Source organism: Durio zibethinus, chromosome 15 (genome assembly GCF_047325235.1).
Source record: "Durio zibethinus cultivar Kanyao isolate XHJ-2024 chromosome 15, ASM4732523v1, whole genome shotgun sequence".
Lineage (NCBI taxonomy): Eukaryota > Viridiplantae > Streptophyta > Magnoliopsida > Malvales > Malvaceae > Durio > Durio zibethinus.
In genome coordinates this window covers 20530272-20587595 of record NC_143176.1, presented here as the reverse complement: position 1 = coordinate 20587595, position 57324 = coordinate 20530272, and the positions used below count along the sequence as shown (strand labels likewise).

General features: G+C 29.1%; 2 protein-coding genes and 1 pseudogene across 8 annotated transcripts; 1 reads left to right on the top strand and 2 right to left on the bottom strand.

The window, feature by feature from the left end:
* Positions 1 to 16997: 16997 nt before the first annotated feature.
* LOC111302089 (transcription factor TGA9-like) lies at positions 16998 to 23251 on the bottom strand. Of its 3 annotated transcripts, none has more exons than XM_089744749.1 (13): positions 22679 to 23251; positions 22202 to 22355; positions 22013 to 22104; positions 21609 to 21688; positions 21109 to 21390; positions 20125 to 20163; positions 19967 to 20026; positions 19784 to 19861; positions 19629 to 19677; positions 18872 to 19143; positions 18543 to 18764; positions 17559 to 17701; positions 16998 to 17418 (listed from the first exon to the last, which is right to left on the bottom strand). In XM_089744749.1, the coding sequence occupies exons 2-13, from the start codon at positions 22312 to 22314 to the stop codon at positions 17331 to 17333; spliced, it is 1518 nt and encodes a 505-aa protein (XP_089600875.1). In that variant the 5' UTR covers positions 22315 to 22355; positions 22679 to 23251; the 3' UTR covers positions 16998 to 17330. The 3 variants fall into 3 exon arrangements, with proteins under 3 accessions (XP_089600875.1, XP_089600876.1, XP_022753762.2); XM_089744750.1 differs by having other exon boundaries at positions 22202 to 22340; positions 22679 to 22811; XM_022898027.2 differs by lacking the exon at positions 22679 to 23251 and having other exon boundaries at positions 22202 to 22558.
* Positions 23252 to 26391: 3140 nt separating this feature from the next.
* Positions 26392 to 31441, bottom strand: LOC111301276 (F-box/LRR-repeat protein At1g67190-like). Of its 4 annotated transcripts, XR_016328290.1 has the most exons (5): positions 30933 to 31438; positions 28968 to 30456; positions 28247 to 28397; positions 26827 to 27540; positions 26392 to 26726 (listed from the first exon to the last, which is right to left on the bottom strand). XR_016328290.1 is itself a non-coding variant. In XM_022896833.2 (2 exons), exon 2 carries the CDS (start codon positions 30293 to 30295, stop codon positions 29036 to 29038), a length of 1260 nt encoding a protein of 419 aa, XP_022752568.1. In that variant the 5' UTR covers positions 30296 to 30456; positions 30933 to 31441; the 3' UTR covers positions 28780 to 29035. The 4 variants fall into 4 exon arrangements, 1 of the variants encoding a protein (XP_022752568.1); XR_002691507.2 differs by having other exon boundaries at positions 26392 to 27540; XR_002691503.2 differs by lacking the exon at positions 26827 to 27540.
* A 1148-nt stretch (positions 31442 to 32589) lies between these two features.
* On the top strand, positions 32590 to 38202 carry LOC111302088 (cell division protein FtsZ homolog 2-1, chloroplastic-like; annotated as a pseudogene). The gene is made up of 9 exons (XR_016328289.1): positions 32590 to 32971; positions 33450 to 33703; positions 33821 to 34202; positions 35078 to 35376; positions 36120 to 36210; positions 36888 to 37012; positions 37187 to 37278; positions 37588 to 37644; positions 37761 to 38202. The product of XR_016328289.1 is annotated as a cell division protein FtsZ homolog 2-1, chloroplastic-like (transcript).
* Positions 38203 to 57324: the final 19122 nt, after the last annotated feature.

Here is a 57324-nt window from a genome sequence, read left to right as displayed (position 1 = left end):
TATAAAAACATATGTTATTTGATAGGATATATATCAATTGTAACTTATTCATGCATATCAAGCCTGTCAATCAAGCATTAACATTTCGAATAATTTTAATCTCATGTATTTATATTTTGGCCCTGTAACAATACAATAGTCTTAAACATATGCAAACAATAAAAGCATTTTAGGTTTTCACACATATTGATCATAGAAACTAAATTCAATTATTTTCTCCCAGTTTAATATCAAGGATTGAAGCCATTCAATATGTTGAAAGCCATCAAAAAGTGAAAAATGTATATTTTTGCCTTTTATATGTAAAAATAGTCCCAAATAGACATAAATGATAACTTTTTCTCTCATATCAATCGTAGAAACTGAGTTTAATCAATTAGACAAGTTTAATATCAAGTATTGAAGCTATCCAAACTGTTAAAATACAACAATAACAACAAATTTGTATTTTTACCTAAATATACATAAGCAATAACTTTTTCATATATATCATCTGTGTCAACTAAGTTCAAATCTTTCGATAAGTTTAATATCATATATTGAAACTATCAAAACTATTAAAATAGAACAATAACTATTAATTTGCATATTTACCTTTTAACGACAGAACAAGTTCATTCATTGGAATAAGTTTATTATCATAAACTTATTATTTCTTTTTGCTTTCTTGTAAAACTTTTTGATCCACTTGTGTGGCTATATTTCTGTTGCTTTTTGTTACCAATCCTAATATGTTCTCTTTCTTGTCATAAAAAATAATTGCGTATATGATAGAAATACAAATATTACCAACTTAAACCATAAAACACTTTCATCATTTCATTTTACTATACAAAGCTATAAACTAGTACATTTTTTTTCTTAAGAACCAAAATCTAACTAATTGTTCATATTGCTACCTAATCACATTATGGGGTAGATTTTTCATCGTCGCCTCTGCAGTAGTATTTCGATCAAAATACTTATTCTTCAAACTATGCTTATAATCTTTCCATTTCTTTCCCAATGACTTAAACACAAATGAAGTTGGTATTTCAAGTACAAATCTTGACTGTAATAATACAATAAGAAAAGTTTGAATAAGTAAACAAAATATAAAATAAATTTTTTTTATCTAATTAATTATACTAATACCTCAATAAAGTTTAAAGTATCAGCCTTAATTTCTTCTAGAACTTTATGTCATGTTTCATAATGAATATATAATTTCATTCCATTATGGGCTAGCATGCCTAGAAATCCAGCCAATAGTTGAGCTTCTTCACCAATTGGTTGCCTATTAGAGTTTGCAAACATTACAATACGCTCGTTAGGAGGTAGTGCAAACAATTCCTTCAAAGTTATCCGACTTCTGGTCCTCTGTTGACCATTGTTATCAACTACAACAAATAAAAAATAAATTTATAAAATCGTAATACTTTTATCATTATACTCGAATTCTAAAATTGAAGTATATCACACCTGCATTCAAATTTAAAGCATAATCAATTGATGTGGTACTATCTAAACTTGGACCTCTTATATTGTCAGATCCAATATCAGTTGAAGGATTAGAAGTGATGGAGTAGATCCGATAGTACATTCATTTCCCTATAAAGGATTCAGTCTATAGCCAATATCTACAGATGTCGCAGACAGTTTTGAACTATATGTTTGATATGTTTTCCTTTCAACCTACTCTTCCGCATTGTAGCCACCCTACATCATAAAAATGAATATAGAAAAGATATTAGTTTAGAACATATATAAAGACATTGAGAAGTTAAGAAATCAAAACCTATGATATATAAAGAACATATCGATTTAATTAAATCAAAAGATAATGTATGATTTAGAATACAATAATTATACAATAGCAAATGTGACATTAATTACATACAATCATTTACTACATTATGTCTTAAACACTTGAATTACAAATTATAGATGCACCATTTCATGGTTCATAAATGTCTTTAGTAAAATCTTCATGGACCCACTGAGCATAGGTACTGAAAATATTTTTATCTAAGTTTTGTTCAACAAAAGGATAACATTCAGTTTCATGTTCAACATCATCTTTGGTATCTACCATCATTCAAATAAGTCCTAGGTGTGTTTCGAAGAACAACAAACCAACCCAATTCTTTGGGATCTTCAGAGTAAAATACTTGTTTGACTTGAGATGAAAAAACATAAAGTTCATTGATGAGTTGTTGTCCAGTGTGAATTAATCGAGAAAAATACACAAATGTAAATCCATACTGATTTTTCTTAATACCTCTCACACTATTCACTCAGCCCAATCACATCGAAATAAGATAACTTTTCACTTGCCATAATAATCCAACTCAATGATGTCATTAATCATGCCATAATAGTCAACATTTTCTTTTAAAGGTTGTGTCCTTAGCACTAACATAGCTAGTAGTTGATGAAGTCACAATAATTCCTGAATTTTATGTACTTTTAAATCTCTCACGGGATTTAGTGTGAAATCTAAATCTATTGATGATGAAACCTTTGTATTGTTTCATAATCCAGTTTGAATTGTGTGAAAGACACTTCACCTCTTCCCTAACAAGCCTTTCACTCCAAACTTATAAAAGTGGAATAAATATATATATGTTATTAATGTTATTTATACCGTAAGCATTTTATGTAGATTTTTTATAATGGAAAGTATGGCATTACTTATAGTTGCTTTTAACCATTTATGAAAGTTTTCAGCAAATAACTTATCAAGCTCTCGAGGGTTTAATCATCGACAATGTGCAGGATCTCTCAAATTATTTCTATACTCATTATAAAGCATCATGATAAAGTATTAACAAAAAAAAAAAAAGACAATAAATTATACTTAATGTAATGAATAATTTTCGTGCTAAAAAACTTACGTGCAAAACGATTCAATTGAGTCATGATGAAAAAGAACATATCGATGTGCTTGTGCTCAAGATTTATCATCTAACTCCACCAATTTAGCTTTGCCTATTGGTTGTCCAAAACTTTGAAAAAAATAATTATAGGCAGAGTCTGTATGCTGTATACCAACATTTTTCAATGGTTTATTAAATCTCATTTCAACATCTTCCAAATAATGAGAACAAAATGTTATACACTCTTCTGCTAAATATCCTTCGGTAATAGAACCTTTCGGATAGCATTTGTTGTGACATTAAGACTTTAACCTCTCCAAAAACCTATAGCATAAAACATTAGTCATATGTTATTTTAAGTAGAATGGTTTGATCATCAATAAAAATGTAATCAATCTATTAACAAATAATATCTTTCAATAAGACACATCCATCGATAATAAACCAGCCCATCAACTTTTGCTTCATATGAGAGGTGGATAACTAAATGCATTATAATAGTGAAGAAGTTTGGAAGGAAGATCTTTTCTAAATGGCATAAAGTAATCGCGGCTCGATCTTGAAGTTTGTTAAGCTCTTTCACATTCATACATTTCTGACATAGAGATTTAAATATGTTACTCAATTCAATTACCATAGAAATACTTGGTTTGACATTGATGAACGTAAAGTAATCGAAAGTAAGTCTTACATCAAAATGTGATAATCATGTGACTTCAATGAAAAAAGTTTTCGCTCCTTCAGATTCACACATATCGATATATTTGACACATAGTCATTCGAAACTTTGACATTTTTTAAAACCTTACAAAACACATTTTTTTTAGCTTTAAAAATTCCAAAACAAGTAGCAGGCAATCGATATTTGCCATTTGAAAGTAACTTTGGATGAAGGTTTAGGATATTGCCCATATCAACTAGGTCAAGCTGACCCTTTAAATCATCATTAGATCTTTTATTCACATTGAGAATTGTCTTAATAAAATTTTCACAAATATTCTTCTCTATGTGCATCAAATCAAGATTATGGCATAATAAATTATACTCCTAATAAGGTAACTAAAAAAAGATACTTATTTTTTTTTACAACTCAAACTCATTAGGGTCATTTATTTCATCACTTTGAACATTAAGATCATCAACTTGAGTATGAGTATCACCAACTTACGTAATACGAGGTCATACACCTTCAAAGATATCCCTCACTCTTTTTTTTGATGGAGTTATTTTTTCATAAATGAAATTAATATCTTTTAACTTTTACAAGATATTAGACCCACTAATGGATAAATGCGATCTCCTCAACTCTTCAGTTTCATCAAAGAGATATTTTTGAAATCTAAATCGATGATTATCATCTAACCATCGATGATGTCCCATATAACAGAACTTCCTATCATTAAGTAACCACGTCAAACATGTCTGTGTAGCATAATATGGACAAGTATAATGATCTTTTGTACTTCAACCAGATAAATTTACATAAGCAAAAAAATTATTGATAGTCCATAATAAAGCAGCACGCGTATTGAAGTTATCTTCTTTTGATGTATCATAGGTCTCAACTCCTTTCCATTATTGCTTTAACTCTTTAATGAAAGATTGTAAGTAGATGTCTATATCATTAATCAAATTTTTTTTTCGAGAATTATCATAGACAATATAAATGACTGTTGCTTCATAGCAATCCATGGTGGCAAATTGTAAGGAATTAATACAACTGGCTAAGTACTATAAGAAGTACTCATTATTTTGAACGGGTTGAATCCATCAGATGCTAGTTCAAGTATAACATTTCGAGGATCAGATACAAAGTCTAAAAACCTAGAATGAAATGATTTTCATACTAAAAAATTTATAAGATGCCTCAATGATCCATTATTCGTCTTTTTTTTATGATGCCACCTCATTGAATCTGTAATTTTAGAAGACATGAAGAGTCATTAAAGTCCTAGTATTAATGAAAAATAGCGTAAAATCTTAATAGGCTTCTTTTTTATATATACCTCATCACCATCCTTATTCAACCTTTTATCGGAGTTTTTATCCATCCAATGAAAAATACCACACAAATGACAAGATTTTTTATTTTTTTATCCCCCTAATACAACATGCAATCATTGAGACAACTATGAATTTTCTTATATCTAAGACCTAAATCCTTAATCATTTTCTTTGATTCCATACAAGATTCAAGAATTTTTGCAAAAGAAAATATTTTTTTTATAAACTCTAATAATAAAGTCAAAGAGTTTTCTGTCTATCCATATAAGCATTTCAAGTGAAAAAGACAAACAAAAAAAGATAACCTTGAATGCTTCGATCCCTTAAAAAGTTCTTCATTCATCTCCTCAAGCAACCTATAAAACTTTGATGCTTCTCATTTAGGTTGTTGGTTATCTACACCTATCCCAGGTTTACCAAATTCATGCATTTCAACATTGAACTGATTAAATCCTTCATTTTGAGGAAAAGGACTACAAAAATGTTGGGTATGAATGTTAAAAGCATCTCGCAATATGCCTATAAAAAGATCATGTTGGTATTAGAGAGCCCTTAAAGTTGAAGAAACTTTAGTGAAAGGCCTTGACGGTACAAACTCTCCATGAAAATACTAATTAACATATCCCAAAAAAAATCCTATACAAATTAAATGTTCAAAAATAACTTGATGCATTTGTCACTCGATATTAGCACACTTCATACATGGGCATAATATCATATTAGCTTCATTTGTATTCTTAAATGTAAAATTAAGAAAAATTTTCACTCTATCTTTGTACTCTTGACTAATCTTGACTTTTGCATCCAACACTTATCTATTCAGTACTTGCTATATTATCAGACCAATTGTATATAAATAATTTATGTGAAAATGAATATGTATAATACTTAAGTTTACTATGTTTTAGACAAAAGATAATAACAAGATCAGTACTTGCACAGAATGAGAACTCATTGTTGTGAAGTAAGTTATCAGCTATAAGATATTATGAATGTTAAAACTCTAGTGCTAACGTAGATAGTACCTAAGAGTATTTATAGTTGGGGTTGAAATAAGGTGAAATAAGGTGAGTTTTGAAGAAAATTGTTTACACCAAAAAGAAAATCACAAATTGCAAAAGCTGAAGGAATAGTCGAATAAAGTAAAAGATAAAGTAAATAAGTAATGAATAGTCGAAATAGGGTTCTAAAAAATAATGCTAAAATACTAAAAGCTGAAAGAAATGAAAAGTAAATTGTACTTGGTCTGGAAAGAGAAATAGTAGATAAAGCTTGAAGTTAGTGATTGGATGTGCTAAGTTTGGAAAGATTTTTATTAGATCGGATTATGAAAGGCATTTACTAAGAAAAATGCCTACAATAATTACATCCTACATATTTTTTGAATATATTATAGGCAATTTCAACAGAGTCGTAGTAGAATTATTTGGGATTATTAAAGGCGTTTACACCATAAAAAATGTCGTCACTAATTTTATCTAAATTTTTTATGTATTTATTGAAGGCGTTTTTTACATAATACGCCTTTAATAACTCTCTCATTTTTATCTTACAATATCAGTAAAGATATCAGTGAAAATATTTTTTGAATATATTATAGGTACCTTCAATAGAGTCGTAGTAGAATTATTTGAGATTATTAAAGGCATTTATGCCACAAAAAATGCCGTCACTAATTTCATCTAAATTTTTTGTGTATTTATTGAAGGCATTTTTAACATAATACGCCTTCAATAACTCTCTCATTTTTATCTTACAATATCAGTGAAGATGATTTTCTACAAAAAATACCTTTAATAATTTCTTTTAAAAATTGTTTGGGATTATTAAAGGCGTCTTCTGTTAAAAATACCTTTAATATTACACAACTTAAATTTTAAGGGGTTATTAAAGGCTTTTATTTAGGAAAAATGCCTTGACTAATTCATTTTATTTTTTGAAGCAATTTATTGAAGGTGTATTTTAGTGTAAAACGCCTTCAATATTTCATTGCTCAAAATTTAAGATGGATAGTAAAAGCATTTATTGTAAAAAAATGCCATTACTAAATGCTTTTATTTTATTTTAAGTACAAATGCATTGAATAATTTTTAATTAAAATTATTGGCATTATTAATGGCATCTTCTAGTGAAAAACACCTTTAATAATCCAAAACTTAAAATTTTTAACGATTAGTGAAAGCGCTTATTCCAAAAGATCACCTTCACTGAGTACATTTCATTATGTACATAATTATTAAAGGCGTTTTTTATAACAATCACCTTCAATAATTTTCGTTTAAAAATGTTGATATTATTAAAGGCGTCTTCTACTAAAAAATACCTTCAATATACCACTACAGTTATAAAAGGCATTTATTTCATAAAAATGCCTTCAATAATTTTCCTCTAAAATTTTTTGAGATTTTTAAAAGCATCTTCTACTAACAAAGGTCTTCAATAATTTCATTTAAATTATCTACATAAATATTGAAGGCATTTCTTGATAATAAATGTATTTTAAAATTTGTTGAGATTATTAAAGGCGTCTTCTACTGTAAAACGCCTTTAATATATAGCTATACAAATTTTAACACGGTAATTGAATGCATATATTAAAAAAAATACCTTTAATAATTCTTTTTAAATTTTATAGATAATTAGTGAAGGCATTTGCAAATAACAACCGTCATCAATAGTTTTCTCTAAAAAAATTTTAGGATTATTAAAGGTATCTTCTACTGACAAAAGCCTTCAATAATTTCATTTAAATTATCTACATAAATATTGAAGGCGTTTCTTGATAATAAACACCTTTTAAAATTTGTTGGGATTATTAAAGGTGTCTTCTATTGTAAAACACCTTTAATATACAACTATACAAATTTTAACATGGTAATTAAAGGTGTATATTCAAGAAAAATAACTTTAATAATTCTTTTTAAAATTTGTAGATAATTAGTGAAGGCGTTTGTAAATAACAACTACCATCAATAGTTTCTTTTAAAAAAATTTTGGGATTATTAAAAGCATCTTCTACTGAAAAATACTTTCAATATACCACTATAGTTATAGAAGGCATTTATTCTAAAAAAATACCTTTAATAATTTCTTTAAACTTAGTACATAATTATTGAAAGTGTTTGTTAATAATACACGCCTTCAATAATTTCTCTCTAAAAAATTTTTTGAAATTATTAAAGGCATCTTCTAATGACAAATGTCTTCAATAATTCTTTTTAAATTATCTTCATAAAAATTGAAGGCGTTTCTTGATAATGAACGCTTTCAATAATTTTCTTCTATAATTTGTTGGGATTATTAAAGACATCTTCTCCTATAAAATACCTTCAATATAACGTCACACAAATTTTAACATGGTTATTAAAGGCATATATTCAAGAAAAATACCTTTAATAATTTTTTTTAAATTTTTTAGACAATTAGTGAAGGCATTTGCTGATAACAACTACCTTCAATAATATTTTAAAATTTTTTTTTGGGGTTATTAAATACGTATCTTATTATAAAACGTCTTCAATAATTTGTTATAAACTTTTGAAGTCTATAATTATTGAAGGTATTTTCTACATAATAGGCCATCAATAATTCCCTCTATTCTTATCATAAGTATATCAGTGAAGGCGATTTTCTACTCAAAACACCTTCAATAATTTTTAAGAATTATTAAATGCATTTTTTGAGGATAAACGCGTTGAATAATTTTGTTGAAAAATTATTTTTTAGATTACTAAAGGCATTCTTTTTGTAAATAATACCTTTAATAATCTCCAATAAAAATTTAAGGGGATTATTGAAGGTGTTGTTTCTATAAAAATGCCTTTAATAATAATTTATATATTCATTTCCCTGCCTTGAACATCAGAATCACAAAGTGCTAGTACACAGAACGATTAAAACCTACGTTATTCAACCAAACCAAACCCTTAAACACATTTCTATCAAACCATTGGTTTCTTTATCCCTATCAACCGACCTTTAACAAATCAACGGTGCATACCTCTCTTTTTATCAGTAAATTTTTTTTTTAGTTTACTGTATTATTTATAATATTTGATAGAGTTTTTTTTTAGTTCTTTAATATTTACATATGCGTTTATATATTTTCATTAACTTCACTGTAAGCATAGTTATCCAAGCACCTTTCATTGCATGTATGCTATTTTTATATAGTACACCTTAAATATTATGGTTTGCTGAACTTTGTTGTCTGATATTTTTTACTGAATGGTATTGTATGATATTGGAAGGCTGAATTGTATGTTGAATGGTTTGCTAAACCTTGTTATATGATATTGTTTTGTCGAATGGCATTGTCTGATATTATAGGGCTGAATCATATGCTGAATGGTTTGCTAAACCTTATTGTCTGATACTATTTTGCTAAATGGTTTTGTATGATATTGGAGGGCTGAATCGTATGTTGAATGGTTTGCTGAAAGGTGTTTCTGAATAGTTTGCTGAATGGTGTTTCTGAATAGTTTGCTGAATGGTATGTCTGAGCACATTGCTGGTTAGTGTGCTAAATGGTGTTTCTGTATGTAGTATGGTATTGGTTGTATTTAATAACATATAGTGTTAAATTTAGACAGTCATATTGTGTAATTCATATAATTATGATCAACATTGCAGGTATCATGGACTCCGAACAACATCATTCTCCTTCTAATGAACATGCACAAGACACAACTGTAAGCCAAAAAAAAAAGGGCTCAAATAAACAAATTAAAGTGAGTGACACAAAAATTCATGTTGACTTCAATCAAAGTGGGCAGTCTATGTTTGAAAGAGCTACCTAGATGGCTACTCATATTAGAGCCATCGTCTCTCGTAGGATTTTTATTACGTACACCGATTGGCGATGAGTTTTTAATGATCTAAAGGATGATATATAGCAGTCGATTGTGGCATGTTTATTCAACTATTTTGTAAAATTTGTTAAATGATCATTTAATTGAAATTCAATGTGTTCATACTAATTATGTTAACTTATTTAGGAACAGTTCGATGTCTCAATTGACTGTAAAAATATTGTATTGCAATATGTTGGGAAAGCATTTAGAGACTTTAAAAGTAGATTAATAATCCAATATATTTTATCATTGGCTGGTGAAGGTAATGTATTGGTTGTTTTACCTGTGGCATATGCAGATATGATAAGTGTTGAATATTGGATAAATTTTATTCAATATCAGCTTCCAAAAGATTTCTCAATATGTAAACCCATTACCAAAAAAATTATTTATAAGTCTTTATGCAATATAGCCTTTGATCTTCATATATGATTGACGTAATTTTTTTATTTTGTAGAAAATCAATGAACAACAACGGGATATTCAAGCCAAACAACAATATCACCATCGAACAGTGAGAAAATGATATGCAAATGTGAAGTATGAGCTTATATTTATTCGCTCACTTGTTTTATACTCATTAATAAATATTTATGAACATTCATTTCATACATTCTGATTTTTTTATTATGGTAATTTAATAGGAATCAGCGAGCTCTGGCACAAAAATTTTCAGATGAGATGTCTGAAAACAAGAACATCTACGAAAAGATGGATCTTTTGTAAATGAAGCAATTGAGGAAATGATAAAAAAGATTGTATGTATAATTATTTTTTTAATATAATGTATGATTGGCATTATAGTTGTATGCATAAGTGTATACTAGCTTGTATAAATTTATTATTACAGCCCATCTTATTATTATCTTTCAGGATTATTATGTTACCAAAGTCCAATATGATGAACTGGTAAACCAGTATGGTAAAGATCCTTTATCTTTAGCATTAGGCACTAAAGAAAGGCCTTGTTAGGTTTATGGGGTTGGTAAATTTGTCTTGCCATCAGAGTTTTTTTGTAATCAATAAAAAATCTCGCGAATGAGAAATACACAATTTGAAACAATCATTGAGCAACAATAGCAATGAATTAATGACCAGGAGCAACGCCTCAATGAGCAATAACAAATACTCATTGCTTTGGAGTCTATGTTAGCAGCAATGCAGCATAACATGCCAGTACACTGGTTTGACAGCATCGTCCCCGTAGGAGAAGTTTTCGTTGCAAGTAATGAAGCGAACCCATCCTCTGTTATCACCCAAGAAGTATGATATTGTTTATAATTTTAATATTAATTTGTTTATTATATTGATTGATTTGGTTTTAATACTTATATCTCGTTAAATATTATAACAAGATGTTTAGACCCATAGTATGACCCTTGCTCAGACTTCCATAGATGAGTTATCCAAATATTCGTTAGAGCATTTTTTTCATAGAAAACTTCATAACCGTTGAGTCTGAGGAAGGATTATTTGATAAACCATCATTTTTTTTCATTGGTGTGGAAGAGGCTAAAGAATTTTGTGAACTGGATGAATTATCAGCTGCTAAGATTGTTGCTTGTATGAGATTAGCTTATAAATTCAAATATACACATTCAATATGTAGTAATCTATATTAGAGTGTAATACTAATAGCAGTGTTGAATGTTATCATGTAGCTTCCTATATAGAGAGCTTAAGGGGAGACAATTGACCAACAAATTTAGATTCATTGACTTCAACTTAATTAGTGAGCATAGTGGGACAGTCACTTATCATGCTAATCACGTGATCCTATGCATGAAAAGATCAACTGATTATTATTTACTCCTGTATAATACACAGTAAGCCATATTTCAACCTTAATTACTCCAACTTTACCCAAATCTGATCTGATGTGTAATCTGAGTATATCATTGTTATTATTTTACAGTCGTCATTTGGGTGTTTATTGTGATTGACACCAAATCTTTAATGTCATATTTACTTAATTCAGTTAATCCAAAGGTAATACCTAACATTGATATTAAAACTTTTATAAAAAGGTATTACACTTTATTATATTATATATCTTTTGTTTCATCATAAGTAATTTTATTTATGTATTAAGTAATTTTTTTCTTTTCAATTTAGGGTATTATCTGCATTCGATAAAAAGATAAAGAAATCAAAATAGGTGTTATTACTGATAAATGTTAAATATATTCTTTTATGCTGAGTTTGTATAGATGAATATTTTTTAAACCCACTCAATTTAATTTTTAGGTACCTCGTCAACTTGGTAATACTGAATGTGGATATTATATCTTTCGTTTTATGCAGGAGATAGTATTACATGATTTTATGACCATACCATTTAAGTTTAATATAAATTTCATAAACTCGTTAGATATTCAAAACAATAGAAAGGTACATTATGTTCTCATTTCTTAGCATTTACTTTTGATTTTTTTTTAGTGAAAGAGTAAAGAAAGCATCATGGAAGAGGAATTGGATGAAGTCCGTAAAGAATTATGTGATTATGTATTATCGTTTATCAATATTGATAAACCTTCAGGCTAAATATTGTTGGTTGAATGTAAATATATAAGGAACAAATTGTTATAATGTTTTGAACATACCATGTTGAATGAAAACTTTAAGTTTGTACATTGTGGTGTTGGCTTAATATTATTGTTATACTTAATAAATTATTGAGTATGATTGTTTCAAAAAAGTATATTAATATGGTAATGTTATTAGTTTTAATTTTGGATGTGTGGTCAATTTATTGAAATACAATAATATTTATTATGTAAATTTCAAAATGTAATTCGTAGTATCACATATAAAAACCAAATGTTTTCTGGGCATTAATATACAATTAACAGCAAACGTTTTTTGGGCATAAACCTACAACTGACTGGACATGTACAATATTAAATATATTTTTTTGATGGGATTAATGAAGGTATTTTTAGTAAAAAAACGCCTTGAATCATTTCTAACAAAAAAATTTGAAAGTGTTTTTAACCAAAACTGCCTTCAATAATCACCCAAAAATTTAATTGTGTGGAATATGAAAGGCATTTTGGGAAAAAAAATGCCTTCAAGAATCCATCGCATTTTTTTTGTATGGATTATTGAAGGCGTTTTAAAAAAACGCCTTCAATAATACCAACTAAAAATTAATCAAATGGATTATGAAAGACGTTTTCTTACGGGTAATGTCTTGAATAATCCCTAATAAAATATTATTGAAGGCGTTTATGAATATAACCGTCTTCAATAATTCGACCATTAAAATTTATCGTCTGAAATATTAATGGTAATTTTTATCAAAATCACATTCAATAATCTCTTCAAAAATTTATTATGTGGAATATTAAAGGTATTTTGGGCAAAAAATGCCATCAAGAATCTGTCTCGCCTTTTTTGTATAAATTATTGAAGGCGTTTTAAAAAAACGCCTTCAATAATACAAACTAAAAATTAATCGAATGGATTACGAAGGGCATTTTTATATGGGTAACGTCTTGAATAATCCATAACAAAATGTTATTGAAGGCGTTTTTAAATATAACTACCTTAAAAAATCTGACAATTAAAATTTATTGTCTGGAATATTAAATGTGTTTTAAGCTAAAAACGCCTTCAAGCAGCCATTCAAATTTTTGTCTACCGATTATTGATGACGTTTTGACAAAAATCGCCTTTAATAATCATAACAAAAATTTATTGATTGGAGTATAGAGGCAAGTTCAGTCAAAAATGCCTTCAAGAATCAACTCCATATTTTTTTTATGAATTTATTAAGGGCATTTTTCTACAAAAAATGCCTTCAATATTCTCTGTAAAATTTTTTAAAGCAATTGGTGAATGTGTTTTTGCCAAGAAATGCCTACAATAATCAATTACAAATAATTTTTGCAAAAATTCAAAAAAGGCTAAAGGGAGATATCGAACCTACAATCATATGTTTAACATCTGTACGATCCAAACATTTTGATATGATATTTATTGAAGGCATTTTTGAACAAAAACGACTTCAATAAGCCTGTGAAATTTTTTGACCCAATTATTAAAGGCATTTCTTATAGAAAACGTCTTCAATAATTTCATATAATTTTTTATTAGGTGATTATTAAAGACGTTGTCTGTCAAAAATACGCTTTTAGTATTCATTAAAATTTTTAAGACAGGATTATTTAAGGCCTTTTAGTCGAAAAACGCCGCTGATATCAAGTTTTGGGTGACGTTTATAAGTAATAACATCGTTATTTGAATATTTAGTGACGTTTTGATAATAAATGCCTTAAATTTTATAAAAACATGAAAGCTATCGACATTTATAAGTGAAAGGCTGCTACAAAATTGTCACTAATATGCCATTTTCTTGTAGTGGTGGTCACCTTTTTTTAAGTAGTAAGAGATTCTTAAATTTTGTCAAAGTACATGTTTTTGATCAATTTGAACATGTTTGTTTACGTTAAATCTAATGAATTCAAAAATAATTATTTTTGTACAATCACTCAACATATTCAAACTCAAAACAGACAAGGAAAAGTAAATTTTTCTAATCACTTGAGCTAACATTTGCTTGATGGTGTTGTTAATTACTTAGCCAGTTATTCTTACTTATATATATATATAATTAGAAAAATTAATATCTAAAACCTACTTAGAAAAATTTAAAATGAAATTCAACAAATTCAATATAATATTGTTAATTAATAAGCACTGTGAGCATGGATTAATTTTATCCTCCATTTTTATGAGAAATGATAAACTTAACACCAACATAAAATTTTTAACTTTGTATTTTTTTTTAATAATTGATTTCAGTAACTGAACTGAGATTAAATTATTTTTTTAATTTGTCTCACTTTTTGAATTTATTAAAATTAATTATTAAAAAATTTTAAGACTAAAAAAATTTAAAACTAGGATAAATTGATCTTGCCCAAATTTTATTATCTAATTGTATTCGAATAAATATTATTTCAATATAATGAGATGTAAATAAATCAAATATATATCAAAGATAAGAAATTTTTTTTTTCTCAAACACATAATCAGATAATAGCATAACTTACATTATCATTTTCCTTAGCCATGATTCCTTTCTTGAAGATCATAGAGCCATTGCCTAAAAGTAGGCGACATGCAAAAGAATATAAAAAAAGTTAAGAAAACTTTGTATAATTTAATTCATTTCGCCAATAACACTTTGATTGGTGTCAAAATAATAAAAACTCTCAAACATTCAATCGAACACGTGTGATAAGAATGGCAAGCATTCAGACACATGCATGCACGATGCATGTTGTTTTTCTTTATCCATTTTTAAAGCATAAAACGAAAAAAAAAAAAAAAAACTTTGTTTTGTTCTAATGAATTTGATCCTTTTGCATTGATTTTTAAATAGGGTTCCTTTTTTCTAACTTTTTTTTTCTTTTTCTTCATTTAGAAAAAAAAAAAGGAGGTTACTTTCTTATCCTAGTGCACTGCTTCACAACATGATAAAGCAAGAGTTGTTTTGCAGCTTTTGTATTCTTTATAATTAATTAGCTTATATCTTTTTATACTAGTCCATCCTAGAAAATAAATATGGATTTATGTTTTCCTTTTTCTTTTAACCTTCATTTTGGACATAACAAATTACTATATTTGAATTCAAGAACAAAAAGCTCATTAATTTAAGTTGCATGATAAAAGATAATTCCTTTTTATTTCTTATTAGTTCGTTTAGCTATTTTTAAAAATAGTAAAACATCATTTAAGAATTCAAATTTTAATTTAATTAATTTATATAAACATTCTAAAAAAAATAATATTTAACAAATTTAAAATTCAAATATTAAAACTTAATTTTTTTAGACTACGATTTTTTTTATACACAAAAAAAAAAAAATTCATTACTTGAATGAAGAGACAAAAATGCATGCACGTATCAAAATATGAACATGTCAATCCATGTTTATACCAAACCAAATCTTTTATCATTTGATTAATACTTACATATAAAAAAATTACTGACTTTTGAATTAAATAACATTTTTAAAAAATTACAAATCTCACTCATTTTTTTTATTAGGTTAATGATGTAAGAATAATTCCAAGATTTATATGTAAATATTAAAATATTATAATCAAATAAATTAATTAACATATCTGTTCGAGCAGCCACAGTTGATAAACAGAAGCAACTACCATCCTTAAATTGTATGTCCATTATATTTGTAATTATTTATAACTGCAAATTGGCATTAGTTCTTTCCTTTTTATTCCTTATGGCTAATTAAGAAACTTACAGCTTCAGGTATTTTATCAATGCCATGAAAATCATGCATAATTTTATCCTAAAGATATAAACGGACAGACCTCAACAAATTCAGTTATAAACTCTAATTTATATTTCTTGTCTTAAATTATTATAAAAATTCATATTTTATTCACTGTCATTACATAAATATTATACATTGTAGTGACAATTCATAAAATATTAATTTTAAAATTTTAAAATTCTAAAAAATACTTTTAATTTCAAAAATATATTTAATTTTTTTTTATAAAATGTTATTATGGGATTCAATAATAACAATGTATAAATAATATACACAAATAATATATAAAATATAAATATTTATATTATAATTATCATTAATAATTACCACCAACCTTTTTTTGTCCAGCACTCTTCATTCAAGTGGCTACATTTTTTACGCTGAAGGAAACAAATCTCTCCTCTCTGTCTCTCTATTTTTTTTTTCTATCTGTTTCTCCGTTAGAAAAACCTCTCTCAACCACTTGAAATAAATGTACATATGTTTATTATATATTAGAGGTTTGCAAAACCAGCTTCTCTCTCTCTTTTCCCACAGAAAAATTTATAGAAGAAAACGACAATGTCTTCTATCTGCCTCGCTGTCGTTTCTACCATATAGAAAATTCTTCACAACTACTATCTTTAAATGAAGAGAAACAGACCACGCACACTCACTCTCTTTTTCCCATCATTTCTATTTTATAAAATTATTAAAAGAAGCCAATGTTTTCAGTCTATATCTCTCTTTTTCTTTCAACAATATTTTTAGCCTTCTACATCATTCAAGAGCCACCAGAGTCAAGGGGAAACCTGACCTAATACATACATATATATATTTAAATTCTCAAAAATATATTGACTTATATACCATCTAATGTTAGTAGAATTTTTAAATTTTACGTACAGATTAATAGGATAATATATATTTTAAAAATATATTAAAAATAAAAAATCAATTTAAAAAATAAAACGTGTCAATCTTTTAACCTCGTGTAAAATTAAAAAATTAGTGATATTGTATAAAAAAAACTCATTGATTTATATACCTCACAGCTTCAACGTTTATTTTTCCTGATGATAATCTCTTAATTTCTTTCTAGAAAAGATAGAAGCTCCGTTATGCATACTAAATTGACTTTTTTTTTCATTTACAAGGGATAACTTACTGATAGAAAAGATTAATAAAAGAAAAGAAAAGAAAGTCCTATTTCCTCTAATTTTAAGTAGCTTGATGAAATATTCCAATATTTCGCATGGCTGCAGCTTTGTGAAAATAAATACAGGATTTTGATTGCTGATGATGGCTGACTCATCGGAATTTTTTTATCAAAAGTTTGAGAAATGATTCTTTGATGGTTGCACCATTTGCAATTCCGTCGTTGTTTGACATGAATGATCATCACCGATCAAGGTCCTATATCAGAGAAAATTTTTGGTAATATTAGGCTTAATTAGAGACGTAAATTAGAAAAATCTGGTTAACAGACTTTTTTTTCATTAGGGCTTTTACTATAGTAACGTTCATAGATTTGGTAATAAAATAAGAGATCTTACTCTTGGGGTCGGGACAGCCAAAGAGAACTAAGTGCTCGTAACCGCGCATGGTACTCGCCGATCATCAGAAAACACCGTGCTGCCTGTCTAACCGTCAATATACAAGGCAATTGGTGAAGGGTTTGCTGTCTTAAATTGTCAGCCTACATTACAAATACTAGTTATTTTAATTCATCAAATCAAATAAATCAAAAAAGGGTCACAAACAAGGTTAATTTCAATGATTAGAAATCAAATCGTGATAGTTTCAAATAAAAAAAAAATTAAGTACTCAAGACAAACATAATGACCCTATGGAAATTGAAATGATTTCCAAATGCAATGGCACATGGATATTCATGGCTTGAAACATTTCAAAAGGTTTGAAAGTTTAAAATAATGTAAGTTGTCTTGTTTTAGGATTGGGTCCATTTCAAAGTTTCAATCGTTCATCAAAAAAATAAGAATCTTTCAATCAAATGGTCAATCAGAATTGTCCATTGATTGTTGAAGCTAGGGTTTTTTTTTTATTTTTTTTATTTCAACATATATCACTATCAAACAACATTTTGATAGAAACCTTAGAGATAAAAATACCCCATCAAAGCCATAGCGTTCAACATTTGCAATGGATTTCTTACATATTAAGGAATATAAATTCTCCCCATAAAATGATTGTTGACAAACAAAACAGAAAGAAGGCATCGCCGTAGACATGGTGGCAAGAGTGATTAGACAGTATTAAATTACATAAAATCATATTTCTAAGTTGACTAAGATGCGATAATGATGTCTTCAAATTCTTTATTTTCACCTTCTTGTTGCATGAAATATATGTATCTAACTAAAAATGGTATCAGCAAATTCTATTTTTTCAGTTGATTGGACTCAGTTTTCTTGATAAAAATTTAAGAAACCCTTGTTGTCAACTTAATGGCTGTTTCGATATGCTAGTATTAGTAATCAAAGAGATTTTTTAATTCTGATAATAATAAGTTTAATTACCTGGCGAATGAAGCCTTCTAGATTGGCAAGCTTGCCTAAGGCAACAGCCATTTGTTGCATTCCACCAATGACTGGAACGCCAGCGACAGTGTCAATTAGAGACTGCTGGAGCTGTTCGAGGCCTTGGGAGAGTGCCTCTTCTGCCTGTTGTGAAGAATGCTGGAGGCTGTAAATCCCCATCACTTGCTGCTCTGTTAACGGGTCTAATTGTGATATTAACAGCTGATCACCAATGATTAAATAAAAACAAGGAAAAAGAAAAATCAGAACTAGTTTAAAGATCAAACTGCCACTACTAAAAATAGTTCATTTTTAAAACTGCCTAAAACCTTGATGAGCTCAGAGGGCCTAAAACCTCCAATCCAAAGGAAGCAACGCTCAGTCGGAGTTGTCCACATCCCAGTTATAAGGTGGAAAACATCAGATTTTGCAGCCGCTACCTTCAACCGGAAAATTTCATCATAATGTGAAATGTAACTGTCTACAATTATTCGAAGGTCGCTGTCCGAAAGGTGTGCATGTAATTCAGTTCTAAGCTCAGATATGTGCCTCTGATCATCTTCTAACCATCTTGAATATTCCATGTCAAATATTGCAGCCCCTAAATGAAGACAACAATAATAATCATGATAATAATAACAATGGTGATGAACTAACACAAATGATTCCAATTACTATGTACTATTACATATATATATTTTAATTTATTAAACCAATTGATACACCAATGATTTAAAAAAAAAAAAAACTCATCCAAAATTGACTAAAAGTTTATGGGAAAAAACTGTGGTTCAATGTTCAACTAGCAATCATAAAATTGAACAACCTTGCAGGATAGAATCAGGAATTGTAAAAATTTAAAGTTTATATCTATTAAATATCGTCTCTTAAAAATAATTATGGATTCAACGTTCTATTTTATTTTAAACTACAAAAATGTGCTACACATTTCTGTCACTGTTCTTCCATAATTACCCATCATAGAAAACACATTCCCATTTTAAAGTCTCTGAATTGTTGGTAAATAAGAGTCGTTTTAGTAAATATACACTAGTGCAACATTAATTCTTTTTCTTAGAAACTTACCAGAGCTGATATTTCCAACAGCACCAGCACAACCTCCCAAGAAAATTCCCTATCAGTATTACACAAAACCCAGAAGTCTAAGCACATAAGAAATTTTTTAAAAAAAAGCCCCCACCCCCAACCAAAGGCAAAGAATTGGAAGAAATAAAAGAAACCTCAGATCGAGCTCTCTGAAGATCTTGCTCAAGTTGAGTTAGCTTTATTCTGCTTGTTTCTAGTTGCTGAACATAAGCCTGTTTAGACATTAAAAAAAAAAAGAAAAAACAGTTTATTTTATACAGACATGTAAGCGAGAAACTACATGCAAATGGTTTTTGCATGTAATGCTTTTATGTTACCTTTTTTCTAAGACGGCTTTTCCTTGCAGCTTCTCTGTTTTGAGCTAAACGTCTCAGTGTCTGAAAAACAATTTTAAACAGTTTTAACTTTTTCTTTTTGGATTTAGAAAGAACACAAGAAACGAAGAGTTGGGTTTTCTTTTTTTTTTTTTTGTTACCTTAGCATCAAGCTGTTTCTCAGAAACTGAACCCCTTCTCTGCAACATTATTAAAAGTGCATGAATTAACAGATGTATAATGCGTGTGAAATAATAAAGAAGAAAGGGATACAAGAGAAGACAAAGAGCGATGGTTGGTGATTTAAAATATTCTTATCAAGCACAGACAAGAAGTTGGTCAGGAAAATGAGAGCATTTGGCAGTTTGGTGGGCTGGGAAACTACTAAAAAAAAAGTGTTGTTGCAGTTATTTTACTAGTCACATTAAACTGTCTAGCTTAGGTAGCTAAACCGGAAAGTTAATTTAAAACAGTACAAATATAATTAATGAAGATCTAATAAGTACTCTTGAATTTTGAAAGATCGGAATATAATGATTAGAGAGATCTCACAAAGTTTCTGGTATGAGTTGCTGATTGCTGATGATGATGTGACTCTTGTTCTTGTAACAGGTAATCATGCACATGATGAGGGTAGAAAGAGTCATCAAAATCTGCCATTGTTTAGGTTGGTCTCGAGGTTGTGGGTGTAGAATTTGGGGTGTTTTTTTTTCTCATTCCAAGACCGATTTTCAGAAGATAAAAACAAGAAGTTTATCTGTAAGTTATAGGGATTGAGTGAACTGGGCTTACAGTTTACAGTGAAAAAGAGTGGAAGCAGATTCTCTCTTTGCTTCCGAATATGTACATCTCTTTCTCTCTCTTTTCATGTCAGACATTTAGCAGAAAATCGTTCAGGAATCAGAAAAACACTGTATCCTTTGATTCTCTGTGGGTTGTTGGGATCTGTTCCTTTGTGTATAAAGATATGCACAGAGAGAGAAAGAGAAAAAGAAAAAAAAAAAGAAGAGAGAACGAAAACAGTAATAATAGCAAAAAATGATACCATCTTAACTTTTTCCTGAGTCGTTGGGATATGAAGGAACAAGAGTAAGAGAGAAAACTGTGGAGATCAATTATTAGGCATGTAACTGTAGTTTAAGGACCTTTTCTTGGGGTTGTTTGGCAGCTGATTGATTCTGTGATGTTCCTGTTCTTGAGGTATCGCTTGCCATCTCTAGTTTTTGTTGTTGTTGTTGTTCCTGCTGCCGTTGTTGCTGCTGATGCTGTTGGTGCAGCAGTGACTTCTGGTCAAAAGCCTGATGATCTGAAGAAGTTGCCTTTTTACTGATAGGAGACTCTGGTTCTTGCTGGTTCTCAGTTTTGCTTGAGAGAGTATTCACTGCTGATCCTGAGTCTGTGCTTTCCACTCCTGACTTTGAACTTCCCTAGATTAAGCAAAAGTTCCAAGATGGGAATTAAGAGAAAAATCCCAAAAACGTTCATCACTTCAAGGGAAGGAACTCATCTAATAGCATTAAAGAGGTACTCTAAAACCATAACTTTGTCAACTCTTTGAGTATAGGAAACCTCTTCTCTTATAAAATTGGTCCACTGTCAAACACGTTTTTATCTAAAACTCTAGATATATAGGGTAAAAAACTACTCTTGGGGTTTGCTGAAATCTCATTGGCCAAGAAGGGAACATCTCTAGAGTAGCTGCTGGTCTGCCTGTTGTGAATAAAGCTGCAGAAAATCACAAAAGCAAACTATCAGAGAATCACCCAAAATTAGGACTACCAAGATCTGCCCACTCCTTTCTCTTTTGTACAGTTATGGAGTCAGTAAAATCATGGTAAGCAGGACAGATTTCTATGTTTGTAGCCTCACGCCATTCAAGCTTCTCGCCTCAGTATCATTATTGTATTGGAAATGCTAACCCACCACCCCTCCCTCCCACTTTTCCCCTCTAGACGTATTCAAACCTCTCTCTTTGAGCTGTAGGAAAGTTGGTTAAGCTCAGCAAACGTCAGGAAAATAAGTGAATGATAGGAAAGGAAAGGAACATACGTGCTTTAGCTTCATCATTTCTAATTTTCACTCCTTGCAGCACAATCGCTTCTTCTAGCTCTCCAAAATCAAGGACAGATCGTTGTTGATGGCTGACACAGGAATTGACAACCCATCAATGAGCAGAACAATGAAAACAAATTAAAATGATCAATTTTGAAAGAAAGAGGAATTCGTCAGAAGAGATACATGAAACTTGTAGGAATATTCATTCCATGAAGAACTGCATAAGTAATTTGATGAAGGTGATTTGAAGGTCCTGAGTCTGTTAAACCTGTCTTTCCAACTCTATGGTTCGCCATGCAAGACTTGTTCGTTCGACCATTCTCTAAACCAGAAACAACTGAAAATAAAAAAGTGAAAAACCTTGGCTTGAAAAGAAAGAAAACTATATTAGTTCCAGGAAAATAAACAGAGGAAATGGAAAAACCATTCCCTAGAGTTTCTATTCTTTTGTTTAACTCAGCTGAGAGGAGAGACACAGGGAAAGAAAGAGAACGCAGAGAGACAAAAGACCAAAGCTTTCTTGTCAAAGTGAATCTAAATAGAAACAAAGAGGTCCAGTCTTTTTCTTAGATATATCTCTTCTCTAATTGTAACTTTTAATCCTTCGTGGGAATCTCTTTCTTCTGATTTCTATCTCCACTTCTATGTGAAGAAACCAACCTGATTGATTAGTCTGCTTTTCTTTTCTTTTCTTTTTGGGAGCTTTTTGCTTTATTACAACACAACACCTTCTGTTCTTATGGTACACAAAATCTTGTCCTTGCAGACCTGCCCCTCAGGGCCAGACCCTCTCTTTGAGTTATGTCTTTTTGTGTGGAGCTTTGAGTCAAAAAAAAAAAAAAAAGTGTGTACAAAAAAGAGGATGGGTCCTTCAGCAAGAACCCACTAGAATCACTGACTCCTACTCCACTCTCTCTTTTGTAGCCGCCTGTGTTTTCTCATTGCTCCTTGTTATGGACCACTTTAGGACTGCAAACTGCAAAGTACTCATCAAAGTAGAAAGACAAATAAAATAAATAGATAATGAATTCAACATTGAATATTCAAATGACACAAGGTTTTCTTTCATATTGAAAAGAAAATTAAAATGAGCAATGGTAAAAAGAAAATAGTATCAAAAAGGAGAAAGTTTATAGAAAAGAGGGTGGTTTTCTTGATCTTTATAGCATATATACATGTCAAGGGGGATATGAGTTACGTTTGACAAATATTGATTTCTTTAATGTTCTGCTCACACCATTTCAACCAGAAAATCAGAATACTCATCAACAAGCAAAAGCCACTTGCACATATATTTAATACTTGACCTTCAGATGGATTTGTTTGGTATTATTCCATTTGTTGGTGGGTCAACATCCATTCCCTGTCATCACCTAAACCCAAGCCACATTCAGATTCCTTTCCCTTACTAGAATTTTGTTTCTTTAGGAGGGCCTCAGGCTACAGGGTCATTTAGCAGACTAGATGTCACATAAGTTCCAGATTAAGAGCTTAATTCCCATATTCGGTGAGGTCTCCTTGTTGCCAATGTCCCAAAACTGTCTCTAGACATACAAATCAAAGCTTGTGCCAATCCTAAAAGCTACCCTCAAATTGCAGACTGTCTAACCCAAAAAGAAAAACAATTGAAAAAAATGGTTAAAGAAAGCTATATATTTAAATTTTTTTGTTTAAAAAATTTGTTATAAATAGATTCTGTAATTTTTAACGGACATAATATAAAAATATTACAAAAGTAATATAATTTAAAATTATAAAAAATATATATTTTTATATAATAATATAAATTATAACATAATAATTTTTATATTTTACACGTATTAAATAAAAAATAATCAAATGCTAATATATGAATTACTTTATCCGATTATAATGGGTTTTAGAGATCCAAAACCAGCATTATTGAGTACATATTATTATATTATATATAAAGGGTAAGAGAGAGAGAGAGAGCTTTTTTGGTGATGGGCCATGATTCTTTCATGAAAGAGGTGGAAAGACAACTATTTTATGTTGCGCTCATCTGCTACTCTTATAGGTAAATATGCCCTCTACCAATTTTTCCTTCATGATGCCAATGATTGGTCTAAAAAAGAGGAGGGTTTGAATCAAATAGAGAAATAAACAGATCATGGATTAGGTGATTATGTGTTTTAAGTCCATACTTTTGTTCCTAATAAACTGTACAACATGTTTTCATAAGGAAGATTTTGATAAGCCTTTCAGATTCATAGATTCCCATGGATATAGCAATTCTTTCCAAACAAAACTGTGGTTTCTTTATACTTGCATGTCTGCAGAAAAGGTGATTGGTCCAGATCAAATCCTAGTTTAATTATACCTTTAGAAGAATTTGTTTAGCTATATTTATAGATTGAGTCATTGCTTGTCATTTAAGCATGGAACTTAATTATATTTGTATTGCTTAATTAATAGGATAAAATACATTATTTGTTTATTTAATTATGTGCATATATTTTTAAATAATCATTTAATTATTAATACATTATTGATATTATCATGCTAATATGTCGTAAAAAATTTAATAATTAAATAATAAAAATTTTAATAATTAAGTGATATTTTAATAATGCCACTATAATTAACGGTATCCAATTAATTTGCATAAGATAATGGCCGAAACTAAATCCCACTTTGCATCATATCATTATTATAGTTGCTTGATATTAGATTTGATAATTTAAAATACAATACGATAATACAATATGAATATGATGAATAAAGAATATGAAAGTGACAGTTTAAAATTTTAATAATTATTATATATGAGTTTAATAAAATAAAAAAAAATTATGTTTTTGTATTTAATAATTTAAAATATAATATGATAATACGATATGAATATGATGAATAGAAAATATGAAAGTGACATATTTTAAAATTTTAATAATAATTATATGAGTTTAATAAAATAAAAAAAAATTATGTTTTTGTATTTAATAATTTAAAATATAATATATGAATATGATGAATAAAGAATATGAGTGACATAGTTTAAAATTTTAATAATAATTATATAAGAATTTAATAAAATAAAAAAAATATGTTTTTGTATTATCTTAAATGATAATACGTAATTTTCGTATAAAATATAATATAAATATATATATTTTAATATTTTATATGATAAGAACATATAAATAATTAGATTTAAAATTACTCCGACCTGTCCCAATTGATAAAATTTCAATTTTAAATGGGATGGGGAGAAGCCGTCAATCAGATGGATCATGATCTTTCATCACAGGGGATCAATACCATGTTAACCAATGATTAGCATTGAACCCCCAACCTCAAAAAAAACCATCAAAAAATATTTTATTTAACCCCATTTTGGGTACTATTGCTTTATGGTGAAAAAAAAAATGATTTGTAAATTACTGAGGTTAGATCATTGGTGTGGGGGTAAAGATACGATGAGCAACTTCATTATCTTGAATAACTAACGAATCATAACAAGCAGCACACCTAACATAGAGGTCACTTGTTATTACTTCAAATTTTTTGGGGGTTTAAAACATTAATAATGGAAGAAGGTGGGAAGTTTTGGATTAAGTGCATTATTATATCCAAAGAAAATTAATGTAACTAATTAAAGTATCCAAATTGAATATTTTTCCCTTGTATCTAGCTTGACAATTAAAAAAAAAAAATTGTAAGTGTTAAAATTTTATTTTTCAAAAATTGAATTAAATCACATATAATTATATCGGTGCTTTGAATTCTCAAATTATTTTGAATATAACTTTACAAAAAGAAATTTTTTGCCTTGCTTCTAAGTTCAAATCCATTCTTAATTTTTGTTTTTTTTTTTTCATATTCATAGCTCCATTTAATAGCCGAAAATTGAAAATTATTACTATTATATGGTGACCTGTAGCTTTGGCTATCCTACCCCAGAATTGGTAGATGAGAGTTGGTTGAACAATTTTCCTTAGCCAGCTATACAAGCAAGCAAGCTCTTTTCCTCCACTTGGTCGGGTATATACACTAAGAATTTGAAGAATTTCTTCCCAATGGCCCAATTGGGAGCATAATTTTGACCATCTGCTGACAAGTTTATTTCTAATACTCTGACTAATATATGGAGCCTAAAAGGCAGAACACTTTGTTTTTGTCAATGTTCTTCCCCAACCACAAATTCTTTCACATGGCCTTAAAAGAACACGTGCAATGCAATAGTGAGCCACTGTTGGAACACCAAGGATTTCCCTTTCAGCCTTTCAGCCATTCAGCAAGGTAGCCATGAAGAAAGAAGAAACAAGAACCTGAATGACACAGAAAATGAAATTGCAGCATTTTCAGATCCTCGAATTCATCAGGTTGCTTCCTTGCAATGATCTCACCAAATGTAATGTACAACAGCTGAACTGTATTTCAACGTAATAATTTATGTTTGAAAGTGTTAAAAGTCACAAATGAATTGTTAAAACCACAATAGTGATACTAAATCAAACTTCAACATTCAAATTCAGTCAATCTAATACCACCCACCAGAAAAGGAGTGATATAAGAGGTAGACCGACAAATTAAATTTGCTGAGACCTGATAGCATAGTACTACTCAGAAGTCATAATACTATGTTCATAAGTCGGCCACAAAGAAAAGAAAAGAATCGAGGAACCATTGGAAGTTTCTCTCCATTCCAGTGCTGCAGTGCAGGCAGTATTCCTGAGGCAACCCAAACCTGCAGACAAGGTAAATTTTACCATCAATGCCGTCCCCCATCCCAGACCCATCACTTTCCCTGTAATACACATTCATGCATGCAGAGTGTGCACACTTACAGAGAGTTGTCAAACCGAGCAGCAACTGTGGAGCATCCTAGTCTAAAAAATTACGAACAGTAAATACATAAAGAACACAAAGTAAAGCACATATCTGTCCATTGACACAGGAAACAGAAAGTTCATGTAGATTTACAACATGTACTCATTTCTTCAGCTGAAATAAATATACCATGCAACCATTCCCTGGAAAGGTAATAATTCAGTGAATTTCCCAAACAAAACACATTAACCAAACACACATTATCGCTGCCACCACCACTTGCCTGATGCAATTAGCTCCTTGATTACAGTATATTAGAAATGGCATTACCGGTAAATATCAAATTATGTAGCAGGCTCTCAAACTGGTGTAATTACAATCAAAACTTGATGTAGAAGAACTCCAATACTAAGGCGAACAGATTAATATGCACTGCTAGATTCTGACGGGGGTAAGCATTCAGTCATTTTTCTCCAAGACACCCCCCCCCCCCCCCAAAAAAAAAAAAAAGACAAGAAAAAAGTGAAAAAAATGTAACAGTACATAACAATATCTGTATTCCATAATTACTCTCCTTCATTCTTACATTTTTTATGCCAAAAAAATACCAACCAAACTTCCTCCTTGAACTTGGTTGAGGTGGGATAAATTCCACTGAGACAGGAGGGACTTTCCCATTCCTTATTCCTTTTGATAAGGAGGGACAAGACATAATTCTGTTAGTCTTATCTCTGCAACCCATTTGCCAACTAGAGTTAATTTTCTTGCTTATCAAAAAATGACACAAGCAAAACATATAAAAACAGATGGTCATTCTATGACATCGTCATTATCAACAATACTAATGCAAAAATGCCTGCATCTCTATTTGTTCTCTCCATATAGAACTCTTTCCCATGTAAATGTCAAATGCGAAAAGTAACACTCGAATCACTCAAAACCAACTCTAATAAATAAATAAAAGAAAATGGTGCCAAAGCAATACAAAGAAGTGAGAGGCAAGCTTTGTTTACAGAATTAAATAGCCAAGGGAGCACACGGAATGACAGAAATAAACACAATAAATTTGGAGGCTAGAATGTAAGAACTCAACAGAGGCTATTTTAGTTTCTAAGTTCATGATGCTCAACAGGTATTTGAGAAGACAGTGCAGAAGGAAAAGAACAAAGGAGATACAAAAATCAAACGGCTTAGCAGTTAGTACTTTGTGATCAGTATTTGTTTCCTGTACCCTGCAGTATGCCTTCTCATTAATAGCACATAAGTAACCAATTGGAAATTTCAGAAGGAAAATCCATGCTGTTTTTGTTAAGAGAAACGGTCAAAGCTAAGGAACCAAAGATGCATGCACTGCTGGTATTTGATTTAACATGAAGCTAGGTCATGAAATGACAAGAAGAAAAACTAAATGCGTGAATGCAAGAGATAAGCACTCACCATATAGACTCAGAATCTTCTCATCGCATCCTGTTATTTTATCAATCAATGGTCCTGATCTTATTTCATTTTATAGGTCATAACATATGTCAATGTGGCCATGTATATAGCATGTGCAACATAACATTTGTTCCAGTATTCTGATACAAATCTGCAATCCAACAAAGTTTTGGAAAAAGTAAGCCACTGAGAAATCATTTCCTCTTTGCTTTTTAAATATAAATGGTAGAGGCCACTGCAACTTTGAAGCAGAAAATTTTCTAATAACAATCACATTTTTCAGAAGAAACCTAATAACCATGAGTGTCACAAAAAAGCAATTCATCACATTTATTAATCTTCCTCACACTACTGAAAATCCATGAACTCCAAATGAAGTTATACACATAGGCTAGGCTTGTTTATACACACAAAGCAGTATATTATTTATTGGATAAAGCTCTTTGAAACTTTAGCTTCATCAATATAAGCCAGCAATACAACAAGGGCTGTCCATGTTACAGCAGGTATAAATAATAACAAAGAATCTTCAATTTCGGTATAAAACAAAATGGTCAATAATAGCAAAGGCGCAAAGTGACAATTAAGTGAAAAGGACAACAGTATTCTTTTGATTGCATACATTTTTCCAATCAAACTGAAGAAATACCAGCAATCATTCATAAGATGCAAAAAAGAAAAAACAAAAGGATAAACAGGATTTACATTCTGTAATTCTTACCTTCATATCTGCTTATATGGTTCATGATTCAACCAATACTTGAATTTAACAATGCAATTGAGAGAATTTTACTCATATTCAAACTGAACCTCTACATGCATATATTTCCTCATAAGCTGAACAATTGATGAGGTGAAGTTGGCCAATATCTGGCATTCTTCATGTGACTTGGCTTCTGAAACAACCCCAAAAATAATCATTTTTTTAAGATTTGGGCATCGTTTTAACAGCTCCTCGACCCAATGTGCAAAGAGATCATTAATTACAGTCCATCCAAGCTCCAGCACCATCACATTCTCCAAATTAGAAGATCCTTGGAGACCATAATGCATGATGCCATCTCGCAATTCATAACTTAATGAAAGATGGTTCAATTGTGGAAAATAAACTGCAATTGTTTCCAAATCCACAACCTCATCTTCATCATCAAAGGCCACATCCCAAAGCCGAAGCTTCCTCAATTTTGAGGATCTTGAAATCATCTGGTAGAATTTTGGCCAGATGATTGTGAAGTTACTGACATCAACAACCTCAAGATTATCAACAGTCTCACCAATGTCAAGATGTATCACGCTAACATCATCAATCTTGAAATATTTCAGAGTACCTTTCCCAATCAGTTCAAAAAGTTCAAGGGCACAATCCCTCAAATGCAAACGCTCAATACTATCAGCCTCCAGCATAAATTTATCCAAACTAATTGCTTCAACATAAATACTCTTTAATGTTGGGCTGCTTAATTCCACTGTCACCTGTGCATCTGACATTGCTATTTCTGGATTGACAAGTTCCAAGCTCTCAAGCTTTGGACATGCAGTGAGCAAAAGGCTCAAATCCAAAGCCGAAATACTAACATGACTCAGTGAGAGGGACTTCAAACAAGGGAATCTCTGAAAATTAGGTTCAACCCCTGTTATTGAATTATGGGATAGTGCCAACTTTTCCAGCTTCTGCCTCCCACAGATTTCGAGAATGTTAACATTAGGGCTAGTCCGGACATTATAAAACAACCGGCGCAAGGTTTCCCTCGTATACATGAGCCAAGCGATAACAGTTGAAGCCGAGAACTCATCAACATCATCCATCAAAATCGATAGGCCTTCCAATCCTGTAGTTTGGAATATTGTTTGAGTAATCAAGATCTCTAATCGTCTAGGTGTAACATCATGAAAAGCAGGCCAATCATTAGAATTAAATGCTAGGGTATGAAGGTGTTTCCGACAAGCCTCTCGCCATTTTCGACATGTTGCAGATGCTATTACCACATCTCGGGCACCTCCAAGCCGAGATAAAATGTTTCCAATGACTTCAACAGGTAGGTTTTCCATTGCCAATAAAGATCAAAAGCCTCAAATCGACAAATTGGGTTTTCTGAAGATGCTCAACTAGATATAAGCAGACAACACAAATTCTTCACAACTCAACAAATAAGGTTGAAATGGGTTTAAGTCATTGCCCAAGTCTTCTTTCCAGCACTTAAAAAACAGGTCTGTCCAATAAAACAAACACAAAAGCTACTCAAAAACATGATTTTTAGTTAGATCTTCAAACAGATTCCACATCCAAATAAAGCAATCTAAAGCACAATATATATAAGCTTTGTTGGGTTTAAAAGGGAGTTTTAAGTATCATAATTTCAGCAAGATTCCAACTAAATAAAGATCCAAACAAATGAATGATCAAAGTCAAAATCAAGTACCTGGGTACTTACAAAATGTCTCATTTACAGGCTAAAATCAATTCAAAGACTCAGAAAAGAGAATAAAATATGGTTCAACACAGAATAATCCCAGAATTCAAAATACCTATAAATCCAAATAAAAAAATTATTCCAAGAAAAAACATCAAAAGTGAAATTTTAGCATCTGGGCATTTGACAAATATGTCAAAGTTTACAAAAAAAAAGGGAAAAAAAAAACCCAAAAGCGAAACAAACCAACCAATAGAAGAAAAAAAAGAGCTTACCAGAAATCAGCGAAAAAGAAGATTGGTGATTTTCCAAATGGCAGTGACTAATGATTTTAAGTGAGTGATAAAGAATAAATAAACTTCGTTGAAGAGTTGGATTCAAAGTTTTTCTTCTTTTTTCTCATTGGGTTTTTTTTTTTTTTTTTGAAATTTATATAGACAATCCAATCAGACGATAACGTCGATGAACAACGCTCCTGTCTTTCTCCTCTGTTTATGCAAACCTGGCTGCCAATGGCTGTTCACACCAATGTGGGTGGGTCCTCTCTCTCTCTCTCTCTGTCTTTTTTTCATGGAATATTTTTTATATATTTTTATGAATTAACATACTTGAAATGTTTTTTTCTTTTTGTTGTAGAATAATTTTTTATATTGTGAATATGTGATCTACAACGTAATTTTTTATAGAAGTACCAACAGGTACTCGGATCCGTAAATTTTTTTAATAAGTTGATGATTTATTTTAGTTTTGAAGATGAAATAATTTTTGCAGTTCCTAAATTGATTTACCTTTATTTTTAAGATTAAATAATTTCTATTATTTTTAATTTTTTTAACTTATAGAAGTAATAATTTCAAAAGTTTGGGTATTTCTTTGACAAAGAAACTTTTTATAAAAAATTAAGAAAAAAAATTAATTTTGACATACCTACAATTTATCAATTGATGTTTGATAATTTAAACGCTAAAATTTATAAAACATAAAGCACAAAATATTATCTATTATGTTTTAAATATATCTACAAAATCACCATTCACACGTAACGTGTAATAAAAAATGAATTAATATGTAAAGTGATTTTTATATTATACATAATTTTTATAATTTAATACTTAAAAAATAAAATTTATATTTAAAATTTAAAATTTTATTTTATCATGCCCTTAATATTTTATATTGTTATTAACATTTAAATAATTGATAATTTCGTAAATATTCGTGGTTAAACAAAATTTAAAGGTAAATAAATTATTTAATTTTTTAAATTAAGATAAAATATATCGTATTTAATAATTTAATATAAATAATTATAAATAATGTATTTTAAATTATTTTAATAAATAATTATTGATAAATTTTGAATTTAAAATTTTTTTATAAAAATAATAAATTTAATCAATGAAATTAATTATTTATTTATATTTTTATAAATATTTATGAATCTGGAGATAAAAAAATGAATAACAAAAGTAGCAGTCATAATTACATGATCAAAACTAGATTATATTAAGTTGTCTTAATTCATTTACCCGAGTTCATGATAAATTTCACATCAAAGCTTTTTGTGATAAGATAGATAAGAGGAAAAGACAAAAATAAAAGATTTATTAATCTAATACTTATAATTTATAATTTACTTTTAACTTAATTATTATAATAACAATTTTTTATTTTTTAAAAATTTGATAATTTATATATTTATATTATAAAAAAATATTAATAATTTTATTATATTTTATCTAAAAATTATATATTATAATTTATATTAATAAAAATAAAAAATATATATTTTATTTTATTAAATTTATATATAATTTTTATAAAAATTTTAAATTATATAATTTTATATTTATTTTCATATAATTTTTTATCATTTCACTATACTGTGTTTTAGATTTTCAGATGACTTGCTTCCATGCTTCTTGTCCGGCATTAGCACAAAAATGATAAGGACAGATGTTAATCCAGTTTGCAGCGCATATCACGAAATTTCAGTAAAGTTAGTTCACGAAATTTGACTTTGGTGCGGACTTCACAAAGTTGGAAACTTGAGACTTCGTTGGAGACTGACAAATCTAAACAACTAACCCAAAACACGATCTTTAATCAACTATCCAAATCGAGAACAAGTCAAGTGACCAGTGATGGTCCCGTTTCTTTAGTTTGTACTTCAGTATTGCACCCGCCATACTTTAAAATTAGAAACACCCATCTTTCACTTTTCGACCCTTATTTTTTCAGTGACCCAAGTGTTTCCAATTTCCTTGGAATTATGCTTGGCGTCCAGTTTCCTTGTATTCTTCTCTCATTGAAGGTAATTTTTCTTGATGGTTGATACCCAATTGTTATTTTCCTTGTTTTGTTCTTTTTCGATGCTTCACAATTGGTTCTTTCAAGTCTTTTTCACAGATTTTACTTTTATTCGAGTTCTGTCTACATTTGTTGGTTTAATCTGCGGTTTAAGGTCATTCTTATTCTGGGTTTTTTATCTCGTTGGTGGGTTTTTAGTTCTATGCGGTTAAACGTTGTTGTTGATTTTGCTTCCATTTGTATTTTTGATGATCTTTTACAAAGGCTTTTTTTTCTTTTAGTAAATTATCAATTTTCACTCTAACAAAAAGGTAAAACATTCCTTATTTGTGTTTAGTTGTATTTTTGGACCATCTTTGATAAAGCGTTGTGTTGAAATAGTAGAATTTATGTTTATTTTGCTTCATATTTTGTTTGTTGAACAATGCAGAACTATTTTTAAAATAAAACTGTATTTTGATCATTTGGGTTTTAATAACCAGGTTTGGAACAATGATTGGTAGCATAATGTTTGGTGTTTGAGCATATTGGTGTAAGAAAGTGTAAGTTTCAGGAATTGGTTTTGTGCTGCTAATATGGCAGCTTGTTCATCTCCTTGTTTTGCACCATTCGACTGTCAAACATCTGTTGCAGTGCTAGCCTTTTCGAGAGAATATAGTTTGAAGGAGAGGTGGACTGGCAAAGCTAGTTTCTTGAAAGGTTTTAACAAGAGTGGTTTATTGGGTGCTTGCCAAAGGTGAGGAGATTTACCAAGTTTCTCAAAGTTTAAATGCTCTGTTAATTCCAATAATGTTAGCCTAAATCGTAGTAATGATTCTTTTCTGGATTTACATCCTGAAATTTTGAAGCTCAGTGGTGAAGAAGATGATATATTTTCTTGTTTGGGAAAGGAAAGTTATTCTAGAAACATCGCTGAGAGCTTGAGTGAATCCTGCAGTCGTAGCAACGATAGTGAAGCTAAGATCAAAGTTGTTGGTGTCGGGGGTGGTGGGTCTAATGCCATTAACAGGATGATTAAGAATTCAATGAAAGGTGTGGAGTTTTTTATAGTTAACACAGATGCTCAAGCCTTGAAGATGTCTCTTGTGTTGCCAAAGAACTGTTTGCAAATTGGCGAGGAGCTGACTAGCGGTCTTGGTGCTGGTGGGAAACCAGAAACCAGCATGAATGCTGCCAATGAAAGCAGAGCGGCGATCGAGGAGGCAGTTCATGGTGCAGACATGGTATTTGTGACGGTAAGTTCTATCGCATATGCTTAATTGCTAGAAGCTGTAAGTTACTCCAGTAGTAGATTCATAGTTGGAATTTAGAACTCTCTTGCAAAGAAAGTAGTGAACCCCAAGCTTACCTCAGCTGATTCATGTAGCCACTCTTAAGAAGGGGCATCGAGCAGGCGTGGGGTTCAAATCCCAGCACCTGCAATCCCTTCCCCTATCTCCAGACTGCAGCTTCCTTTGTATAAAAAAGGAAAAGTAATGATAACTTTGGTCTCAGTTCTTCAAGGGAGCATAAAATCTATGAGATTGAGTTTTATCCCCCCCCCCCCCCCTTTCCTGCTGTTCTTTTGGTTAAACAATATGGTATCTGCCTTTTTGCGATACTATTGGAGGATTTGTGTAGCCTATGTGTTAACATGACTTGCAATATAAAAGTTACTATTTTTCTATTTGAGTAATTAGTTTCTCTGTCAATTAATGAATCAGTAGTCCTTTTTTAATATAAAATTATTAAACCTGATTTCTCTAAACCATTACCTGTAGTAATTTTGCCAATATTTTGATACTTAAGTTAGATTAAGAACCACATATTCAACCTAGAATGATTATGAGGGAAGTGATATTATATTTTCCTACAAGGTTGTGCCTTGCTGTTTAAACTTTCTAAATTTTAGAGGGTGCCAGTATGCTCTATTATGTGATTTGATATGTTTGGGTGGAGAAGGGGATTAAAGTTCCAATAACAATGCAAAACGTGGTCAGAAGAGTTGCTATGAGTGTAGATTTACTATGTGAGACAAATCTGCTGGACTCGTGGAGCAGAAGGCTGCTTAACTTTTTCATTCTTTTGTTGGCTTTTGGATGTTGTTTTACCTTGGGCATTAAACCTGCAGGCTGGAATGGGAGGAGGAACTGGCACTGGTGGGGCTCCAATAATTGCAGGCATAGTAAAATCGAAGGGAATCTTGACTGTTGGCATTGTTACAACACCATTTTCTTTTGAGGGATGGAGGCAAGCAATTCAAGCTCAGGAGGGAATTGCAACCCTGTGTGAAAATGTGGACACACTTATCGTTATTCCCAATGACAAGTTGTTGACTGCAGTCCACATGCCACCTTAGTAACTGAAGCATTTAATTTGTCAGATGATATACTTCGGCAAGGTGTTCGTGGTATCTCTGATATAATTACGGTAGGTATGCATTGTTAAGTCAATTTTTCTCTTTGCCCCCAAGAATTCTTTGTATAGTTCAAGCACAAAACACCATCAAATCAAAAGATGAAAAATAGTGATATTAATTGTTATCCATCTTGATTTTATTGCTATAATGCACATATTTTCCTGAGTAATGCAGTTTGTTCTTGCATTGTGTCTATTTATGTGCTTCAGCTCATAACCGGTGCTTGCCCATCAGGGTAGGCAGGTAATTGGTTGTTTAGAAATTTGTAAATGGTCAAACTTCAGTTTTTATTCATAGCTTAAAAACCTTTCATGATTAGGGTCTTAAACCAGCTTGCATATATTTCTGAATTAGAAGTTTCATATTTGATTCACTTCAAATGCACAACATTATTTTCCTGCTTCTTATCAGTGATTATAAATTGCTAATGTCATGAGGGAGCAAAAGGATACAGCTTTGTTCAATGTTAATGTTGTTATTTGTCATACTTTTCAATTGGTGAATTGGTGTCTGGTGTATTAAAATATTTGACTCTTCTGGTTTTTTCTAATAATTCATCTAAGATGTTACAATTGCATTCCACGACTTGTATTGAAGTGCAAAATACATTGCTTACATCAATATGTCCAGTAGAGGTTTCCTTGTATTCATCTGTTGTTCTTCTGATTAGGGTTTCTCGAATCAGATTTCTTGGTCAATTACATTTGCCATTTTTATGTTATTATCTCCTAATATTTGCAGAATTCTTCTGCAGGTGACGGGTTTAGTTAATGTTGATTTTGCTGATGTGCATGCTATCATGAAAGATGCAGGTTCTTCTCTAATGGGGATAGGAACTGCAACTGGTAAGTTTAGGCCTTACAGTCTCCCATTCTTAAGGGAGAGGCACTATTAGTATGACCCAGCTTTGGTTCCTTCATTGAATTTTACTGCTTTAAGTTTATCCTTATGATCGAATTACCAATAACTTCACAACAGTCTATAAGATGATTGCCTGTTGCTCATGCACCAAAACAGTGATCTATGAACTTTCTTTTGCTCATAGATAACGAATTCACGATATTAACGTCTTTATGTTAAGAACAAAGAAATAGTTAATCTTTAGTACTGAACATGATGATATACACTTATGAATCATTTATTTCCTCGATTATGCTTTCCTTAAGTCTCAAGATTGAATTAGTTTACACAGTATGTAATTAATTGAAGTTATAAATAAATATTTGTTCTTTCTTCTTTTCTCTTTTATGCCTTGACGCTTTTCTTTTTTGTGTCGTTCTCCAACTTTTGATTACAATTTTCTAGTCATATTTGAAATAGTATGTAAAGAGAATAGAAACACTATTGCTTCAATTCAAGTGCTTTTCTATTATAATATTATCCCATTCATTTTTATTATGTATGAGTATGATATCCTATCTGTTTTTTCCATATGACTTTGTCCCTGGTCTGAAAAATGCATCTCTTGGGTATTTATACTTTAAATGCTTAGTATAACTATTAACATTTTGCTAACTTGCAGGCAAGAGCAGGGCAAGAGATGCTGCATTGAATGCCATCCAGTCATATTTGCTAGACATTGGGATTGAAAGAGCTACTGGTATCATCTGGAATAGAACTGGTGGAACTGATTTAACATTACTTGAGGTAGGCCATAACCTTTGGCTGGTGTAATGTGCTCACTTTTTTGGGGATGCTTTTGTGGCGGTTGATAGTTGAAACTTGAAATGTTGGCTATTTGTCAGACCTTAATCCATGTTGTTGGACATTTTGATTGGTACTGATCCCACTGTATTTGTCAAAATTTTCCTTGACAAGTAGGTGAATGCTGCAGCAGAGGTTATATACGACCTTGTAGATCCAAACGTAAACTTATATTTGGAGCAGTGATAGATCCATCGCTAAGTGGCCAAGTAAGTTTAGTAGTTAGAATGATATAAGAATGCTAAAAGCATCTATCTGTAACCATTTTAATTTTATGGGCAATATTATTGGGCAAATTGGAAAAGAGATAAAGCATATATTATAAGATTCTCCACATTATCATTTAATAGCCATCTCTAAAAGTACACAGCAATTTAAAATACGGCATGGTGAGACAATATGAAAACAATATGAAAAAAGGCACATATTATAGCATCTAAAAGTTTGAGTTCTTAAATAGTTTTCTAACCTGAATATAAATGTATCTTGCTTATTGACGGGCTTCCTTTTGCTTTTAGGTCAGCATAACTCTGATTGCCACTGGATTCAAGTGCGAAGAAGATAGCAAAGGCAAGGTAAGTCTTTTCACTTCATCTCTTTCCAGTTTACTTCATGTTCTTCATATACCCTTTTGATCTGGGAATATGTAGGAAACTCAACTTATGCCTGAAGATGTTTCTGTTGGTTTCAGGAAGCGATTTCCTTTTACTGATGATTGTTGGCTAGAGATTCCTGAGTTCTTAAGGAAGAAAGGTCGTTCGCATTATCCACAACTCTGATTTTATTTTCCTGAAATGTAAAGTCTTTTCTCCTTTTTGTTATACCTGTTAAGCTTTCTCAAGTTTTTGTTCTTTACAGAGGATTAGAATAGAGTGCCAGTTTGGCCAGATGGAAGTTAATATTTTCTGATTAAACAACATGCTGTTGAATCTTGGCATGTGGGCTAAGTGAAATACTGATGCCTTTCATTTTATTCTGTATTTGGTGTGTTTAAAGCAAGAAAATGAGAGACCCAGCAGCAAAGTATTCAAATTCAAAGCCCCCAACAATGCCAAGAACTAAATCTAGTAATTCGTGTATTCTTGTCATATAAAATATTGAAATTTGTGTATTTGTGCTGTATATTATACAAAAATTGCATGTCATAATTCGTATCAATACTAAAACATGAAATGTGTTCTTTGGTTTTTATTAAACTCATATATAGTTATTATTAAAATTTTAAATCATATCACTTTCATGTGTCTTTTATTCATATCTTGTTCGTTTCTTTTTATTGTATTATGTTTTAAATTATTACATCTATCAAGATCTTGCATCTCTTTTATATATATATATATATTCATGAAGAGGATATCCAGATTTCAGAGTTAACCTTTAACTTAGATAATTTGTGGAAATAAAACGATTCATTTTTTTTTTATATTTAAAATTATAAAGATTTGAACTTTGATCATTAAAATTTAAAACTCTAGTGCCCTATTCTGTTGGCATGGAATTAAAGGATCTAACATTGGGGAAGAAGCTTTTAATAAGAGTAATCAATTGACTTCAAATTTAATGTTAATAGAAATTAAGCCGTATCAGCATCTAGTTAACAGATTGACTGCATCATATTAAATTGAGCTTTACAGAAGTATGATGGATTTTTTCTGAGAATTATCATTTTTATGTTGAAAATTAAACTTCTTTTTCCTCTCATGTGCATAAACCTTTCATCTTGAGTGAAGGTGAGATTCCACCAATAACCGTCTGTGCGGCCACCCTTTCTTTTAGTTTTAATGATTGGAATTTAACTAGTCGCAATTATTAAAAAAAAAAATCCCCCTTAAAAATCATAATATATATTTTATATGGTCATTAATTATTATTATTAAACTTAGACTTAAAATTGTTTATATTTACGTAGCGGTTTTAGAGGTCATTAAATGAAATTTTGAAAAAATTTTGAAAATGAAAAATTGCCATCAATTTTTTTTATTAGATGTGATTGGTTACTTAAAAAATTATTTTTTAATAAAATTTTAAATTAATTAAAATCTATTAAAAAAATAATTTTTTATTTATAAAAATTAAAGTTGAGTTCGAGAGTGCGGTTATGTGTAATAAAGGATTAGTACCACTACAATATTCATTTTAAAAATGATATCAATTAATTATGTAATATCTTTTAATTTTGATATTTAAAAATGATTTCCTTGATTTATCTTATTGTAACAAAAAAAATTTTTCTTTTTTTTTTTTAGATATTTTACTTGAAGATAAATAAAAACTTTGTGTATTAAAAATTTTTAAAAATATTTCAATACTCTGACAATATTAAAGGAAACTTTTTCACTTAAAGATTTGTCAAAAATCGCTACTCATATTTCTCTAAAATTTCATCATCGATGGTTCATATTTATATTTAAAATCAACATTTATAACATAAATAATAAAATGATGTAATAATATTTTCTTTTTATAAAAATTTGTTTCTTGTTTTTTTTTTCTTAAATAAAAAGTAAACAAAAATTTTTATTGACAATTATTTTAAATGCCCCCATTACTTTGGCAATGTCTTAGAAAAAATTTCTTATTTAGAAATTCCTAAAGAATCACCACTTGAACTTTTTAAAGATCTCATATTCAGAGAATTTCATTTTTGTCATTTTTCCTTCTTTTTCTTTATTATTATTATTATTACCTTTTTATTATTAATTATTGTAAAAAATTAATGTATTATTATATATAATTTTATTCTTATTAAAAAAAATTATTTTTTTATCATTTTTTACTTATCTTTTTATTATTCTATTTTTATTTATTTTTTTATGAAAATTATTTGTATTGAATTTTTTTAAATACTCCATTACTTTAGTAATATTTTAGAAAAATATCCTTACTTAGAGATTTTAAGGACTCGTTACTTGAACTTCCTTAATATTTCATCTTTAGAGATTTTCATTTTCTTTATTATTATTATTTTATATTTTTTTACATTTTTATTATTTTATTATTTATTATTTCTTATTATTTCTTATTTTTTTTATATGTATTTCCCTTAATTTACTAATTTTTAAACACCAACTTCCTATTTCTAAAAATATATATTTATTCTGGATATTTAAAATATTGACATGCATTAATAAATAACTTGAAAAATAAAAAAATAAAAAAATTACCAAAAATCAACTAGTCAATGACGATCAATGGTACACGGGTGGTTTGGGTCGATTTTTGATGGTTTAGAGCAGTTCTAGCCATTTTTTATGGTTTGAAACGGTTTTGACTGGTTTGAATCGGGTTAGACTAGTTTAATTGCAATTCGATCTGGACTAGTTTATTACAGTTGGCTCACGTGGGTCGTGGGTCGTGGGTTGGGTACGTGGATCTCAAGTCAAATCCAAGCTTATGTAGGAATCTTCTTGAGGTAAAATGGCACTGTTTTGTTTTGTTATTTTTTTCTATATAAACTAACATTTTTTTAATTCATTTCACCCTTATTCTTTAAAAAAAAAATCTCCAAAAAACTTTCAATTCAGACTTCTTAAAGCTAGTAGGCCACTACCATCATTTATGCCTTTTGCTTCCATCATTGGTCTTTGGCCACTATATTAGTCATTAAAAAAATTTAAAAAAGCCACAAAAATTTTTTTTTGACCTTTTTTGACCTTTTCCAAGCTCCATTTTGCCTAAAACTAATATATTTCTAGATCTAGCCTTGAAGCCATTGATTTTGAAGTCAAAACCACCCTTTTTCTTTCACCATGTTCCTCCTTAAGCAAAGACTTTTTTCCTCGCCCTAAAATGGAGCCTTAAAACTTTTTCAAACACTTCAACTCTACCTTGATCGAAACCTTCTTTTTAGTGTTTTTGTTACTTTTTTTTTTTTAACACTAAGGCTCCCTACCTAGGGGATGTGGTTATTATGGATTTTTTGTTAAGATCATTTTTTTTTGTGTTTTTAGTGTTTGTTAGCTCTCGATCACTATTGGTATTTAGAAAATGGATACTGTGGGTGTTTATTCACAATTTATGATGGTTTTTTTTTTTTTTGCTTCACGTTAGGCTATGAATAGTAGTTTGGGTAATGACGGTGAAAACTGTAAGGGTTGGGATATGAAGGTGACGGCAAGTCTTAGGTCTGGTTTTTATAAGAGTTGAGGTGCTTGGTTGAAAGTAGGCTGCTGTATTAGATATTCGAGTTTAGATGATGGCAGTTTGGGATAGTGAGGATGATGGATGTCGAATGGTGGGTGATAAGAATTGGTAATGGTGGTTGTCAAGTGATCCTTTTTTGGAGGTTGGGAAAGAAATGGTTTTTGGTGGTGGTTGATTGTATGGTTTATAGTGGCAATGACATAAGGCTTTAGTGTTTGAAATTGGCTCCAGTGTGGTGGAGAGATGGTGCACAGTAGGTGTGGGTTTCGGTTACTTTAAGGGTTTAGAAAAAGGTTGACGATGATAAGAGATTCAAGCGGGCCGTTAGGATTTTGTTGGAAAAATGCTCTTAAAGGCTGAGGGTTAGTGATGGTAGTTTTCAAATGGGGTCTTGGGTAGTCTATAAGGCATAAGTAAGGGTTGGGTGGGTTTTGGTAAAGATAAAAAGCTCAGACCTTAAAATTTATTTGTTGTTCTCTTCTCTTTGTGTTCTTGTTTGGCTAACTGGATTTCCCCCTATTTCGATGTTATGTGTTCTAGGATCTTTGTAGGACCTAAGTGGCCATGGAAGAATATGGGAATTAAATCCCTCTTGGACTATTGCTAGTTGTAATAATGACATTATTGCAGTTTGAGTGGTGTAGCCTGTTGCCATCTGAATGGGTTTTGCTTTAATTAATTTATGTTAAGGGTTAGTAGGAAAAAAAAAAGGTGAAAATTGTAAAAGCTAGAAATGGGCATGTGAATTCAGGAAAGGAAAAATGAAGAGAAGGAAAGTTGCTACCAATTAAGATTTTTTTTTCACCTTTTTGAATTTTGTTGTAATTTTTCAAATAATTAAAGTAATGAAATGAAATTGGGCCTTAAATTAGGATTTGGACTCACATTAGACTTTGGGCTTTCAATTAGATTTTGGGCCTCTCAATTGGACTTTCAAAACTTGATTCAAAATTGACCTGATAATGAAATTTAATTAGGCCTACCCATGTAAAATGATTCTAAAATGGTTAATTCGAATCAAAATTTAAACAAGCCCAATTAGAACTCTTAAGTTAGTTCAAATCAAAACTTTCGAATCAAGCGTAAAAGTCGAATAAACTTGAATCAATCTGGATAAAATTAGGTATTTACAGTTATCCATTTTTACATATTTTTTAGAATAAAAAAAATGGTAAAGACATAGACAACAATTTTGTTTGGAGTCAACAATTCAAGGATTTTTTTTCAAAAGATTTTTTTTTGAATTTTTGTAATTTTTTAAACTTTGATGTTTTGTTTTTTTTTCTTGTCTTTAATTTTTTGTTTTTGGATTTTTTTTGTTGTTTTTGGTTTTTTCATTTTAAATTCTTGAAAAATTCCTCTCATTAAAAGTTTTTACAACTTTTGAGAGTAAATCTAAAAGCTCCTTTCATTAAAGGTCCCACGACTTTTGAAAATAAAATACAATAAGTTGAAGATTATGTCCGAAGGTCTTATAAATTTGGACATTACAATGAATTTTAGTCAGAAGACTTACAAATCTTGCCCGAAAGATTTAGAAATTATATCTAGAAGTCTTATAAATCTTGACATTTTTGAAAACTCCTCTAATCAAAGGCATTGAAACTTTAAAGATTTTAAAATGTTTCGCTTGAAGGACTTAAAGATTATGCTGCAAGTCTAATAAATCTTGACATCTATGAATGCTCTTTTAAACAAAGGCCTTGAAACTTTAAAATCTTTTCTAAAAATAGCTCTTAATAAACAAAGGCTTTGAAACTTTAAAGATTTTATTTGGAAAAGGCTCCTCTAATCAAATGTGTCATAATGATTTTTCGTCATAGGGACTTGATCTCTAAACTTGATGAAAATTTTTGTAGTTGTCACCAATCTTTTTAAATGTAATTGGTCACCAATTTTATCTTTAAATAACACCTAAAACTAATTAAGGTTTATTTAAAAAATTATTTTGGTCTGTGAATCAAAATTGGGTTTGAGAATACGATTACATATTATGAAGGTTATAACACCCCCATAACGTTAGTCCGAAGACAGTATCAATTAATTTTATGTTAACCTAGAAGCCCGGTAAAAATTCAAGAAAATTTAATATAAAAAATTAATCTTAAATTACTCTGATATTTCAGCAAAAATTTAAGAATGTTTCTTCACTCGGGAGTATTCAAGTTATCTATTAACATTTTTGAATAGGCTCCATCATCGGATTTAAAAATATTAATTATTTTTTAATAAAATTTTTTATATTAGATAATTATCTAAATACTCTAATATTTTAACAGTATTTAAAAATTAAAATATTCCTTATGAATTTATGTAAAAATTGTTATTATAATTTTCTAGTAATTCTATCATTGAAAGATTTCCAAAATAAAAAATATTTTTTATATTATTAAATTTTTTAATTTATTATAATGAAATTTTATATTAAATTTTTTCTTAATTGATTTTGTCCATTCTATTTTATTTTTATTTTTTGAAGATTTTTTTTTAAAAAAAAATTGATATTTTAACTTTTTTCTAAAACTGTGTTTAGAAAATAATTTTTATTTTCCATTTTTATTTTCAAAAATATCTTAGGAAAATTTGATATTTTAACTTTTTTCTTAGATTTTTTTATTTAGAAAAATAAGTTTTTTTTTACATATATTTTAGTAAATATTTTAGAGAAAAAAAATGATATTCCAACTTTTTCTAGATATTTTTTAAAAATATGTTCCATAAAATTTATAATTAAACTTTATATGTTATCAATTTTTAAATTTATTTTATTTTTATTAACAAAGTTATCACAAAAATAAAAATATATAAAAATAGAAATTAAAATATTTAAAATATAGGTGAAAAAATATAAAAAAATAAAAAGTTATGAAGAAAATATTGAAAATGCTTCTAGTCAAAGGAGAAAATGGTTTAGTTAGTTCAAAGTTTTTCAGCTGGTTTAGAGCTGTTTAAAGAGATCCAATCAATTCAGTACGGTTTGAAGTGATTCATAGTGATTTACCACGATCCAATTCAGTTCAACCTGATTTACAAGTGGTTCAGTACCAGTTTAATTAGATCGATCTGGGGCAAGGCAAAATGTAGATTATAGGTTGGGTTCACGAACCCTGAGTAGGATCCGGGTCCAGCGTTAATCCTCTGACCCTTTAAGTAACGCCATTTCAATTTTTTTTTCACAACTATAAAAGTAAAAAAATATATATTTTATTTTCTCTCCTCCCCTTTTTACCTTTCTATCATAGACCCCCATCTCTTTTTTAAAAAATTTAGTCGATTGCCACTATTCCTAAAACTCTGTGTCGATATGCTATGTTTTATTATGGTTGTCGTTGTCAGCTACTGTCATATGTCACTGAATAAGCCCAAAAACTCCAAAAATCTTTTTCTCACCTCCTCAACATAGATCCAAGCTTGGTTTTGCGAGAAATGACCCTAAACGATGTAAATTAGGCTTGGAAGTTATGGCCAAAATGATTTTTTTTTAAAAAAATACTTTTTTTTTTTTTGCTATTGGTTTTTCTATTTAAAAAAGACTATAATTTTTTTTCGTAGTGGAAAATTTGAAAAAAAAAACAAGCTTTAATTTGTAAAATTTTTTTGGTTTCTGTTTGTTGCTTTTTTTCAAAGAAAAGTTTTTTTTTTTTGTTTGAACGGGTTTTCTAAGCTTTGGCAGAAAGGTTTTTTTTTTATCTACAAAAATTTGGTTTTGGCAACATCAATCATTTTTTTTTTTTTATGGTTTTGATATGCCAAAAAATTGGTTTGGCAAAATCACTCATCTTGTGTTTTTTTTGCTTATTAGATGGCCTTATTTATAGAGCTTTTTACAAATCCAAATCTTAAAAAAAGCTGAGATTTTTATTGAAATATGCATGCCAAAGTTAGGCTGATTGTCAGGGCTATTGGCGGCTGACTATGATATTGGACCTAGATAGCTTTTTGGAGAGTGACGCACATTGGTGCATTTAATGTATAAGGACTTTTGGTGCAATTTGAGCCATAGCAAAAATAACCAAAAATGACCAAATATAGAACAACAACAATAACAACAATAACAACAACAACAACAACAACAACAACAACAACAACAATAATAATAATAATAATAATAATAATTTTATTTAGGTTAATGAAACCAAACAAAATGAGTATCTACAATAGGCATCGAAACTTTAAAAATTTAAAGTATTCTGATTGGAAAACTTACAAATCATTTGAATTTTTGCTCGAAGGTCTTAGGAAATCATTTAAAATTTTGAGATTTTGCCATAAGGTTTTGAAAAATCATTTAAAAATTTAAGATTTTGCTCGGAGGTATTTGAAAATCATTTAAAATTTTGAAATTTTGCTTGGAGGTCTATTAAGATCTTTCAAAAATTTAAACTTTTGCCAGGAGGTCTTGAGAATCATTCAAAATTTTAAGATTTTGCCTGGAAGTCTTTGGCAATCATTCAAAAATCTAAAATTTTGCTTAGAGGTCTTGAAAATTATTTAAAAATTTAAGATTTTACCCAAAGGTCTAAGAAATCATTTAAAATTTTGAGGTTTTACCTAGAGGTCTTGAAAATCCTTCAAAAGTTTAAGATTTTCTTAGAGATCTTGAAAATCATATAGTCATTCTTCTAAACCTAATCACTTTTAAAGTTTGAAATCTTTTTACTTTAAAATTTTCACTTTTCGTTTAAAAAGTTTTTCATTATTTGTTTCAATACATCTTGTCTTTTAGATTTGAAAATGCCTAATATTTCAATTTTGTCTTTCAAAAGTGTTCCACACCATTTTTTTAAAATGTTTTAAAATTTAAAAGAACAAAATTTCTTTTTCTTGCTTTATTACAAAAAATTTTGGCAAACATAATCACGATGCGAAAAGACTGTTGAAATGATCATACGGATGCAAACTTTACTACATGTAAAGATACAAATGAATGCTCTATGTGAATATGCAAATGTCTCCTTGCATATGCAAATGCAAATTTTTTTTTTCTGATGCAAATGTTTCATACAAATGCAAATTTTTATCCTAGTTATACAAATGCATTGCAATGATGCAAGTGTAAAATCTTTTTTTATAGTGCAAATGAAAACATAAGGATATGCATGCAAAGATCCCTTTTCTCACTTTTTTTTTAGATTTTATTTCTACTAATTTCTCTTTATTCATTAAATTAGCTTTTCAACTTCCTCTTAACAGGGTCTCTTTCCATTTTCTCATGTTTTTTTTCTTTATGCCTTTACTTATCTTCCTTCTAATCTATTTATCAAATTTTGCTTTCTTTACTTTTTCAACATGTTTTTTTATTTTCTTTCCAACATGCTTTTCTTTCCATTTTCCTTTTGAACATTAGATATACAACACGCAATGTGCGTTTTGGACTTAATTTTGAAAATAAGAAGACACCTCACCATTTGCAAAAAACATTTTTTCCCTTTTTTTTCCTTTTCAACAACGTTAATGCTTTAATGAAAAGTATTTTTCTTTCTTGAATCCAAACTAATCAAAAGATTCTTACAGTTTAATAATTTTTTCAAACATTATTTTCTTATTTTTCATAAAAAGTATGACTGGTTATTCAAAAAAAATTCAAAAATAGTCAACCAAATTTACCGTACATAATTAAATTCAATAACCAAAGAGAATAAAATATATGAACAAATATAACTTTAGGAGTCTTTTGGGAATTAGTGTTCTTTATTAAAAATAAAAGAGGTGAAAATTTTCTTTTCAAATAATTTGAAAAGTCCTAGCACATAGAGGTTTTAGTTCACTCAAAAAGGTTTTACCACCTAAAGAGGATAAAAAGAAGGTATATTTTTTCATTTATGCTCATAAATGAAACATAATTTTTTTTTTAAATTTGAATCTTTTGAAAACCAAGTGTCCTAACGTATAGGTTCATGGACCTATCACTAAATATAGATTTAGAAGTTGCCATCAATTTTTTTTTATTTAGGTGTGATTGGTCACCTAACTGAATCTATCTCATTTTAAAGAGAAGTCCCAAACTTAATTCAAGTATATTTAAAAAGTAGATCCTAATTTACAAAATTAGATTTTAGGTTCGAAAGTACTGTTATACATAATGAAGGTTATAGCACCCTCACAATACCTATGCCAAAAATGGTACCAATTTAATTTCAAATTATCCAAGCCATAAAGTCTTTATGTAATTTTATCAAATAATTTAATTATTAAAAATTGATCTTAAAATTACTCTAATAATTTGGTAGTAATTTAAATTAATTTTTTTTATCTCAAAAGTATTCATGGGGACTAGTGTTTCACTCTGAAGATGCTCCATTTTCTTATTCATTTAATCTTTTTTGTTGTAAAAAAATTTTTATTTACGAAAACTATTTATTCTTAAAAATATCTTTCAATATTTTTATAAGATTTTTTGTCAAAGATTATCCTCCAATAAGTTGATAGAATTGAAAATTTATTTGTTCATGAAAATAATTTATTTTTATAAATATCTTTCAATATGTTGGTAACATTTTCCGTCAAGAATTATATTTCAATATGTTTAAAAGATTTTAAAAAATATTTTTTTTCAAGAAAATTCATTAAGTCTTTCAATAGTTTAATAAAATTTAAATATTCTAATAATTTGGTAAAATTGAAAAACATTTAATCTTTGAAATCTTTTTTTAAAATTGAAAAAAATCAATTAAAATAAACAAAAAATATCATCAAAAAATTATCATACAAATAATATCATGCAATAATAATATAATATCATGCAAATATAATATATCATGCAATTATTATCATACAATTAAGATAAAGTATCATGCAATTAATTAGCAATCATAAATATATATATATATATATATATAAATAAAAACATTATAAATAATTTTATCAAATTTTTTTTCTTTTTCTCATCATTTCCATTTTAGTTAACAATAATCATAATGATGATGATGATGATGATGATATATTAATAAAATCAAAAAATGGAAAATCATAAAGAAAAGAAAAAATCAAAACAAAAATAAAAAAAAATAGAAAAAAGAAAACTTGCGATCAGGTCTTGTTGATAATTAGGTCTGTGCGCGAGTCAATTGGGTCAGTACACAAGTCCAAGCTTCTCTAAAATGACATCGCTTCACTCACGTATAAAAGTAAAAAAGTTTTCAATTTCCTTAAATGGCTTTGGTACTCTCTTTCTCTAGTTGAACTTACTCTGGCTTCTATTTAGAAATTTAACCAGAAGATTCAACAACACTAGAAACTAGCCAAGAAACCTAGTTTTCAGATTAAAAAATTCAATTGGCTATTGAAAACTTCAAGCCTTTCCAAAAAAACTAATGAACCCAGAAATTGGTCATCGAGAAATTATTTCAGTCGTTGAGAACTTAATTGATTACTGGGTTCTTTAGTCGAAAACTAGGTTTTTTTGCCAAAAATCCACTTAAAATTTCAAAAGTTATTGCAAACTTTAACCGAATTTGGAAATTCCAAAAAATTTCCAAAAAAAATCTTTTAAAAAAACCTAATTAACCTTTTGCTTTTTGAATTAAACCTTTACAACTTTTCTTAAATTCTACAAAACTTTACTGCAATAAAAAACTTTTTCTTAATTATTCTCTGATGATTTTTTTGTCCATCCCCTTCATTTATATATGCTAGAACATAATAATATAGGGGGCTCAACCTCCGTCAATTTTGGCAAATTAATTCAACCAAATCCCTAACTTTGATGTTTTGTGATTTCTTATGATTTGATTTCCTTTGACTTTCTTATTTCATGTAGATTAGGAACAAATATCTCAAAAATCATTCAATCTAGTAATCTACCATTATTCCCTTTGCCAAATTCATAATTCTGTTCGATTAATTTATGGGATGGGATCTTAAAAGTTTTTTAATTTTCTTTCTTTTTACTGTTTTATTCATTTTCTATGGAATTTTTTTATTAAAATGAAAAAACAAGAAAAAAAGTTGTTGGGTTTGGAGCCCAACAAAAAATCATAAACTAGGCTTAAATCCCAAATAGTAATTCAAAACCCATTAGTTATCCAAAAATCTTCTCAAAAATTCAACGAGCTCAAACCCAAACCAGCTAAACATCTAGATCATTTGATTTAAAGCCTTGAACGGAATGAGGTGTCTACACGAAACATGTTTGACACTTTCTTTAGTATACAAACGTGGCTTTTTGATCAATGTCAAAGCTAGCTTTGAAAAGTTTAAGATTGTGAAAAGTCATTTAAGATTGAAAAAAAATGCTTAAATTTTTGGAATTAATCTTTTTGATGGATTTCCAACTTTTAAAGTATCAACATCCTTGAATTTTTCAAAAGCTTAGGTTGTTTCATATTGGTTTTTCTTACTTCATTTGGCATCAAAATCGACTACAAAACTATCAAATTTACTTTAAACTGCCCCTTTTAGAGTTTTCACCTTAGAGCGACATTTTTCTTTTTTTTTTTATTTTTTTCTTGATTGTTTCATCATGCACTAAATAATTCAAGTTTCATCCAAAATTGGTTAATGGTTCAAATAGGTAGTTGGATAGTGAAAGAAGATAAAAAGGTTATATGATGATTTTACGAAGGAAAGCTTTCCAATTTAAACATTCATGCTTGATCAAAATGGAATTTTAAGAGCACATAAGGTAGGCCAGGTTCAAGGTTCAGAAAAAAAGGATAAATGACCCAAAATGTATTTAATGGTGATCAAACCAAAGATCATTTTACATTATATACAAGATTCTTTTTTAGGACATCTATCATTTCATTTTTCACACTTGCCATTTAATCATTTTTTTATTTTTTTGGCTTTTCTCCATTTTTTTTCTTTCTAATTTTTCTTTTTACTTTTCTTTGAATACTTTCGCTTTTGATTTTGTGAGTTTAAAATTTTTTAGAACTCATTTTATTATATATTTGCCCTTCAACATATAAGGTTATTTCCTTATACCTAAAATAAAACCTCATAATGTGTGATTTTTTAATATGTCATTTTTTTACCTTTTAATGTAAAAGGTTATCCTTGGTCAATGCTTTTAGAAAGAATTAATCAAGCTCAAACGGGTAGCAAATGGATAATTTTTTCGTTTGTGAAAAGATAATAAAAGATTGCCATTCATCTCAAGCATGATCACTTAAGTTAAAGGGCGATTCTTTTTAGGAAAATGAATCTGAAGAAAATTTTTTTTCAACAATTTCTTTTTGAGAATTTTTTTTTGTTTTCTTGACTTTCCATTTTGATTTTTGTTTTAGTGGTTTTTTTTAATTTTTGGCTCTTTTTTTTTTTTTTAGATTTTTCAAGTCTTTGTTTGGATTTATTCAAATTTCTTAAGTGCATGATGTCATAATCATTTTTTGTTTTTCTCTTTTTATCTTTTTTTGTCTTTTTCTTTTTTTTCTTTTCATATTCCCCATTTAACTCACATATCGATTCACTTAGCCAAACACACAATTCACAAAAAATATCCCATTTCAATGTGACTCTTCAAATGCTAATCACATTAATAAGCTAATTGTGAGCCTCAAATGGTTTGTGTTGTTCAAAAGAGAGGGTTATGGTGTAAATCAAGTTGTTAGGCAATGAGTGATTTTGCTTTTCTGGTTGATTTGCCCTAAACATGAAATAAGGTAGGGTGAAAATCATTTTTTTTTTTGTGTTTAAGGTCATCTGATGAAATTTATGTGTCTTGGTTTTTATGTATGTGATACTATAGCACAGTCCTAACATATCGAATTACTACATCCAAATTCTAAAACTGTCGTTATTGCCTAATCTTTTAAAAATTTTAAAATTTTTTTTTTTTTAAATTGATTGTTTTATTGTTCATTACTTAGGAAAAGATTAGCACCTCTTTATATTATAATATTATGAAGCAAAGGTAGGGGTGACGAATTTAGGTTTATATCGCTTGCATGGTTATGGTTGATGAGTGAAATTATTTAAGTGATTTGAAAATGATGTGAAGTCATTTGGTGAGTTTATTTCTAATAGTGATTGTCATCTCATTTAAGACTCATTTAATCTTTTATTACAAAAGAAAACTTTTTTTTTTTACCTTTTTTTCTCTTCTTCTTTTTTTAAGGCATTTCTCATGTTATGATTTTGAAAATTAATTATATGAAGCTTTTATTTAAAAAATCGCATAAAAATAAAATTTCATAGAAAAAATTCAAAGTATCCATTTCTTGCAAAATAAATTTTAACAAGATTAATTAAAATAACTTATAGGGACACCATAAGCATTTGATACACAAATGGTTAAAGGTTTAAAAGAAAATCATTCTATTTTGATCTTTCAAAACTCGAGACCTTTTCTTATATCTCAACTATTTATATTCTATGATTGGATAGAACTTTCACTATTTCATAAGTTTCGAAGTCAAAATACCATTCTTAATGAGATCCTCAGCCTATTTTTTCAACTACCTATATTTTTAGTCAAATGGTCAATTGCTCCTATATGATAATCACACTTATCATTATGATCATAATTTTTTACTAATGGATTTGGTGTTATTTTCATGGGCACAGGAATGAAGTATCAACATTTTATTAGCAAAGGCAAAATATGAGAAATAAAGATTGAAATTTTTTTTTAGTTATTTTTTGGTCATTTTCAGCTCCATGTTTGTAAGATGGTAGGCTCAAGTGTAGGGATAAAATTGTGAGTGGTCATTTGAGGATGGGGATTTTCTTGAAAGCCTAAATGCTAGCTTGGTTGGAAAAGATATTGATTTTGGGAGATGTTGCCTATGATAGGGTAACAAGGTTGATGAAAAAGATAAAGATTGCATGGGATGAAGTTTTTAGATATATGCCCTTCAAGTGTGACTGTTTGCATTTCCCCTTCATTCTTTTTTGATGTACTACCATTTTCAATATCAGTCATATCTTTCAACCTAATTTTACTATTATTGATTGCATTTTCTATCATTTCCCCATAAATCACTATGTCAGTAAATTTTTTGAGATATTTCTGTTCATTTTTTCATAATACGAATTGTTTAAAGAGTTGACAAATAAAATAATAAATTTTTCTCTGTCATAGGTGGTTGTACTTAGGTAGCTATATCTTTTCACTTTTGAGCATACTTTTTGAAGCCTTCATGAGTTGTTTTTTACAAGTTTTGTAAGAACAACCTATCAGAAACCAAGTCACTCTTATGCTTATACTTAGCAATAAAAACCTTGGCTAGATCTTTCTAAGACTGAGTTTTTTGTCAATCTAAATGAGCATACCATTTTATCACAGATTTGATAAGACAATCTTGAAATTAGTGAATTAACAGTTGGTCATTAGAATGTGATCCACCATATTTTGACAATACGTGATGATATAAGCAAAAGGGCATTGGGTTTCATCATACTTTTTAAAATCTAAAACTTTAAACTTGGTCAGAATGACTAGATTAAGCACCAAACTAGCTTATTAACATCGATTCTTCTATATACATCATGCCCATCAATAGACTTTAACCTCTCTTCCAGCAAGTCATACTTGCATTTCATCTTTGCATTTTTTATCTACTTCGATACCCTTTTTAGCTTCTCCCATTTGTTGGGATCATTCAGATTAGGTATCGCGATGGGATTGTAAGAAGTAGACCTTGGATTGACATTTATTTGAATCGGGGTGGTCTAGTAGAAATATTGGTATGAGTGTAAGACTGGTGGTTTGCTAGTGATGCTTGTGCAATATGAGAATTCTAAACATAAGGATATGTAAGCTCAGATTGGTACAATGGTTCTTTAATAATAACTTCTTCTCTTATCCTATATGTTTCAACAATTCCTCTTCCCTTCGAGAATTCTGACACTATTTGTTTTAACTCCATTAACTATCTTTCAAGGTCCTGTCTTATTTTCACAACCCTTTCTCGTATCTCTTCTTGATCTTGTTCAATCTTTTCTTTTTCAACCCTACGATTTTTCATAGTGTGAACAAAACTACTCTCAAAAGATTCAAGAAGAAATTAGTACTATTAAACCTTTATTCTTGGAAAGAAATGAAATTAAATCTATTTTACATGATGATGAATGTGCTTGTCATGGTCATGGATGTATGAGTGATGCAAAACACTATTGAGGTGCATGTATGCTTGAAATATGAATATTTACATACATATGATGCCTAAGTGACAAAAATCATACCAATGCATAAAGGCAACATTATGTTACAATGGTGGTGATATGTGTTTACATAAAATGTAATTTGTACAATGCATGTTTTATCAAAATTATATCACTCATGAATCCACATGACTGAAACACAATGATATACTTCATAAATAATGAGATGCATGTATATGATTGATGAAACACATTTAAGTAAAATACATTGACATATTAAATGCTTGACAAAATATGTTTACATGAAATGCAATGTATGTATTATACAGATTTAATAAAACTAACATTACCATTCAAATGTGCATATAAAAAAATATATGTACAACCTTATTATTTTATAAAACAAAAACATAATGAAAATGGATGCCAAAAGGATTAAATGAAATGCAAATGGTAAAATAACATTCAAAATCAAAATGTTTCTTCTTTCTTTTTTTTCTCTTATTTTAGAAAGAAATATGAATTTAAGAAAATATTTCTTATGAAAAATAAAAACACACAAACTAACCAAAATTCAAAGATTTATTCCCATTTTTGCTTTTATTATTTGGTTAATTAAACAAAACAAAATTGAATAAATAAAATAAAAAAGAAAAATTTTCTTTTTTGGAAAATTTCCATCTTTTTATTTTGAAAATTTTTGTTTTTTTTTATTGTTTTTATTATTTTTATTATTAATGCAAAAAATAATAATAATAAAGAAATAATTTATTTTTTGGAATTTTGTTTAAAGATACAAATCTTGGGCAAACGACATACGAATTAAACAATATATCAAAAGAAAATTGATTGAAAGAATGTTTTTCTTTTATTTTTTTCTTTTTTAACGTTTTAATTTTATTTACACTATTATTACCCCTAAATACATATTGTATAAGAATGTCCCTCACATGTCCTTATTTAAGTAATTACTACAAAAAGGTTGACATGGCTCTACCTTAGGCTAGTTTCTTAAGGTTCACTATATGCTTGGTTTGGATTTATTTGTATCTAAAAGGTTCTCAAATTGTTTTATAATGGGGTCCACACATGACTAGTAAGGCATCCCAATCTTCAACCATTATAGGTTACAAACTAAAGGGGTTCAATTTGAATGTGAGTATTTCGTTTGCTATTGCAGATGTTATAACCTCACAAGAGTATAGGTACTTTACTCTCTCCTAAAAGGGTTGGAGCCCTGGTATAGAAGTCATGTATGTTATAAATGTGTTGTGTGTGAATAAGGGAACAGAGTATCATAATCCTTATTCTAAGTGCCTCATAATAACAATAATAATACGTATGAAGCATAAAAGAAATGAGGAGATAATAAATGACATGGTTAAAATGAAATGCAAAAATAAAATCAAGATTAAGGAAATTAAGGTCAAAAACCAATTAAAACCATTAAGTCAAAATTAAGGATAATACACAATTAATTTTTGATCTAATTCTTTAAAAAAATGATGTCCCCAATAGAGTTGCCAAGCTATCGTAATGATTTTTATTGATCATTAGACGAAAATTTTAAAAAATCTTGAAAACAGAAGGAGTCACCACCTATATTTTTATGCTAGGTGTAATTGACTATTTAAAAAATTTATTTTTTAATAAAATTTTAAATTAATTAAATCCTATTAAAAATAAGTTTTAGACTACAAAAATCAAAACTGAGTTTAGGAGTGCAATTACATGTGAAAAAATATTAGCACCCTCATAATGTCCGTTTCAAAAATAATATTAATTAACTATATGTTATCCTTTAATTTTGACAAAAGGTTTTAATTTTGATATTTAAAAATGATTTCCTTGATTTATCTTATTGTAATAAAAATATTCTTTATTTTGTTATAACTTTTTACTTGAAAGATACATAAAAACCTTGTGTATTGAAAAATTCTAAAAAATATTTCAATACTTTGATAATATTAAAGGAAACTTTTTCACTTAGGGATTTCTCAAGAATTGTTACTTAGACTTCTCAAGAATTCCATCATCGGTGGTCCATATTTATCTTTAAAATCAACATTTATAACATAAATAATAAAATGATGTAATGATATTTAAAAAAAAAATTATTTCTTGTTTTTTTATTAAATAAAAAGTGAATGAAAATCTTTTTTGAAAATTATTCTAAATGCCTTATTACTTTTGTGGCATTTTAGAAAAATCTTTTTACCTAGAGATTTATAAAGAATTGTTACCCAAATATTTTTAGAATCTCATCCTTGAAATTTTTTTTTTTTTGCATTTTTTCCTTAATTTTCTTTATTATTATTATTATTATTATTATTATTATTATTATTATTATTACCTTTTTTATTATTAATTATTGTAAAAAATATTCATTTATTATTATATATAATTCTATTTTATTAAAAAATTAATTTTTTTGTCATTTTTTACTTATCATTTTATTATTTTATTCTTATTTTTTTATAAAATCTTTTTATTGAATATTTTTCTAAATACCCCATTGCTTTGGTAATAATTTAAAAAAATATCCTCACCTAAATAGTTTAAGGATTCGTTACTCGAACTTTCTTAATATCTCATATTCAGAGATTTTCATGATTATTATTTTATATTTTTTATATTTTTATTATATATTATTTCCTATTATTACTTATATTTTTATACACATTTTCTTTAATTTACTAATTTTAAACACCAACTTCCTATTTCTAAAGATATATATTTATTCTAAATATTTAAAAACATTGATATGCATTAATAAATAACTTGAAAAATAAGAAAAAAAATTACTAAAAACCTGCTAGTCAACATTGGTCAACAGTTTAAGGGCGATTTGGGTCGATTTTTATGGTTTAGAGTAGTTCTAGAGGGTTTTCTACGATTTGAAACGATTTTGGTTGGTTTGAATTGAGTTGGACCAATTTAATTATAGTCTATTTTGGACCGATCTGTTATAATTGGCTCACGCGGGTTGGGTGCATGGATCTTGGGTCGGATCCAAGTTCACGCACGGATCCTCATAGGATAAAACGATGTCATTTTGTGTTTATATATATATATATATAAACCAACCTTTTTTTTTTTAATTCATTTCACCTTTCTTCTTTAAAAAAAAACTCCAAAAAACTCTTAACTTAGACTTTTTAAAACTAGTTGGTCACTGCCACCGTTCATGCCATCTGCAGTCATCTCCAATCTCCAGCCATCATGCTGGTCATCGAAAAACTTTCAAAAAGCTCATGTCAACCGATTATTTTCATTTCCAAACTCCTTTTTGCCTAAAACTAATTTCGCATTCTTAGATCTCACCTTGAAGCCATCGATTTTGAAGTCAAAACCACCATTTATCGTCGTACCAAAAGCCTTCTTCTTTCACTATGCTCTACTTATGCAAAGATTTTTTTTCCTTGCCTAAAATGGAACTAAAAACCTTTTCAAACACTTCAAATCTACCTTGACTAAAACCTTAGTTTTTGGTTTTTTTTTTTGCTTTTTTTTTTTTGCATTGAAACCCCCCACCTAAAAGATGTGGTTATTATGGATTTTTTGCTAAGGTATTTTTTTGTGTTTTTAGTGTTTGTTGGGTCTCAGTCACTTTTAATGTTTAGAAAATTGTCACTGTGGGTGTTTAGTTACGATTTGGGGATGATTATTTTTTGGCTACACGTTGGGGCAGTGAATGGTGGTTTGGGCGATGACGATGGAAGTTGTGGGTTAGGATGTGAAGGTGGCGGTGGGTTTCGGGTTTGGTTTCGAGTCTGGTTTCTATGAGAGTTAAGGTACTTGGTTGAAAATAGGTTACTATATGGGATATTTAGGTTTAAATTATGTAGTTTGGGCCGGTAAAGATGATGGATGTCGAATGGTAGGTAATGGGAATTGGTAATGGTGGTTGTCTGGTGATCCTTTTTTGGAGGTTAGGAAAAAAATGATTTTTTGTGTTGGTCAATTGTATGGTTTTATGGTGGCAATGATAGAAGGTTTTGGTGTATGAAATTGGCCCTAGTGTGGTGAAAAGATGGTGCATGGTGGGTTTGGGTTTCGATTAC

Excerpts from the sequence above, each read along its gene's own strand:
- LOC111301276 (XM_022896833.2), bottom strand. The coding sequence starts at position 30,295 with ATGGAAAACCTACCTGTTGAAGTCATTGGAAACATTTTATCTCGGCTT.
- LOC111302089 (XM_089744749.1), bottom strand. The coding sequence starts at position 22,314 with ATGGCGAACCATAGAGTTGGAAAGACAGGTTTAACAGACTCAGGACCT. Across the intron at positions 17,702-18,542 it reads TAGAAGGCTTCATTCGCCAG|GCTGACAATTTAAGACAGCA; the intron begins GTAATTAAACTT and ends TTTGTAATGTAG. Across the intron at positions 17,419-17,558 it reads TGGCTGTCCCGACCCCAAGA|GACCTTGATCGGTGATGATC; the intron begins GTAAGATCTCTT and ends TCTCTGATATAG.